Raw genomic sequence first — 72,089 nt, 5'->3', positions numbered from 1 at the left:
CCGAGGTTTTCTGTTATGTTGCGACGAGAACGCTGCAAGTGTGAAGCTTCGTATATCTTATAGATCGCTAATGCACCGCCGAGAATGCTGTAAAAAATGTGTAAGGTATCATTGCCATGTGTTTCCAAATCTATGGACAATATATGTTGCTCTGGGGTATTTCTGTTCAGTATTTTAAGGTTTCAGATGGCAACCACCACTACTCCGTCAACTTAATGTGCAGGGAACCATATTTATTACCCCGAGCCGGGACTCAACCTCTTGAGCTTTTCAAGCACTGTCAACTGACCAGAAACCTTCATAGGCTACCTGTGGCACCATGGCTATAAGGCAGAGGCCTTCGAAATTGTTGCAGCCGAAGTTAGTTTAGATTGAGGGGCTTGATGAAGAAATACAAAAAAAAGCCCGCAGTGTGAACCGCGAAGAAAACCGTTTTGGGAATAGTTTGACTTCTCAAAAAAATTACGCACCCTCTCTAAATTTTGCCTGCTTGCAATGAAAATTGCAAGGAAACAATGCCGGTGACACTATCGGCGGCACGTATTTTAATCGAAAAATAAAACACAATTATGAAAATATGAGCGAGAAGACACAAATAGTGCTATTTCCTTTCATGGAAGGTAAATTGATGCGCTGTGTATTTACAGTAACAAAGTTGGGAAATATGCCTTTCAAAATATACCAATAACGAGCCATTATTGAACTTCCACGAAAAGTATTTTTTTTTCAATTTTGCCTGTCCTGGATCATATTTTTGTGTTCGTATTTTGTTGGTCAATGACTGTACATTGGCTGAGAGTGGCCTAATTTTACAGGTGGTAAGCAAAGGTACAGAATGACATTGGGTTGAAACTGAGGAATTTTTGTCCCACATTTGTAAGCAATTTGCAGACAATATAAAAATATGTACGGGAAAACACATTGTTAACATTTACTTGCAAACATAATTAAACAGGTTCATGTATTTCATTATGAAATCAGCTTCACTGTACTTTGAGTTTACATTTTTTAGCACTGACGGGTGGCGTGCAGCAAAGATCAACACAAGCCATAGCACAGACGAAAAATACAGCTGATTCACGAGAATATCGCCGCTTTAGAAGAATATATTAGCGCTGCGACCTTTGTTCTCCACTCTATATGAGAAAGAAGCATAGAAGGAAAACACGTGACGGTGTGTGGTTTGTAGACAGCTGTGATAGCGAGGCAGAGAACGCGACAGGATGCGAAGCACAGCATGGACACGACTGGAGCCCCATTTCAGTACGAGAAAATATACTATATAAAATACACCTTGTAGTGGCAGAGTACGCACTACTCAGTATCTTCTCCCCATTGAGCAAGAGGTCACACATGAGGCTTAATTCCACTCGGGCGGAAAGCCTGTGCCAACTGTACGCAATGTAAGCAGATGACCCGAAAAAAAAAACAGGTTACGTTACGTTACGTTAACTGAAGCCAACATTTCTACAAGAACGCATCCATGAGACTGAATGCAGCGCTCTGTAGAAGTTGACAAAAGCACCCGAAATGCCTAACATGAAGGACAAAGTTACCTTGATAACAGGTGAGTGTCCAGCTCTATTTAAACAAGTCTGTGGAAGTGATAATGGGGAGTGTAAAGTAACTGAAAGTATTTCAAAATGCCCTCGAGCTAACTATAGAAATATTGGTATTAGCGAAGAAGCACCTCACAAACCAGAGCAAAGTGCTAGAACATATCAAGAGAAAAATACAGCATATATTTTGCTCCTTTCTTCAATTCGGTGAGTAGTGTGCAATAGAACTCTTCGCAGTTGTCGTTGTGTCGCATAAATATGATATAGAGCTAGCGCTAATTCGAGTTCTGAGTAACGGGACGGGCAGTAGGTGTCTTACTTAGACACCTAATGCAATGCACCGCACATCTCAGATGATCCACGCAAAGTAGGATTTTAGGAGGAGAGCTTAATAGTAACAAACCAGCGTCAAGATCAGTGAGCAACTCGCGTAGGAACACAGCTGAACCGAACAAATAAATTTGGGTTGGGCATATACTGAGCAATTTCTACAAGAGGCAGACTAACCTACCAACAGATAACCACAATAGAGACATGGGTAAACTCAGCTGATACAAATATTCACACACATATTAAGACAGCTATGCACCTAATATGATGCAGTTGATTCGAAAGCGTAAGGGTGGGTTGCCGAAGGGCTATTGGCTCTGGAGAAAGCCGTGTGGGCATGACATTGTACCCAGCTTATTCGCCTTTTCCATATGACTGCTCCATCCGTAGGGGCAGCACCATGCGGTCACTGTTATTTCACAGATTCTGCACAGGTGGGCGCCTCGTAAGTCATCCCCGTAGATTCAGCTCATTCGCTACCGTAGCTCATGGTTCTCCCATCCCGCCATGTGTCTGCTGACCTGTTCTCGTTATGTTCGTAGTGATCGACTGGGCCTCCCTTGGCTCTGAGTTGGCCACTGGTCTGCTCTCTTCGGCGCTGCTGTGGACGCACTTAGTTGACAGTCCATCACCTTTTACAACCCACCTATAAACTTCAAGATGAAGGTGTGTCGTGCCTGTAGTGAGCTCATTTTTATATAGTCTTCAGGTGTTGCCGTCATTTACGCCCCCTTCTTCATACTGGCCTCAACGGCCGAAGTACAGAGAGGCGACTGCTTCCTCACACTGTCGTTTGCATTGTTTTACTTCGACGTCTGTTCGTGTGAGTACAATTACCTGTATTGCGCTTTGCTGGGCGCCTTTTGTCCGCTTCTACAATGCGTCTGGGTAAAATTACACACTTAGGTCGCAGTAAATTCCTCTGACAGGCTTCTGAGGTGACGGCAGCAGCCCAGACTCTATGTTCACCTTTACTGGGCTGAAAGCATTGATTTGTGGTTGTCTGGGAGTTTCTAACCTGGTATTTTGAAGGTGCCTGATTTTACTTAAACGAATAGCAAATATACCAAATTGTATTTGGAACTCAAGTATTTCGGTTTTTTTTAAAAAAGGTTATCTTGGTAGTACAGTAAAAACGGATACACCAAGTTCCAAGGGCATCACAAAATAGATCAATTTGTCGATAATAAAAAACAATATGCCAGCCTGAATCTTATCTCAAAACTTCGCTGATTACTGGGAGCTTTCCTCGATCGCGAAAAGCGGTTGTTACAGATTTGTTCTTCCCAGCACGAAAAATTTTAACCGCAGCGACGACAAGAACTCTACAGACAACATATTCCATTACATCCCTCATACTTTTGAGGAGACGATGCCATGTTTTCTGTCCAGCGCACCTTTAAGTTTCTTTCAGAAGTTCAACTCTTACAGCTCATCTCATACCACCCATACTTTTACCCCTGGTCCTCTACACCAGCTACCTCATTTATTTATTTTTTTAACCATGCTTGGTCTTCATTCTGGCCCATTACACCAGCCGTGCTCATAGTCTTTAATTTATTTTATTCGTGTTCCCACTAACCATTTAGTTGTCACCAATTCATCAAACCACTTTCTTGGCGCTCTTTGCCCTAGGTGGCCTTGCGCCATTAACCTTCAAACATCATCATCAACTCAGCGACGACCACCGGACTTCATGTTATATGAAAAAATCTCAGTCGCTTGCATTTTATGTGTCGTAAGGTTTACCACACTGTCATCAAGCTTAGGAATATCACCCAAATCAGAACACCCGGCATTGTGCACTGTGCCACATAAGGGGGGAATCTAAACACTGACTGAAGCTCGGCTGCAGCCGATGATTGGGAACGTTACTAGAGAGGCTAGTATGGTCAGTTTCTTTGGCATTGGTGACGTCCGCACAGAGCCTGCACTTCGAGCTTGTTGGCCGTTATGTCATTCGGAATGGTGCACAAAAACGCCGACACCTCTCTATGATCACTGTCGGGGCACTCTGTGTCTTCGCCTTCAGCATGCGAACCCTCTTGGCAGTAGCTCGCTGCAAACCCTCTTTCCACATCACTTGGCCCGGTCGGGCAGTGGCCCTGCTGCCTGGGTCTTTATGCGAGGTTTGAAGACACTATCGCGCTCAAAAATGCAGCGACAAATTTTGACTCCTATGCATCCGGCATCTTTTCACCAACCTGAGCCCAATACATATCGTCCTCTTTCATCCATAAATCCAAATTATTCCGTTTGTTTTGTGCCCATAGCTCCAAAATGCGTGCCCCGGGCAAGATAAACACGCATTACGCCAAATCGGTTCCCTTGAACAAGCCACTACTATTAACCGCTGAAGCACGCTGAAAAAATTCCAGAAACCAAGTGCTTGTGGCCCCTGTACCGGGCACCTTGAGTAATCTGGGTGACGGTATTATGACAACGCGGACCCCGAGCCCCCATACCCATGCTGTAATATACCGTGGCTAGGAGTTTTAAGGTGAAGGGCAGAAACCACAAACGGTGGCTGTCGGAGTTGTGGTCAAGCTCCGGCGGATGGGCTCCGTGTCTGTCTACCAGGCTCCAGGACCTCTCTGGGCATCAGGGTCAACCGAGCGAAGTACCCCCATCACCTGCTTTTCTTCAATATCGCATGGTATTTTCTCAATCCCCCAATCCAATTGTAGGCCCCCCAAAAGGGGCCACACAGAAATACTAGCTAAAGGTAAATCAGAACATTTCCACAACTTTCTTGTTTCTTGTCATTCATTCTGTAGAAACAACTCCTGCTGCAAAGAAGTCAGTCATTCCGTTGGCGAAATGCATCGATTCTTTTGTTCGGTCAGACTATGATGCTAAGAAACTCGCATCACGTGATGTACTGGTCGAAGTAAAAAGGAAAAATCAAAGTGAGAACCTACTGAAGCAGACCCCGTTGGCCCACGTGACTATCACTGTGACACCACACCGGACCTTCAACTCTTCTGAAGGAGTCATATGAGAGAAAGATCGAGTCTGACACAGAGCCAGATTTTATTGAGGCGCAAAAACCTCAAGGAGTAACTACAGTAAAACGAATCGTAATCCGCCGAGAAAATCAAGAAAATATGACAAAGCACCTAATCCAAACGTTTTATCGCCCAACGCCACCAGAAAAGGTCAAACTTGGTTTTCTTAGCTGATGTACGACCGCATGTACCAAATCCGAGGCACTGCGTTAAGTGCCAAAGATACGGCCATGGAACCCTCTCCTAAAGAGGAAAGTTGACATTTGCCAAATGTTCTGAGACTTATCACTCCTCAGAATACTGTGAAAGCAGCACACGGAAGTGCCCAAATTGCAGCGTAGCACACGTTGCCTATTCGCGAGTGTGTACAAAATTCAAAGCCGGAAATGAAACCATCCACATAAAAGTCACACAAAACATCACTTTTGTATAAGTGCGCCAAAAGCGCAACCTGCTTTCGTCCGCATCTTACGCAGAGGCTGCCCGCCGGGGGCTAGGGCGGCATTTGGTCACTACAGCAACACAGTGAAGCCTTCTTGCTTATGTGTTTTTTCCAAATCCCCAAGTGAGCATCCACCTGCTGCCTCTACAACACCTGTAGACGTTGGGGTGGTCTCATCTCCTGCCGAACTGCCTTTGGCAGTCCAGAGTAGTGAGTACTGGCAGAGTGTGGCGCCTCCAGTAAACGTGGTGACTGCGATCTCCACTGGGAGTTCTGCTGCTCCCCGTGTCTGCTACACCGGGCGAAGGGACACAGAAGGGCACAGAGGAAATGGACACAGGAGGGCCCGAAGGAGCACCCATCCAATCCCCACCACGTGCCCCGCCCAAGGCGCTCCCGACCCCCGCGACGGTGGCGCCTGAAACCAAGGGGACCCGAAAGGGTGCCAAGTCTAGGGGCCCCGGTCCGCTGGACACACCCCGGACATCTCATGGGGAAGTAGACATCTGACCGTTCCTACCTACATTCGAGCGCACGGAACGGGCTGTGGCGTCCAAACCAACAGAAAAGCCGAACAAACGAGCTCCAAGAATAGAAGCCCCGCAGGACAAAACATCAACACACACACAAACATTCCAGTAGCTCCTAAATGTACTTAATGTGAAAAGAAAATATCATGCGGGGGAACTGTAGAGGCCTCCTTAGAAATGTTGATGGTGTCTACGAAACTTTGCTTTCCAAATCAGCCAACTGTGATGTGTGTACACAAAACACATTTAAACCCCCAATACTCAAATCTCTGGAATAGTTACAAGGTATTTAGGAAGGACAGGGATTGTGGTGGTACACCTTCAGGTGGTATGGCCATCATTGCCTCAAAATTATTGGCATGTCACCCTATCCCATTACAGCCTGTCCTTGATTCTGTTGCACTTACAACCATAATATTCAATAGGCTGATAACAGTGTGCTCCATCGACATCCTTCCTGATTTCCAGCTTTTAAGCTCCAATTTCGAGGGCCTTGTATATCAGCTACCGGAATCTTTCATTCTCATAGGCGACCTCAATGCACGCAACTCTCTTTGGGCCGCTCTCCACGCGGACGCCCGAGGTCATCTAATCAAAAAATTTCTAACATCTTCAGTAGCATGCCTTTCTAACAAAAACAAGCCTGCATACCGTTCATAGGACACAACACTTATTCAAACCATTACTTGGCTATTGGCTCTGCAGCACTTCTTCCATCGCTTGAGTGGGATGTCACTAATCCATATGGCAGTCACCACTTCTCTACCTCACTCACATACATAAAGGCCTTAACACTTCACCTCCCATTGTAAGTTTATCGAAGCAAGAGCAAACTACAACATATTTACAGAGAAATCTTAACATAAATAACAAAATCACCTGTAGAGAGTGCAATCCAACTCGTTACGGCGCACAATATTGCCGCTGCCGAAAGGTCACTTCCCCAGGCCTCCTTTGCCCCCGCGCAACCCAAGGAGGCTCCGGTGGAATGATGACTGCAGGCGTGCGCGGGTGGCCCAGAACAAGGCGCGGGGTATGCTCCACAGATACCCCACAACTTTAACCGTATTTGCTTCAAAGGGGCAAACGCACTGGGTAAGCGTGTGGTCAGTGAGGCATGAAAGGAGGGCTGGCGTGACTTTCTCACATACATAAACTCATACAAAGACACCCACAAGTTATGAACACGAATACGTAAACTCAAGGAACAGAACACGCATAGCCTTCCCTTCGTTAGCACGACAGGGGACACACTGGAAGAGTGGGATTACACACTCGCACAACACTTCCAACACGTGTCTACCTCTGCACACTACACAAACACTTTCATGCAATACAAAATATCCGCAGAAAAGAAGCCCCTACAGGACAAGAACGAGTTAAACTCTGCATAAAACTTTGAATTTACACTTAAAGAGCTGAAGATTGCTCTTGCCACTTGTAAGCCTTCAGCTCCAGGTACAGACTACATTACATACGCTATGATTCAACACTTACATGCAGACACTTTTGAAACACTCCTACACCCATACAACCAAAAATGGCCATCGGGGCACCTTCCGAGCCGTTGGAGGGAGGCCACGGTCTGGCTTTTCTGGAAAAACGGCAGGACCCTTCTTCTTCCGCAAGCTATAGACCCATTGCCCTGACAAGCTGCCTGTGCAATCTTTTCGAGAAGATGATTAACCGGAAGCTCATGTACTTTCTTGAGTAGAATGGTGTTCTCGAGAGCTTTCAGGCAGGCTTTCGGACAGAGCGATCCACAATTGATGAACTTTTTGCATTAGAGCCATACATTTAAGCTTCCTTTAAACACAAACAGTACTCCATGACCGTATTTTTATGTCGAAAACGTGTATAATACGGCATGGCGTTACGGCATTCTTGCCGACTTAAAATCCTACGGTGCAACAGGTAACATGTTGAACACTTTTTATACTTACTTGTCAAAACGAACATTTCGTGTCAGGGTCGGGTCGGCACTGTCAAGAGTTCACATTTAAGAAAATGGCGTGCCTCAAGGCAGAGGTTTGAGCCGCACGCGCTTTATCGTCAAGATCAATTCCCTTCGGAAAGCCTTGCCTCTATCGATCTCCTGTTTAGTTTATGTGCCCCAAATATCTTTTAAATCATGTAACATATCCATATGTGAACATCAAGTCCATCTTGGGGTAAAGAAACTTTCTCGCTGGGCGGTCGAAAATGGTTTCAAACTTCATCCCGCAAAAAGTACCTGTGTCGTATTCTCAAGGAGACGCGGTGTAAGGCCCGATCCAGAAATAAATCTCCATGGGGAACCAATTCCTGTTAAAAAGGATCACCCGTTTTTAGGTGTGGTGATGGACGAAAAATTCACATTATTCTCTCACATCAAACAACTCAAACAAAATGTCTAAAAAACAATTAATATTCTGAAATCCTATCTCAGCAATCATACGGTGCAGATAAACAACTCCTGCTGCGCCTTTATAACGCTTTGGTAGGGTCTCGTTTGGATTAAGGAAGTGTTGTCTACGGGTCGGCCACAAAAACAGCGCTAAAAATGCTCTAGCCAGTGCTGCACTTGGGGCTTCGCCTCTCAAGTGGTGGTTTCCGTACAAGCCCTGTAGAAAGCCTGCATGTGAAGTGCGACAAATGGAGCCCAGAGTACAAGCGAACATATGTTGATTTTTTATATTCTTGCAAAATCTCAACCATCGATAAACATCCTTTTAAACGCGTTTTAATGGATACATCCACATCACAGTTAATTTTAATCGCCCATCAATTCTTGTTGCCTTCTCACAAAGTGAGAAAGGAGGGGGTTTCACCTAATGTCTCCTTTTAAACTACCTTTAAATGATCTTGCATTGATTTTTTACCACCATGGCACCTTTGCACTGTGTCGTGTGGCTCTCTTTCATCCAACTCGACAAAAATAGGGCACGAAAAATGCGATTCCGCAGCCACGGCAGGAGAAGTACCAGTGTGCAGAATTTCCCAGCGACGCCTACAAAACTGCCTCCATCGGGTCATGTGCTGCACGCGGAAACAATTTTAATGTTTCTGAGACCATGATTGTAACTTGCAGCATCTTCACATAAGAGGCTTAGGGAATCTTCCTTGCTGTAAGTCACATTGTCAAATGGCATAATCCAAAATCTGTCATTTACACTGATTCACTAAGCCTTGTATGGGAGTTATCCCAAAAGAAGTCCAAAAGTTACATCATCAATGTTGTTCTTAGGAGGGATATGTCAGCATATGGCTCAAACCTTCATGTGACTGTCTGTTGGGTCCCAGACCACTCAAGGATCGCGGGCAACGAGATGGCAGATAATTGCCGCTGCTGCCCTCGCAAACACAGTGCACAAAACAACAGTACCGTACAATGACTTCAAACCACACATAAAACAACAACTACGTAAAACATGGCAAACATTGTACGGAACAGGTGGGCAACAAACTGCACATCGTGAAGCCACACTTGGGACGATGCACAACCAATTCACACAACAGCCACAGAAGTTGCCTTGGCAAGGTTGCGGATAGGCCACACATTTAACACACGCCCACCTGCTCAATGGATCACCAAGACCCATGTGCAGTGGGTGTGGAGATGTCCTATCTATAGTCGACATACTCATTCAATGAAAGGCACCTGACATAAGGCGATGCAAGCACTTCCCACAACTATAAACACATGTTCCCCAACAACCGTCATACTTTGTAGGAGACGAGCCCACGTTCTCAATCAAACGCGTTTTTGAGTTTCTTAACGACGTAAAATATGGACGTCTCATTTCTTACCATGCATCTGTGACAACCTGTCGCTTTACACCATTCATCTTTATTACGTTGTGTTTTAGATTGTTTTTTTTTACTAAAAAGCTTTACTTTTACTTTCATGTCACTCTCATGAAATGAGTTTTGTTTTTGCGCTCGTTGCCCTTCGTTGGACTTGCGGCATTAAAATCCAAACATCATCATCATCAAGTGCTTCTGGCCGGTTTTCTTCCTTCTTTATTGCCTTTCCCTCCCAATCCTTCCCATCGTTCTCGCTGCCATGCGGCTGCCCCTATGCTGGCGTGCGAGGAGCAGGCGTCTCGACGCCCTCCTCAACCTCAGCGAGCACGGTAGCGCCCGTGAGAAATCATCATCGTCCCACCCAGCCCGCCAAAAGAGGCGCACTTTTATTTATGAGATGCGACTGCGTCTTATTCACTCGCCTTGTCCATGCAGCGCCGTCGGCGTTGTTGTCGTCCGCCCCTCCCCCATTCTCCTCGCCGCGCGAGCTGCGCTCTCCGCCGCTCACCCCCTTTCCTCTCCGATGCTCCTCTCTCGCGAGGGGCATTCGATTGGATTCGAATGGATTGGCTTGGCTTGGCTTGGCTTGGATTAGATTGGATTGGATTTGGATTGGCTTGGATTAAAGTGGATTGTGTTGGATTGCGTTGCGTCATAGCCGCGGCAGACACACTGGCGCCGGCGCATGTGCAGTACTCTCTCTTCCGCGGTCTCCTCTCCGTCGGGCGCGCTGCGCATATAACCGGTCTGCCGCTCTCCGGCGGCCTTTCGGTCGACGGTTGCTCTCCGGATGCGCTTGAACCCCCCTCAGCGTCGCATCACCCCAGGGTTCCCGCGAGGGGAGGTGGGCGTAATTTTTTATTTATTTATTTTTATTTCTTTATTTCTTTATTAATTTATGTATTTCGGCACCTTCAATGCCCATGGGGCGTTCCAGAAGGGGGTGGATGGTGGTATAAGTAGTGGGAATAAAGAACTAAATAATAGAGAAGATTGCACGGGGAGAAATGCGAAGCCATAATTGCAAAAACAAGTACAACGCACTCAAAATGTATGCGGATACAGAGGATACGGGGCAGAAACCTGGAGGCTCACTAAGAGGGTTCAACCTAAATTGAGAACGACTCAGCGTGCAATGGAGCGGAAAATGATAGGTGTAACATTAAGGGACAAGAAGAGAGCGGAGTGGGTCAGGGAACAAACAGGTGTTAAGGACATATTAGTAGAGATTAAGAAAAAGAAATGGACGTGGGCAGGGCATGTAATGCGAAGGCAAGATAACCCCTGGTCATTAGGGGTAACAGAGTGGATCCCTAGAGAAGGCAAGCGTTGCAGGGGGCGGCAGAAAGTTAGATGGGCAGATGAGATCAAGAAGTTTAAAACTATGGGCAAAGAGCGCCGTAACTTCTTTTTGGCGCTCTTTGCCCATAGTCGGCCTTGCGCCAATAAAACCCAACTATCATCGAGATCAAGAAGTTTGCGGGAATAAATTGGTCACAGTTGGCACTGGACCGAGGTAATTGGAGAATAATGGGAGAGGCCTTTGCCCTGCAGTGGGCCTAGATAGGCCGATGATGATGATGATGATGATGATGACAGAGGATAGATAAAAATAAAACTGTAAAGCAAGGGCAAGAGTGCCATTATTCAGGGGAACACACAGAACGACAGTTGTGCAACATAGCAAAAGAAGTTGTCAATGGCAGGAGAAGATAACTTATACAAACACACAAAGCAATCAACACATGAGAGGACACTATTATTGCACATATAAATGTGGTGCGATTGCTGAGCGAAATGCGCGATCATCGGTGACCGTAGTTTTCGCGCTTGGCAGGCAGTATCAATCGTTTGATGTTTTTGGGATGACGTAATTGAAACGGAGAATATTACAACAACGAGGGATGTTCACTTTGAATAAGTTATCTATGCGAGACGATATGTATGATGGACTGGAAAGAAGTTCATGTTTCAGCTGTGGACTGCAGTGCTGGATTTTATGACATAGGTTTAGCAGTGACAGCTTCCTAACGAGGGAAATAGGGGACAGGTTCAGGGTTCGTTTCATTGAAGATAAAATTGCCTTGCGAGTGTAACTAGATAGGATAAATTGTGCACTGCGGTTTTGTACAGATTTTAGGGTGTTAATAAAGTAGCCGTGTGCTGGGTCCCCCCGTGAACACGCATACTCGAGTTAAGGGCGGATTAGTGTCCGGTAAAAGACTAGTGTTAAGTTCGATACAGCCAGAAATATATTACGGCGCCGATAAGCCACTCTTCGGTTTACATTGTTGGTAATAAAATTAACATGTGTTTATCCAGATAAGCTGTTAGATGTGTACTCCTAAACACCTGTAAGTAGTTCCTGTTTCAGTCTCTGAATTGTGCATAGCGTCGGTAATGTTTCAGAATGATTAGTTCGTCCGGAAATTCTCGTCATTTTACATTTGTTAGTATTTAAGCACAATATCCAGTTGTCACACCAGTTTGTTACTTCATCAAGGTCAGATTGCAGTGTTGAGGAGTCAGCCGTAAAAGAAATCACTCTGTATAAAACGCAGTCATCTCCAAATATTCCGATGTGAGATGAAATGGCGTTAGGCAGGTTAATGATAATAATGGGAAACAAGAGCATGCCGAGCACGGAACCTTGTTGTACGCGAAGGTTACTGGACGGAAGGATGAATCTGTAATCGTTTGCTCTAACCATAGAGTTTCTCAATATCACCTAGAGTGGAAAGTGTCGCTGCGGTCGGCCGCCGCCATGGGAATTGTATGTAGTGTGGGAATCGATTGGCAGCAAGTGGCTAGTACAAAGGGCTATGAATTCGGCTTCTCGGCTTTGGAGTGCTTGTTACTTCTGTTTTCGGTGTGCCTTTTTGTTTTCCCGATGCAACTTTCGGGTATTCAATGGCTATCACAGATATGTATAAATAACGGCGTAATTAGCACTTAAAGCATGTGCTCGCGTTTGCGGCGAGTTTCGTAAGATGAAGGGGTGACCACATGCAGCGACGGCGACAAGCGACGCGGAAAATGTTACTCAAAAGGTGCAACAGCAGAGGCTGCTGGGTGACAGCGACAAGCGAAAAAAATAATACACTGCCGCCAATGTCCACTGTCCTCGTCGCTCGTCGCTACAGTTCACTGTATCACCGCTCCCGCTCGCTTGTGGGCTGCTTCTGGCCGGCAAAAAGTGACCGACTACCGCTTGACGCCGCAGCTCACACTGCAGCCACTAAATAGGCTACGCTAGCCCGCACTATCCGTTTTCTGCTCACATTCAGTTACGATTTTCGCGTCGCCCGTCGCTGTCGCTGCGTGTACTTATCCCTTGAAGCATTCACTGCCCTGAGCAGGCGCAATGAGGCAACATACATAGCGACTCGACGAGCCAGTATTTATTGGCCATTTAAAGCATTCATGCAATTTCATAATGCTTTGCGCACGTGCTTGAAGACTTACTTGCGGTAATAGGCTTGACCCCTAGCTTATATATATCTGCTTGTACAAAACAGAGAAATACGACGCAATTACATCATTCCTGCATCTCTATGTTGCACCTGCTTCTCCTGCCAAAGCGCGTAGCATACGACAATAATACTGTTTTGAGAGGAAGCAAGAACACAGTTTAAGACAATCTAAATAATTCTTTCCAGCTAAATATTACAAAAAATAAAAAAACTCACGCAGTTTGGAGTATTTAGTAACTGAAAAATATAACCGGGACGGCCCGCTGTATCTGGTGGCGTGAGCCAAAGGCAAATCTTCTGGGTTTTTTTTTTTTCATTTGTATACCCCAAATTTGTTTTCAACAAAAGACCTCCAACACAGTGTCTTATACAGGGTGTTGCGACGATAATTGGAACAATTAAAAACTCTTATCCCCTGCTTTGTCAAAAACTGCGTAATTTAAATGTCGGCCCCAGTATTCTAGCCTGGTTTAAAAACTTTTTAACCGACAGATAACAGCTTGTGACAGCCATAGAGATTCTCACTAGCTCACCTAGAGTGGAATGTGGTGCTAGAGTCGACGTGATTAAACGAAAGCGCTCTACGCCTCCATGTGTGCCGCCATAATGTCTAGTTCGGCGGGAAGCTCGGCGTGGCATGGCCGGCAACGACTTTGTGGCTACGAATATTGAGTTTTTGTTTAAAAAATTGCTGCCAGAAGTGCCGCTGTCAGCAAATTATGTTTTGTACAGGGTGTTGCGACGATAATTGGAACAATTAAAAAAAATGTTCTGAGCGAACCGCCGCTCTGCTCGTGCTCAAACTTCACATGAAGGTCGCATTTCGTGGTCTATTTTGTTTGACACCGGCAACAACGACGGTACTTGCCTGTTTATCCTGAAAATAAATATAAACGATTTTCGCCTATTGGAAAATGGCGGCAATGTGGACGTGCGAGCCCGAAAACCGGGTTTTCTCATAGTCTCCTAGCTCATTCCTAGGTGCATTTTCTGATCATCTGCTGCACCATTTCGCTCCTGCCTACCGTGAAACCTTAACGTGCGTTTCGCTCTGCATACCCCAGGTGGTTCCATCGTTCCAACATCAATTTGCGCTGGCTCGCACGTCCAAATCAGCCGCGATTTTCCCATTGGCGAAAATCGTTTTTATTGGTTTTCAGAATACACAGGTAAGTACCGTCGTTGTTCCCGGTATCAAACAAATAGACCACAAAATGCGACCTTCGTGGCAAGTTTGAGGGCGAACAGAGCGGCGGTTCGCTCAGGAATTGTTTTTAAACTGTTCCAATTATCGTCGCAACACACTGTACAAAACATAATTTGCTGATAGCCGCACTTCTGGCGGCATTTTTTTTAACAAAAACTCAATATTCGTAGCCACAAAGTCGTTGCCGGCCATGCCACGCCGAGCTAGACACTATGGCGGCACACATGGAGGCGTAAAGCGCTTTCGTTTAATCACGTCGACTCTAGCACCACATTCCACTCTAGGTGAGCTAGTGAGAATCTCTATGGCTGTAACAAGCTGTTATCTGTCGGTTAAAAAGTTTTTAAACCAGGCTAGAATACTGGGGCCGACATTTAAATTACGCAGTTTTTGACAAAGCAGGGGATAAGAGGCGAGGTCAAATACATGGATAAGTCCAAAAAAAGCCATCAATGAAATTTCATCATCACGATCGCAGAAAACGTCATTTGTGAAAGTAATTTACTGACTTTCACAAGAGATTTTCAAAATTTTTGTCGGCATGGTGAAAGAAACGAGCTATTTTCAAGAAACGTAACCAGGCTTCAGCAAGTAGGTTCAAACAGCTCGCAGAGGACAGTAGTAAATGAAATAGTACGATAATTAAGGGGTTATGTTAATCACCAGATCTGAAGAATGGTACCACTTAGGCAATTTTCTAATGGTCAGGTAATACACAGAAATTAAGCGATTGAGTAATAATTTCAGGAATACTTATGGAATATAAATGCGTGTGTTTTTGAGAAAATTTTAATTTATTCTATTTGCTCCTGACGGTGAGGAAAGCTTTAACCTGGCGATTAGTGTTAATATACCCACACAGTCTACTAGTAATGGTTCCATTCGAGTAAGTGTTGCGGTACCGCAGGGATCTCAATGAGGAGAAAAACTTTTTTGAATGCTTCATTAAGCAGATCGCAGTTTTCAGACTGGGGTATTGCGCCCTTTTCGTCAACTAGTCATTAAATTTCGTTGCATGCCACGAATGATGTTAGAGAACTTTTTTGTGTTCCGTACACGCACAGAATTGATGGTATCATTGAAAAAGACACGTTTTGCCCTTAGGATAGTTTTTCAAAATTCCAAGTTGCAGCTACGATACGCGGACCACGTTGTGTTTTTATTGCTGTCTTTCTCTGCGAAACAACCTTTTCTTTTTATGTAGCAGCCCTTTGAGGGTAATATTGAACCAAAGGGACTGATGACTGCAAGAAATGACTAGTAAAGGTACATACCTAATGAAAGAATACCCTTTGTCTTTCAACCGAGCCCAATTAATTGCGACAGTTCGGAAATAAAATGGGGCATGTCATCGTTTGATAATACCTCTAACCCGTTAAAAAAAGTGAGCTTTTGGGTAATCACGAACGTACTTTGGCTTACCACGTGTGTTGTTTGAGCACGCTTTAATAGAACCATGGATGAAACCGTGGTCACTGAGCCCTGGCGTGCGCGAGTGAGAAAACAAGAACTGGGGAAGTGGTAAGGACTAGATCAAGCATATTAGCGCTCTTTAGTGACATGCACGTCGGTTGGGTCACAACTTGTGAAAACTTAAAGGTTGAAAGCAAATCTAGAAACTCGGCAGCTCCTCGTCGCGAGCCTGAAACTCAAGGGCAGCTTTGTGTCCAAACTACTTTCACGCAATTAAAATCCCACAAAAGGGAAACGGACGATTTGGAAAACCTCATTGTAATGTTATTTAGCACGTCATGGAGTTTATTAAAAACGATGAGGGGGCGTTTGGTGGTCTGTAACAAAGGCAATATATTCCTTTGCGGTGTTTTACGCGAAGACCAGCGCAAAGTAATTCCAAATGAGATAAAATTGGAACACAAAAAGGCTGAAGGTAATTTGATATTGCAAAGAGCACCCCTCCACCTGCTCTTGTGCCTCGATCACAAAAAAAAAGGGAAGTCTTCTGATAATGTAAAATTTCGCTGCATAATACCTTCGCAGGTGGCTAAGTGCCAGTTAGTGCCGCGACGACTGCGTTACATGCTTCAATAAAGGAGTATAGGTCATCACGCTTATTTTGAACACTGCGAATATCTGAGAGAAAGCAACTGCTCTCGCCACCTATAAATGACTTCGGAGTTCCGTGTGTAGCTGTGCCTTCGGCGGTCGCAGCATTCTGTACACAAGCATCATCTTTGTAAACATTAATTTCACACACTCCGTCAGAAGACTGTATATAAATGCAACCTTTCTTGTTGATGAAGACTGTTGTGCGAAGACAAAACTGGTGTCCACTGGCTTTACAGGATCAAATCAACTTCTATTGCACCTTTCTTGTTATAACACAGAGATCTTCGGTTATGCTAACATTAGAAGGCTCCACTTAGGATCGAGTATAAACTACCGATTGTTTTGTCTCGAAACTTGAAACTTTGCCTGTAACTGGTCACGGCTTGTTATGGACATACTTACCAAGCCTGTGGGCGTGTTTGATTGCTCCTCGGAGAGTGGTGTTTCTAGGATTGAAAGCGCTTCCCGAATTTTATTCTCTTATTCAAGCCATGACTCAGTTTGGCCATCGGGTAGCCCATAAAAAAATTAAGTTTTCATGACGTAAGCTATCTTCGAGTTCGTCAAAGTGGCGTGTAATAGAATCGGTTTGACTGCTTAATGCTTCACTGACGAAACCTGAAATGCCGGGTCGTGGGCATCCTTCAGAAGCAGCCATTTTTTCTTCAACTGGCTGAATAATTTCTTTTATGTCCGTAATTTTTTTTAAGGTTTACCTGAATTTTCTTCACCTCGTTAAGTAGGGAGAGCAATTCAACGTGATTATTATCAATTTTGGTGTTTAGCAACTTTAGTAGAGACAGAACGTCGCTATTCTCACTGGGATCCTCAGGGGGGACAGTTTCAGTGACATCATTAAGAGGGCCAGGATTTGCCTCGAAGTGCCCGCCTAAGAGTAGCAGCTTCACAACAAAAATGCATTCACAAACAATGTCCCATCCAGTTCCCGGGATTCAAAGCAGCTGCAAGTTAACATTGATAGAGCGTTTAGCAAACACAAATGGTCAAGCGGAAACCTGTGCAAATCCGAGCAAAACATGAGGCGACTGCATGGCAGAAGCTCTCCCAAGCCCACTGAAGAAGTGGGCCGCCGGCCCGTCTTCAGATAGGCGTCGAAGCACCAATGTCAATGGCGATGGGGGTTGTACGGGAGCAGTCGCAGAAAGCAGAAGATCGTCGTGGAAGTAAGCGGGCGGCCACGGGCATCCCTCCCCGGTCACTTGCGCAGGAATAGAGCACGAAAGATCCAGTGGCGCATTGAAGCACCTCGATAACGGTAGGCATGCGCCGTTGATTGACAAGACCTATGCAAAGCCGAGCAAAACCTAACGAAACCGCATGGCAACTGCTTTCCAAGCCACTTGGGGCACTTGCGGTGCAGCATTCATTATATCAAATGTGCCGGTTATCGAGAGTTCCATACACGCGTACAGCAGTGTTATACTTTTGTGTGGGATTTCCAAGGAGATGTTTAGACTTTTTGATGTAGACAGTAATTCAATGTATCCGTGTTCGATATATCCGTTTTTGACTGTATGTTCTTATTCTGAGCATACTTTGAGCCTTCGAACCTTTTTGTGTAATATAAATCGGCCATTTTTTTACCATTCGTAAGCCATTTTTGTGCCGATGCCATCAGATTTCCAACTGATCCCGTTAGCTTTCCGTTTGAAAACAATAAATTTCAATAATACAGGGTAGGCGCATTTGGGAGAGCGAATGTGTGAGCGCAGTCAAAATGCATTGGACGTAAATACGCTTGTGATAACTGCGGCATTTATGAGTCCCACAGGAGGAAGGTGGCGACGTTCGCTGTTTTGGAGCAACACTATCTGCTTACCTTTTCGTGAAAGTTTTGTCTCCATGTGAAAGAAAATTGAGGCTGTTCCGCCTTGGGAATATGCACAACTAGAACAGTTGGGAAGTTACGGCCCCTTAGTAATAACGGACACAACGGCTGTGTGGTAGCCACCATATTTAACAATTTGAATACTGGAAACAGTAGACATATTCTCGAATAATGTGAAGGTGATGCATCTTCGCAGTTGGGTGCCTAACTGGGCCGGTTAGAAACGGCTTGGCAACCCAGGCGACTCCAATACAAACACGCAAATCACTCCTTTTCGGTCTCAACACACCCAACTGAAATCACTGACTACGACCACCCGTCTAATCCCACCGCCACTAGTCCACGGTTCGAGGATAATCTTTACCTTCTGAATAGGTCTGAATACGAAAGCAGTGTTGTGCGATTCTAGGCGGGCATGCTTGTCTGCCGCACAGCGATCCCGAAGGCCGTTTGACACACGTCGTTCTCCTTACAGTTCGGTTCTCCTTACAGTTATGCTTTTGAAGGGCTTCCCTCCTGCGTCGTACGCAGGATTTTTGTTGAAGTGAGGGAGGTAGAGATGGCACCTACCCTCCTCAAAATCGGTAGAAAGAAGGTAAATCCTTAATAACAAGGACAAATCAATGCGAAAGCAAGACATTATCTCCAAAGTAAGAGACTTCGGGATAATAGTGTACCTTACCAGAATTTTAGATTGCTTTGTTGATGTTGCCCGCAGACAAATTGAAATAACGGAATTGGCGTCTTCAGAGAAACCTTTCAGCGAGAACCCAAATCGAACCGCTTTAGTTGATGAGAAGATTGCGACACGAAAATAATTATCGCAGTCATTATTTACATATTCACCAGCTGACTCACTGACACCCGATTTCCTACACACCGGCAAAGAAAAGCCAGGGCAGGGGACTGCCTTTCGGCTCTCTCTGCACATGCCACAGCTTCAATCAATCTCCTAAACGTCACCGCAAGACTCGTTCCCTTTCGCTTCTGCCGTTCTTTAACGTCAGTATGGAACCCACCGTGCTTTATAGGCGTGTGGAGTCACGGGAGTTTTGATGTAACGACATCAAAAGGTAGTGACACGTAGTTTAATGAAGAAGCTCCACTGTAAAACACAAAACCTTCCCGGGACGCGGTTGTCTATGAAGGTCGAGTCGTTCCATAGCGCTTCCTTAAGCTCGGCCGCAGCAAAAGGTGGCTGTACACGCCTGCACCAGCCCAAAGCACGCAGTGCTGAGTGTACAGTAGTGTGGTGAAAGCACGTGTCGTTACCTCCATTTTCGTACTCCACCTGAACACGCCGCTCACGAAGCGTCTAAAGCGTCGTGTCGCAAGTGTGAGCGGAATCTAAGAGACAGCGCAAAGCAACAAAGAACAGCGAGAAGAATGCCGATCAGGAGGCTGGAGTGATTTTGCAAATATTGTGGGATTGCTTGCGCAAAGTGAAGTCTGGAGTCCCTGTGTTCCCGCCAGTCTGGTTGCGATTAGGCGAATTGGTTTTGCAGAAACATAATTTCCAAAGTGCTGCACTGTTCTCTGCAATCCTTCTTGCGGATTTCTGATGAAGTTTTGTACAACTCTAACTCTGCGGCTTAGAGTGAAATGCGCCTTGTGGGCTCCTCGACGAATAACGACAGTGTCAGTTGGCCGGCGACCGGCCGGTAGTGGAAGTACCGTAGATCAATTAAAACTGACCGCTGACGATATTTCATGGTCGGCCTTGTGTCAACGTGCTTTGTATGACGTGGTGGATGCTCTAGAAAGTGGACAGGCGAGCTCCGAAGGTGTGAGGAAAATGTGCCCTACTTCAGCATCTGCGGTAGTGGGTAGGGCTTTCAGCATTGTTTGCGCCTAAGCTAGTCCTTCGTCACTCCATGGAAGGACACGTGCTCACTAGAATGAGTGCTAGGAGTTTTATCCGGTCCATTTTTGAAGCACAGCGTGAAATTACAGGCAAATCATGATTCCTGAAGTATCTCGAATTAGCGAAACAGATACCATCGGAAGGCATGTTCACGTGGCACGGAACAGAAACCGTACGTAATTTGACCAACTTCACAAAAACAAACCACATCTCCATTATCACAGATATGCGTGTTACAAATAGTGCAAACGTACGTTTTTACTGAAGAACGAGTAGCACTGACGTACAAAGAAGTTCGTATACCTCAATTTTAATAGCTGGCCTTATCAAACTACATTGCAACGTGAGTGCGCGCCATTTCGAGTACCTTCTGTAGGTGTTGGTGCCGCTTGAAATGTCGCGTAGTATTTTCTCTTCTTTTAGGCTTTATCAATGAAATGCTGCTTTATCGACCGGATAAACGATGAAAAGCGTGTTGGTTTCAGTCCGTCTATGCAATGCATACACAAACAGAAGTTTGACAAATTCACTTTACGGTCCCTTTCAGCGGCGCGCGTGAGAAGGTGAGGAGAAATTCCAAGCGAACAACGCGGCTGAGCCACGGACATGCCATGATGGCAAGTTGAAGACTTTTTAATGTATAATCTATTGCAGGAATAAACTTTAAAAGCAAGATATAACTAACAAAATCAGCTGGAAGTCATAGTCTATTACTTGTGCCACAAAATTCTGCCATTAACAAAAATAACTAAAACAACGTGAATCATGATAGAACGGAAAGAAAGCCGTGGTGGAACACGCGGCTAGGCGTTGAAAAAACTAAATACCACTAAAGGGAGCGATAACCAAAAAGCATATAGTTCGCTTAGGGAGGACTTCAAAAAGAGCTATAACGTGGCGCTGAAAAAAGACAACAATATATTATCGAACAAACAAAAGGCCTGGAGAGAATGATCCACTTCGGTAAATGATTAAAACAGTTTTACTCTTCCGTACAAGTTCGGCACCAACAAATTCTAGCAACCAACTACAATACCGAGCATTGAACTAAATAACGCTTACTGTACTAAGACCAAAGAAGAAACGGTCAGACATTTGCTAAGAACCTTATACCAACTACAGTGGGCACGACATACCTAAAATAACAGTCCTGTCGACTTCGCAGGAGGCCACTTTCCACAAACCGAACGCGATCGACACCTCATAGGAGCATAGGTAGACAACAGCGTAGGTAATTTAAATATGCATACTGCAGCAGGACAGGCAATCTGAGAATGCCCATTATACAGGCACTTTATTTTTGCATAATGTTTTGCATAATATTCTACTTGCTACTAAAATTGGCCGGTTTTCTTCCTCGTGGAAAATATCCAGATTAACATTAGCTGGAAACAATATCACCATCGAAAACACCCCGGATAACCATCGCCAATACCCAATATATAAATTTTCAGGAAGAATACTTGAGAAACGTATAAACAACAGACCATACTTTGACTGTCAAAATTGACTTGTTACCTCCTAACCAATATTCATTTAAACACAATACTTCAGCTATCAGAGCATTAGGCCAACTGAAATCTAATATATAGGAATATGTAATGGCCAAAAAACATCATTGTTATATCTGTCGATAATAAAAATGCATACCGCTCTATAAGTTCTCCAATAATTCACAGGCATTTAAATAAGCCAACCTTCCGGAAAACATCAAAATTCGTTTTTTCCATGTACTGCAAGAAACAAGATATTTGTGGGAAATTGTGGTACGCTTAGTGCACAAGCGTTAATCAAAAATAGCCATCTAAGTTGTTGCGAATGCTGAAAAGTAAAATAAAATAGAAAGCATATACGAAATATACTTTATATTTCTATCCCTCAACAGCGCTGTAGCTATGACCGAGTGGTCTCAAGCAATGAGTTCGTTGTTTTGCAATTCGCGACTTCAAATCCTCGAAAGCGCATCTGTTTTCTTTTTCTGGAGTTGATTTTTTTGTACCTGGGTAATAAGATCTATACTAAGATAAAGGACACTCTACGATAAAGGAAACTACGAGGATATCAATGAGGAGCTAACAACATTTTGTGAGTGGTTCTTCGTTGATTTCTTGCAGTGCTGTCAGGAATGCACCTGGTCCGTTTCTAAAAATAAAATGCAGGAGTTAACCCATACACACATCCCCACCATTACCGTTGAAGACAAATCACCATCCCCCTGGTTCAACTCGTCACTTAAACGTCTGAGCAATAAAATGAAAAGACTATTGCGGTCGGCTAAATGGTCTGACAGGCGACACGCTTGGGCCAAATATCGTGCGGCGGACAAGATGTTCAAGGCGCATTCTCAAAAGGCTCAACGGTCGTTTTTTTCTACCACATTACCAGAAATGTTACGTAATAATCCAAAACGATTCTGGAAGACCATTAACCCTAACCACCCCACTTCGCTGTCGCTAACAGACGGTCGTAACCACCCTGTACCAGCTTATGATGTCGTCGAAATTCTAAACAAAACCTTCTGCTCCGTCTTTACCAGAGAACCTGTGAGTGAGTTACCCGACACACCTTTCTTCGACCACAACATCATGCCATAATTAGTGTTTGATACTAATTTAATTTTGAAAGTCATAGAATCATTGTCACTATCATTGTGCTCTGGCATTGACGGAATCAATTCAAAAATACTCAAAAACACAAAACGTGCCTCAAGTATCAATTTGGCGCACATTTTTCAGCAGTCTCTTGTATGTGGTGCGTTGCCGCTGGACTGGAAGGTGGGCAGAGTTATCCCAGCGGCGAAAAACGGTACTTCATATTCCAATACAAACTACCGTCCCATTTCCTTAACTTGTGTAGGTTCGAAAATCATGGAACATATAATATACTCCCACATTGTAATTTTCCTAACTGCCAACAAATTTTTCCGCCCTCACCAACACGGCTTCCAGAAAGGGTTTCCTGTGACATGCAATTCGTGCTATTCGTGAGCAATATTAGCTGTAGTATGGGTACTAACACACCGATAGATTCCCTTTCTTTAGATTCTGAAAAAGCATTTGATCAAGTTCCACACAAACGCTTGCTTTTAAAACTAGCCCGTTTAAACTTAAACTTGCAGGTGGTCGATTGGATCCGTGAAGTTTTGACTAACCGCCAACACTTTGTTTATGCCAACAACACTGCTTCATATATGCCCCCCGTTCTCTCCGGTGTTCCGCAGAGCACTGTCCTCGGCCCTCTGCAGTTCTTTATTTACATTATTGACCCTCCTACTAACATTCAGTCCAACATCAGATTATTCGCTGATGATTTCGTTCTTTACCGCCCTGCACGTCATTCTTCCGATTCCGCAATCCTTCAGCCAGACCTACACCTCATTCAAACATGCTGCTAAACGTGGTTAATGTGCTTGAACGCCAAAAACTGTACTCATCTAATTTCATCGCATGCAGTCACAACAAACTTTTAGGCATTCCATTTGCGGTTCAGCAATTCTTTCTGTTACCACCTATAAATACCTAGGCATCAATCTAACTTCCGAACTTTCTTGGGCATCGCACATTTTACATGATTCTAACAACGCTAACCGTGCACTCGGCTATATTCAAAGAAATTTAAAACTCGCTCCCCCTTCACTAAAGATCCCAGCTCACATGACACTAGTTCGGCCCAAGCTAAAGTACGCATGCGCGATTTGGGACCCCATATAATGTAATCATACATACACACCTGAAGCAGTTTAAAACCGTGCGACTAGATATATTTTCTCGGACTATTTACATTAAACTAACGTATCTTCCCTCAAACGGCGCACCAAACCTAAAACATTAACCTCACGACGAAAAACCTCTCGCCTGTGCCTTTTCCACAAAATCTATCACGCATCACCTCCTTCATCTGCTATCACTCACGCGCACCAGACGTCATGCCGCACTAGCCATGGAAAAGCTCTTTATCCTCCAGCAGCCGGTACATCTGCCCATCTGCACTCATTCTTTGTGCAAACAGCCAAGGACTGGAACAGCCTGCCAACCGAAGCCATCCAGAATTCCGACCCTGCTACACTCAAGGATTTCATCGATCACCTTAATAATTCATGTATCAGCCCACCCCTCATGTAATACCCGTACTCGGGACATTTGAGGTACAATAAATAAATAAAAAAATAAATTAACTATTTCGCTCTTCATAGTTGTTCCATGAGCGAGTTGGCAGACTGGGTGCAGACAAACATTCACGCGCTGGAAAGTTCTTTTTCGCGTGGTTTTTCATATGAACACCGACTGCCTGCGGACGGTCTTACGGTAGAGGGATCCCTCTGCCGTAAGACGCGTCTTACGGCAGAGGGATAAGCTAGGTAAATTCCAAAGTTGAGTACAACGCGCTTTGCGTTTGAGTGTCTTCGATGTCGCAGAGAGCATTCACCCAGTGCCTACCATCTAGTGACCGTAACGATTCTAAGAGGTGCTGGCAGGCTTATATGACACATTCTACAGCAGACTACAAGGCAGGAGCGCGGTATTCCAATTCATGAGCTACCGATAATTTCCAAACTCTAATAAAGCCGAAACTGGTTCGAATTCCAATCTCGGGCGTTGTCCAATCACATCGCGTCTCGAATACGCCTCACTGCGGTTTGTTTTTTGCTGCTGCGGTAAATGCCGCATGGTATTTTTCTTCTTTCAGGCTTTAGGAATTCAATTATCGACCAGATTAACGACGAAAATCGTTTTTATTTTCGTCATTTTAAGCAATGCAAACAAAAACAGAGGTTTTCCAACTTCATGTAAGTGTTCTCTGAAGTCCACATTTATGGTACCTCACAAGTAAAGGATATCCTAAAACATAAACTGCAATTGGATAAAATATCCAAGCTTTTTTTCTGGCGACGTGGATATCTTAATACAGGTAAGAACTCACCAAGAACTAAAGAATATCGCCAGTAAAACGCATAGTTTGGCGAAAGATTGGGGGGTATGAAAATATTTTCCAATTCAGTGAAAATATTTTCCAATTCAGTGAAAACAAGTCCAGAAACATGATGTAATAAACAAAATAGGTCAGAAAAGGCCGCCGATAATACCATTTGGCACAAAAGGATGAAGACGGTACAAGAACGTAAATACTTGGAGTAATTCTTCGGTGGCTCAGTGGCTAAGGGGTGGCGCTGCTGAGCACAAGGTCGCGGGTTCGATTCCCGGCCGTGGCGGTTGCTTTTCTGATGGAAGCAAAAAGCCAAAACGCCCGTGTGTACAAGATTTCCATGCACGTTAAAGATCCCCAGGTGGTCAAAATTAATCCGGAGCCCTCCACTACGGAGCGCCTCATCGCCTGCGTTGCGTCGGCACGTTAAGCCCTACAATCAATCAATGGAGTAATTCTTGACCCAAAAGTTCCCTTTTTACCGCATGTAAAAATCGTACAAAACAAAATTTATAATTTAACGGCAACCATTTCTAGGTTTTCAGGTCACAATTGGGGACTGTCACCGCAACACGTGCAAGTTATGTAGTATTGAGCATTAGTAAGAATGAGAATATATGGCTCCGCAACTGTTCTACAAATTCCAACAGGACTGGCTGGCCTTGAAGCGTAAACTTATGGCTATACGACGAACTCCTTTGATAAAAATTGGAACTGCCTTCCTGAATATTCCAAGCGTGACTATAAACACGGCATGTTATATTCCCCCGTCCAAGTCACAATAGAAAACGAAACCAAAATGTTTTTAAATATTACAAAGCCTAAATGGATTCTATTGGCAGGACGGCGTGTAGGTAAAAATGTCGCTAAAAAGTAGCTAACTGTAGCTAAAAGGTAGATATTTGGGAAACACCTCGCAAAAAGGTTAGCACATGATTTCAGTGGAACTATCTAAAAAGCAGACATACACACATACTCTGATGGCCCTAAGTTCAAGGAAAAAGTACAGTTAACCTATGAAGTTCTGGGCCATCAAAACAACATAATCGCTACCAATTGCTCAAACTTCCTCAGTATTCAACTAACATTGAAACGAATTACGTCGCATACTAGAAGGGCTAAAATATATAAAAAGTGAACATCCCCGCCGGAAACAGTTAATAATGTCGCACAGTCTTTCCGAATTAGGGTGGGGGGGGGGGCAAAATAGCCAAACAACTTTAATATTTCCATAAAAAAATCAAGAGAGAATTAAACAAATTCAAAGAGCCCCATTATATAATGTTAGCGAACAGCGTAGGACAGGATGGCATTCTTGGTAACAAGATAGATGACCAGTTACCGAAAAAGTCGGCCAATATTGGTGGCAGTTTGAATATCCCCATAAAAACCCAATTCATTAAATGCAACTGAGCGAGCAAAGTAAAAATAAAACCAAATATGGAATGAACAAGGCATGAAAACCACAGCCTTTATATCTAAAAAAATATAAACTATAGTTCCAAATTTTTCTTCCAAATATTACACAAAACAAGAGCGATCAGACCATGGTACGTTCCTTTTTTATTCCCAGAAAATTAATATTAGCGAGTGTAGCATTTGGGGATGGGGACTACATGCCCACAATTTCGACCAGTGCTTTGCAGCGTGCTTAATTACGAAAAAGAAATGCGATGAGCTAAGGCAATCCAGACCGAAACCTATCAAAATGAAAGCACGTATTATTATAGTACAAAAGTTGCTCAAGACAAAAAACGATATCATTGACCAACAATTAAATCACCAAACAAAAATGACGTAAGGTCTATGCAGTTCTGAGGATAAATGGCGAAAAGATCCACAATAGAGACTTTAGAATAACACGTTGCCATTGTCCAAGTTAAAGCAAAAAGAATGAGACGGAAGTGAAAACATTCAGTATAAAAATTCTCGTTCGAGGGACACCAAAGTTCAACTACACCCAATTTTTCATCCTCATATACACATACCTATTGTACGCATATTTTTTATCAGTGTATGTGAAATTAGTGCGCCACATTTACCCGTTACGCAGTAGTAGGCACGGCTTGGGACGTGTTTTTTTATTTCTCTAATGCAATTGTTTTGGCCACTGAAACAAATCACGTTCCCCTTTGGTTCACTAACGACACAAGTGCGAACCGAATGTTTAAGGTACTTCGATATGTCAGCGTGCTTTGTGGTATCTTTTTTTGGTCACCCAAAGGTCACCTATCTTCAGAGAGTGAAATGATTGGAGGTTTTATACAGCACTAACAACAACATGAAATTGTTTTAACACGACAGTGTTTCATTCCGGGGTACACCAAGATCTCACTGGCGTCATATCCGTCAGGAAAATGACGTCACCAGCAAAAGAGGAATTGTCGCGGCGGCACCTGAATTCGAGCCCACGAACTCTCTCACCGGAACGGGAGGTACGAGGCGTTCTGCCAACTGGCAATGAACTCGGAAGTAAACAGCTTTACGAACGCGCCTGATATCCTTCCCTATGACTCTTTCAGATGGTGCTGCCATCTAGGAGAGGCGGAGAGAAGTAGCGCATCATGACGCTAATGAGCGCCGACAGTGGGCAGGTCGATGTCAGCGCCTACGTGCACGGGAGGCGCGCGTGGATTGAGGCACCCTCCACTGATTACTGCTTTGGGTGCGATGGTCACTTGCAAGGAAACTTGCATTAGGCGCCGCTGAAAGGCAATGACTCTGACGGGTGAATATCGAGTTTATGACTGCTTTGGTGCGACGCGAGACACGCCAGCAGAAAGCGGAACGCGTTCACGTGTTCATGGTGCAAACCAGAAACTGTGCCCCTCGCGTTCCACATGCTGAGCTCCTCGCCACGGAACCGTCTGCCGTAAACGCCACGGAGCAGAAAATGGTCGCGCCTTTGCCGAAACGACCGGTCAGCAGGACGTCACTCGCCAAGCAGTCCCACAAGACTGCCGCCTACCCGCAAATCATGCTCCTTTCGCTGCAGGTTTTGTTGCACCTTTCAATTTCGTGTTTTTCTGATTATTATGACAGAGGAATCAACCACCGTTTTTCTTGCATTTCTCACGAGGCAGTCGTGATACAAAGTAAGAGAATCAGTGCAACAAAATATGATATAACAAAGTTGCACTCGTCTGCTCTCCCTGTCGTTCACCGTTGACTTCTGCTGAAGCGAAAGTCAATGGTGAACGTATAAGAGGTTTAAACGTTCCAGTATTGGCGCACATTTTCGCCACCTAAATTGGAACCTCTGGCTTTGTGTTTAAAGACAGAGCATAGAAAAATTCTTCTCATTCTCAATACTGCGAAAGTACTGTTCATTGTACGCTTCCGACCACTTCAACTCACCTCGTGCGTGGAGAAACGTCTTGATCAGTCATCCCCGCCCGGTTCGTGTCTCATACGAACTAATCCGGTGCGCTTCCGCAACCCATCATCGAATTCAAAGCCGGCTTATGCACGCAAGACATCATCCTTCAATTGTTACTGGAAGTCATCGCATCCCTATAACACTCGATACAGCAGCAATCCTGGGCTTAGATCTCACGAGCGGTTTTTACACGTGTCGTACACTGCGATACTGCTGCGTCGTGCGCCAACCAATCTAGGAAAGCGCAAGTATGACTATATCCGCCACATTCTGACGGCACGCACGGAGTTCATCAAAATTGGCAACCGAGTATTGAAATCCATGTCTTTGCCATCCATGGTCGTTATTATAGATTTTAATGGCGACGGTACACATGGGAGAGCGTATTGTCTCAGTTATGGTTGTATTTATTATGTGTATTTATTAGATGTTGCATATAGTTCATTATTATTGACAGATAAGAGCAAATAGAACTAGCAGAAAAACAGTAGACTTGTCACACAATGTGCCGAGCTTGTGCATACCACTTGTGTAGTCACCAGTACAGTAACAATTACACGTTTGTTCCTCGTTTTAAGGACATGAGAGCAGCAGTAGAAAGCCGCGTGTATGTCTGTAAGGACAGTACTCTTGGAGCGTAATATTATGGCGAAACAGATTCGGGTAAGGACAGGCACGCCAAACATGGAAGTCGTTTTTGAAAAAACGTATTTGCTGCGACTCGTCAAGGTAGCTGTTAATGCTACTGCTCTAAACATCTTGTGCTGCGTCTACCCAAGCTTATAAAACTATTTAAAATGTGTATGCGATCTGTTCAACCGATACACTAAATTTGAAATATTTTCGTCTTTCGCTTTTTGCTTCGTTTTCCAAATTGTACGAGATGATGGGCTTTTCGAAAATTCAGGATTTGAGGTACTCGCCCGCACTAATCATGTGTGAAAACACTGCATTTCCTGATTTGGCTTGAGGTTTTGGCTGCACCAACTGGAATTAATTCGTTAGCGCGGTGTCGCCTATGTCTTCTTTCGCCCGAGTAGGTATTGTGCTTTTTTTATTTATTATGAAAGGTTTCCTTGTTGGTACAGCTTACCCAAGTGAACAAACATAGACTGAAGGCGCACGCCCGTTCCCCCGCATGCGTTTATTCCAGGATCATAAATATCCTGGTGAGTGATTACTTCCTCTTCCTAGAAAGCCTTCGCGAATACACATGATGAGAAAAACATTACTTGTGCGATCAGTTTCTCTACCCTGTGCAGTCGCAGTCGCAGGTAATGGCAAAATACCTTAGCGGCGTAAATATAAAGGAAGACGCACTGCCTCATTTGCAGGTCTGCATAGTAAGCTTGTGATGGAGACGGTATTGCACCGCTATGCCTCAATGATAGGAAAACTGACTTGGTTATTTTGCTTTGGGCTGTTATCATGGCCGTTGGTCTTTTCTTTCCAGCCAATGCGGTGGTGCGGTGGGCCCCTTAGTAAGTATGCTGACTCAAAGCGCGGGCTCAACTGCCACTTTTTGCCTACACAAAAACAAACTGAAAATATTTTGGCACCAGTGTAAACTGTCGATTTTTAGTTGTAACTAGTCCATCACCGCCACAACATTATAAAACGCCGACTGGACGGCGCCTTCAGAATATTAGTGTCGTTGCCGAGAAATTGTCGCAGCAATCTCTGTCACAATTAGTAGTGTCGCTGAGAGCTTCGTTATTTTTGCTCAAAAGCGAAGAACATAGTTGTGCGAATGGTATAATTGCTAAAATTAGATTTCAGATTTCGCGATGATTTTAATAAATCCACTTCGTAGCAAAGTTGTAACAAATCATGGCGACGTCATGAGAAAAAATGTAACATTCACTCAGTTGCGTTATAGATTGCTCACAATATCGATTACAAAATTGGCGATAAAAAAACCTGTCTCGTTCTGTTTGCTGTAACTTTTCATTTACTGTTTTATTTAGGTTTTTAAATGGGCTTCTTGTGGGCAACTTCGAAGTAGGTTGTAAAGAAGACTTGTTCTTATAAAGTCGCAGAATCTTTTATTAGGCAATGTTCCCACTAATGCTCCAGTGATTGACGGCAGCTGCACTGTTTATAAGCACATATTTCAGATGTTCTGATGCGGCACTACATAAATATAGGGCCAAACACGTCGCAAGATGGGTTTTGATCCAGAATATTTTTGTTTCGGGGAGACCACAACGGATTCACCCTTCAAAAGGCCAATTTAATTTTGCCCAGAGATAATTTGCAATGTCCTCAGCGAACAAATGATCTTATGTTATTTATTTATCCCCACTGCAGACCTTATCATGTGCCTTGTACCAATAAACTCAAAGCACCGTTTTCGCACTGATTTCACCTTATTTCTTTCGTTTATATGGCTACATCGGTACTACGTTTAGTACGGTTTGCTGCTGCCATGAAAGAGCACTCCATACGTTTTTTTACTGAAGAGTTCAAAACGTAAGGTCCGCACCATAAGCATTTACAGCGCTGCTTTTGCTTTCTAAAAAATGTATACCGATTGCAATCAAAAGCGATTTTTGCGATAAAAATCGATTATCTACGGCGCATTTACTGGTAGAATATTTTGGGAACATTTACTAAGCACTCACTCTATCCAAAAATTTGAGTATAAAGGATAGACTGTAGAGAAATTAATCATCAGCAGCCAAACTTCCTTCGATATTCAGTAGTCAGAAACCGAAAAAGTTTATTGCTGAGATCGCCAACATCTTAAAGTAAGAATTTAAAGACTTTTTGCCATTTTTAAACTTCCTCCACATTTTACACATCACGGGGGGGCATATACTATCAGTAACGTTTATAGCGGAGCAATTGTCGCGACATTGCATGAGCGTGTTCATATTCAGTGCATGATTTAACTAAAACAATGATAAAACGGACAAAAAAGCATTTTAGCATTTGACATTGTTGATCAAAATATTGCAGCCAGGGGTGTGACGCTTTACGTTTCTAATGAGCTTTAGCGTGGACAAAACATTGAAAAGGACGCACATTCTGTAATTATACCCTCTGAGTGAAACCGTCAGAGGCGGTCACCCCCAAAACAAACGAGCATTTCGGTTACGTTCATTGCACATACAAATGCACCTTATGAACGATTGCATTTTATTCCTTATTTTAGACCCAATCGAAGCTGCAAAAGCTGGAAGAATGTCGACAGAAATTTTGTTCTCGTGCAAGGAGGAACTCAAGACCCTAAACACACGACCCGCGGTAATAAAGGTCAGCTTTGTAACTTTCTCAACAATTTTGTGTCATTGGGTAAAAACCAATGCCAAAAAGGAAAAGTGTAGGTAATCAATGGTGAGTTAAGTCAACATGTTCCCGAATTACTAAGGTGCCTTCAATATCGACTATGTTCTCTCTTCAGAAAATCTAGTACATTGTGAGTGAGTTGTTGAGAGTGCGCCGAACTAACTTTGCTAGTTGTGCGGCCAATCCCTCGGTTGGAGTAGCACCTTCAATATACTCTTGTCAATTCTGTAAGAGCAATAAAGTGTAGTGTACTTTAAGATATGGTAAGTCTATCGCCTGGGTTTATTGTGCCCAGTTATGAATAAGCTATCCTCAAAAGAGGACTGCGAAGCGGTCCTCATTTAAAGATTTTAAATTAAGCTGAGCAGTCCATCACTTGCTGTAGGCAATCCATAAAAGATGCTTGACACCACCAATGTACACCACACCGTTTACGTTGGAGCGGTCGGTTGACGCTCACATTATAAAGCAACGCCAGTGTCAATGGTGAATCAGTGGGGTGTTGAACAGGGATGCGGCCGGTGCCCCTTTCATCGCTTCGGTAGAGCAACGTTGGTATTGTGTATTCCAAAAGAAATAAAACCGCTTTGTTATTCTTTGTCCTAAAATGCGCGGTTCACCACATATCACTTTAAACAATTGGGCTACGAATTCAACTGTCGTATGAGCATGCCAGCGGCTTCCCTTTTTCGGGAACCTACCTCTGAATGGAGCCACGCGAGTGAATGGAGTTTTCATTTCGCTGCTGAATAAAACGCAAGTGGGGTAGACAAATTCTGTATGTGGTACCTACATTCTGCAATACTTTAAGCATACTTTACACTCTGTTTGTACAACAACGCTCCGCAGTCTAAGCGAGTCATTTCCAGTCTGCCTCGTTCAGAACCCTCACCGCCACTGTGTGACATCATGTGTCTAAACGCGCAGCATAGGAACATTTTGAGGCTTGTAGAGTAAAGACCACTGAGTAGAGTTTATTGCTCTGTCGACACTCGCCCGCCAATACGTGAACCGTCCCTCATTTCTTCCGGTCTAAGTGCTCAAGTATCAGCGACCTCGCACAAGCTAGCGGGGTACAGTGCTTTGACCGGACAACAGAAATGTTTAATGCGCACCACAAACTCTCCAAGCATTTTCTTGGTTCCGAGCTGTACCGCTTCTTCCCGCGTTGTTGATGAGGAAAGCTTAGATTGTTGATAGCGGCGTGTATGTGACTGCCCATTCTGAACGACAGACATCTGACCAAACCTACGCCGACATCAGACTCACTGACAGGAGAGTTGCGGTGTAGCCTCGGCAATAACATCAAGCGGAGGGGTGGAATCTGGAACTCGACGAGAACCTTGAAATGTGGTGCCGCTTGAGGAGCTGTGAGGCATATCCCAAAGCCCTTTCCGTAAAGTGGTTCCAAGCGATCATACTACGAGAGAGAAGGAGAAAATAAGGGCAACTGGTAAATCACACGTCTCATAACGAGTCCGGAGTTAAGCCACACCTTTAAATGACGGTGGCTCCCGATTGTGTACCAGTAATTTTACAGCCAAGCTTTCTACCTCTACCAGCCAACAGTTCTTTCGCGGCGTGCAGGACAAGAAACTCCCAGCGCGTCTGGGGAGGCGGAGGGCGCTTTTCAGTCTAGTAGCACAGTGTAGATGCTGCGCGATAGGGCCCTATTACCCAGCGTTTGCCGTGCTCACCCCGGCAGGCGCGTCGGCGAGACCCTACCATCGGTTTTGTCGTCTGCTTTAACGATGGTGTTGGGCCTGTTTTGGCGCAGCTTCGCGTCCATTGCTCCCTTACTTCGCACGGCTTGAATAACTTGTTCGACAGCACCTCCTGGATAACCCGGACCCGACGGAAATCAGTGCTCATACGGCAAAGATACGTAAGGACTGGTTAGCAGTGCGAGAAAATGTTTGCGCACTGCTTCTTGCGAATCCGACTGCGTTTTCTAAATTGCTGAATACCACTTCGGTTGTGCTTTAACAGGTATTACAAGAGATGCAAGGAGCAACTGGTTCTAATAAATAGCGATTACAAAACTTCCGTCATCTTTCTTGCAATTGTCGAGCTTACGAAACTATTTAGCTTAAATCGGTATAAATGGGGATTGTTTCGGGTGTCTGCGCTTGTGTCACGCGGTGGTCTAGCCCCGAGCTACCACATCAGGATGGCTAGGTTCCGCTATCTCACCCTTCGAAACACGCTCCTATCCGTTTTCTTTATTCCGACGCACAGCCGGGCTACAGCGGCGGTGGCATCCGCCACTTGAGCCCCGGCCGTAGCCGACGCTGCTGCAATCGGGATGGTTCCCCCGCAAATCCCAAGCAGTGGCTGGCAGAATCTACGGTTTCAGTCTTTTTAGAGCCAGGTGTGCGAATTCAAGTGACGTCGCATGTGGAATTGTTGTGGGGGTCGCTCACAGCTTTGCTTTCTAACCACCTCCACTGCGTGGATTGGAGCCATTTTTTTGGGCCCACTTAGTCAGTGTGCCAGGACGTGATTTTACTGCACAATAGTCTATAGTAGATATTGACGGCGGTAAACGTAACACGCCTAGCCTACCCGATTAGCATGCCCTTTAAGGATAACATCAAGCGTAGGAGTTTCTGTTCTCTTCCCGTGAAAAAAAAACAAAACAAATTTTCCGCCGAGAGCGATATTCCCAACCGACATAAATTTTGGTTGAAGGAAGTGAATAGAGCTCTGCGTTAATCTTCTGAATCGCTTTCACAATATATATATATATATATATATGTATATATATATATATATATATATATATATATATATATATATATATATATATTGTGATGTTATGGCAGGTTCAGGGCCGTAGTGGGAGCGGCTCTCAAGTGACGAGGCAGGTGACCAAATTCAAACAACAGAAATATTTATCAAAAAAAAATAAAAGGCAGAAAAAGGAAGGAAGAAAAAAAAAGGAATAAAGATGCCGCGAGTCCGGCGTGGCACGCGAATACGCTGTCGCTGTCAGAAGGGTGCGAGTTCAAGCCGCGCGAAATCGCTCAAGGGCCTCACAGTTTTTGGCGGCGGCGGGAGCGGCAGCGAGTAGAAGCTCCGGTCGAGGCGGCTACCGCTGGCGGTTGTTGTCGTTGACGCGGCGTGGGCCCGGCATCCGAGTGCAGTCACCGCGCCATGACGACGTTACCGTTGGTCTGCCCGAGAAGCTGGTCGGCGGGAACACGAGCAGTGCTTGGGGTAGCGCTCCCGCAGTCCGGGCGACTGCCGCTGAAGCGCAGGGTCCTCACAGGATCGGCGTACCCACAGTCCGGTCGACTGCCGCTGGTCCGCCAGGCTACCACGGGGTAGACGCTCCGCTGGTTGCCCTCGATCACTTCTCGATCCTTCTCGAACCCCCGAGCCTCGTTCCTCCTCTTTCTCCCTTGTCTCGAGCCCCTTTTTGATATTCGCTTCTTCCTCTTCCCTTTGCCACTCGCACGCTTGCTGCGCCTTTTCCCCGCCGTTCTTTCTTGTATTTCCCGCGCTCAGGGCACTTCATGACAATATATATATATATATATATATATATGTATATTATATATATATATATATATATATATATATATATATATATATATATATATATATATATATATATATAAATAAGGGTTGGCAGTCAATGGGAGGTTGTGGTGGGTCAAAGAAAGAGATGAAGAATTTTTTGAGTGGAAAAGAAAGTGGTGAAAAAATGCCCGCCGGGTGGGTTCCGAATCCACGACCTCCAGAATACCGGTCTGGTGCGATAACCACTACGCTACCGGCGGGGCTGTTTCCCCAGCACTTTCTCGGGTATTTATGTTAAGGTATTTTTGTTTCCCGCACTTGGGGGTGGTAGCCAGCGCCACTCGGACTACTCGGGGTGAAGGGGACCTTCTTTTTAACCCCCGGGCCGTGACTCGAGTGTCTACGACATGTCGAGAGTGGTCGACCAGCGTTGAACCCTCTTAAGCTCCCTTTGGCACCAAGACTGCCAGAACAGAGGGCCTCGCTAAGGATGTAGCGAATCAGGAAATGGGAAATGAGGGGCTACGTGAAATAAGACAGAAAATAAGGGTTGGCAGTCAAGAAAACCTCGGAAAGCAAAGGGGAGGTTGTGGTGGGTCATAGAAAGAGATTAAGAATTTTTTTAGTCGAAAAGAAAGTGGTATTCTGGAGGTCGTGGGTTCGGATACCACCCGGCGGGCATTTTTTCACCACTTTCTTTTCGACTCAAAAAATTCTTAATCTCTTTCTATGACCCACCACAACCTCCCATTTCTTTCCGAGGTTTTCTTGACTGCCAACCCTTATTTTGTGTCTTATTTTGCGGAGCCCATCATTTCCGATTTTCTGATTCGCTATATATATATATATATATATATATATATATATATATATATATATATATATATATATATATATATATATATATATATATATATATATATATATATATAAATATATATATATATATATATATATATATATATATATATATATATATATATATATATATATATATATATATATATATATACATATATGTATGTATCGATAAATACGCTTACCTGCATTATTTACTCGAGGGAGGGCACCTAAACCCATTATAAAAAGTGTGCAAGAAAATATACGCTCCGGGGCTCCCTTAGCGAGACACCTCTTGTGTTGCTTAAGACGTCCTCTAATTGCAGCTTCATGAAGTGGCCATTGAGAAAAGTATGCTAGAAAATGTAGCCTTGATTCCTAGTTGTCGTTCGGCATGATGGTATTTTGTAAAATGGTGTTGTCGGATGTTGCAATCGAGCTACTGTTGATATGAAGTAGCGTAGACAACCGGGCTAGTTTTTTTACTTATTTATTTATTTTGAAAAGGTGCAAAGCATCCCAAGGCAGAAGCTGCCAGTGCGATTTGTGGCCAATCCGCCACTGAAGCTATGAGGACGGCCGCCGACTGGAAGCGAAGGAAGAAGCGCGAGGCCCGTTCGGCGAGAATAAACATGGTGTCGTGAGAATGGGACATTGATTGCATAACGATTTATTTATTTTATTTTTTATTTATTTACTTATTTTTATTTATTTATTTATTTATTTATTTATTTATTTATTTATTTATTTATTTATTTATTTATTTGTTTCTTTATTGGAATACTCTCAAGGCTCATACGGCGTTACAGAGAGGGTGGGTAACAGTATTGTGTAGCACGGAAAGGAAAAAACCGAATAAAAGACAAGGAAAAAAAGAAAAAAGGAAGAAGCAGAAAGTACAAAAACAGAAATAAACTACGAAAAGAACGGATATGTAAAAAGCAAACAAGCAAACAAAACAGAGCAGAAAACGAACACTGCAGAATTGTGGCAAAAAGTGCAGAGAAATGGCATTTTTAAACAATGAAGGGTGTTGAATGATTCCGATGGAAGAAGGTAGGTGGTTCTATTCAGCACAGGTTCTGGGTGAAAAGGCAGATGAAAATATTTTTATACGGCAAAAAAGAATGGCAACCTTATGCTGATGATCAATGCATGATGAGTGGTATAATGGTTGTGAAATAAGGACTCGCCTCACTGATGACTTGTGAAAGAATATCTTATGAAAAAGGTGAAGTCGCGCCAATTTCCTCGGGACAGTTCAATCTGGTAGTTCAATGTTAGATTTCGTTTGGGATATGGTCGCAGTACGGGAGTTATTGGAACAAATATTACAAGAGCTGAACGGTTCTGACCGGGTTCTAGCACAGTGATTAGTGTGTGCTGAAGGGGATCCCAAAATTTGGAAGCGTACTCAAGTTTTGAGGGAAATAGTGACCAGTATACTAGAATTTTGAGGGACAGTGGAGCATGAGAAAAGTTGCGGCGATTAGCATTAGCATTCGATTAGCATTATTACAGCGGAGTTCGATTAGCAATTAGCGGCGTTCGATTAGCATTATTACAGATGTAGGCAACGTGTGTGTGCCAAGATATGTTATTGGTAATCTGAACGCCGAGTTACTTATATGAAGAGACATGCTGGTGGGACACTGCGTCAATTATATGAGCACAAGCGGTAGAAATAGATCGCCGGGTTATTGTCATGCATTTAGATTTGTCAGGTATGATAATCATGAGCCATTTATTGCACCAGGTTGAGACAGTGTCGAGATCAGCCTGTAGTAGTGTGTTATCTGATTCGTTCGTTATTTCGCGATAAAGGACGCAATGATCTGCAAATAGCCTTATAGAAGAGCTGAAATTGTCGGGGAGGTCGTTAATATATATCAGAAAAAAAGGGCCTAGAACGGATCCTTGTGGGACGCCAGATTTTACTTCAGAAAGAGGTGAGTCGCAGTCAATATTTGTTACAAACTCAGTATGATTAGTCAAAAAGCATTCAATTCGTTTAAGCGTGTTTGGATCGATGTTTAACGTACTAATTTTCAGAAGAAGTAATTGGAGAAGTAATGTGTTGAAAGCTTTTTCAAAGTCAAGAAAAATGCAGTGTGCAAGTGAGGCGCAATCTAGAGCTGATGCTATGTCATTGGTGAAATATAGAAGCTGGATTCCCCATGAGTAACATTTTCGGAATCCATGCTGCAGGGAGTGAAGAAAGGGTTAGATTCCAGAAAAGAAAAGACTTGAGTAAATTGTATGTTCTAATACTTTACAAGAGACACTGGTTAGGGAAATTGCCCTGTAATTGAGGGGAGGCTCTGCATTATCAGACTTGCGCAAAGGGACCACCTTACCCACTTTCCAGCCAAGCAGCAAAGTATAACACTGAATATATTGCGCAAAAATTAGGGGCAAATAAATTGATTAATACACTTCAGTATTTTTAGGAACATTGGGTTACTTTCATCCACAGCACTACAAGAGGACAACTTAAGATTGGGAATTAAATGTTGCACTCCGAGGCGTCCATAGTCACTGGATACGTTGGAAAAATTCCCGACTAGGCATTTGTGGCAATGAAGAAATAGAACAATTCGACAAGGGAGTAACGAAAAAATCATTTAGGAGTCTCCATAGCGAACCAGCGGCCCATCTCAATTTGTAAATGAAATGTTTTTCTTTTCACTAGGTTTAACTTTTTTCCAAAATTTTGAACGGTTGGTTGCAAGAAGTGATGCAGGGTATTTTTAAGAAAACCTCGCTTGGCTTCTTTGATAGCTGTTCGATAATCAGAAAGAGCGGCTTGAGACACGTGCCAGCGTGTGCACGAGCTAGTCTGCTTTGCTTGAATGAACAGCCGTTTCTTTTTATTCTGCAATCTTGTTAAATCAGGGAAATCAGTTGGTGCAGAATCATTTTTACAGTGCACAAATAACGGAACATTGTCCCGTTACTTGTGCGCTGTGAAGATGAATGAGTACTGTTGATAGCCTATACACCGTATTTCAACAAACACTTTATAAATATTCTTCAGACAATTTTTTCGAAGAAATTGTAATTTTCTTAATCAGCAAGCTATTAAGTTTGGAGGAAGTCATAAGTTATGGGAAACATACGAATACATAGTTATTAACTAGAATTGTTTAATGAACTTTTAAATTAGCGATGTTTCGCGATTACTGCCAAAGGCAACTTCGCAGCCACAAAGACGACTATACCATACCCGTTTGTGAGGTAAAAAAGTCACTCTGTCAATCCCTGCAGCCCGCCAAAATCATGTATTTCTTCCCGCATGAAACCGAACAACGGAGAAAATGGTGCGCCGGAAATCTCGTACAAAAAAACGTCCACTGATGGCGTATTACATGGGCTGTGGCGCTGACTTCAAAATGTACGTGGTGATTCCCTGGGCTTCGAAGCCTCAACGCTCAGCTTAGATCATGGCTGGCCTAATCTTTTCTTTCCTTGGTAGGTGCAAGACAGAACGTAGCCATCGCCAACTACACAGTCGCCCCTTTTGGGAGGCCTAGTGGACGTTGCTTGCAGTGTTGCTTTTTTTCCTTTTCTTTATATCGACCACTTCTGACGTGACTACCAGACGAGCTAGATGTGTGGCGCCACCATCCGTTCATTTATTCGTTTGGTTCATGTGCTGTTCGATTGTAATCACCGCGTGATATAAAACGCGTAAGACAAAGGAAATGATAATATGTGGAGCGATGAGAGCTTTCGCGGCAGTGTCTAGATGCTGCTAGAGTAGTTCTGGTTCGTAGCGCCAGTTTTACAAGCTCGTTTATGTTCCCCGTTAAAATCGTTGTTTTCGGGGTGCAAGTGCGATATAGCCAGATATTCTAGTACCACTGGTGTAAGCCCGCCCATTTGATGATCAAGGTCTCAATGCCCAAGCGCAATTATTGTGAAAATTGCCTCGACAGATCCCCTCTAGTACTCGCTGCTGAGAATGTGGACATTGTGCTGGATTATGCGAGCGCGAAAAAGGACGCACAGCAGGCATCGATGCTGTATGCTGTCCAGCATCTTGGCCTTCGTGCGTCACTGTCTTGGACCTGGCACAACAACAATGAGTTACCTTTAGGGACAAAACTTTTTCGGCGTTTTTTCGAGATTCAGGACTAGACAAAAATGTGTAATTCTTTCATTGTGTGCATGGCTACGTCTGTGCGCGTTTGCGTCGTCCTGTACGTGTTGACTTTACTTTATTTCAATTTTTTTCTTGAATTTCATTGCGTGCCATTTTTTTTTTAACTTTTGTTTTCTCTCTGTTGTTGCTTTTTTGATCCCTCACATTCACTTCACTGCATTGTAATCACCCCCATCTCGCGTAGCAAGCACTGCCCCCTAGCAGGGCTGACCTCTCCAGTCCACATTAAAGAGTTCTCTCTCTCTCCCTCTTTCGTTTCGATGTTCAATTGATGTAGGACCACTGAATCACTTCACAGACAAAAAGAAAGAGGCGCGCCAGTGAAACCGTTGATTTTGACATCGATGCTGTGTCATACGCAGCTTTCCGGCCGGAAGCAACCTTCAGGGAAATTCCAATCGCAATTGTAGCGAGCCCATCTTCAGTTCTGAGGTCATTTTCTAGAAACATCTACCACCTTTTTATGTGTGCCTTCACCAAGAACAGAGAATAGGTGACTTTGAAAAACTGCTTGATTTTTGCATAACCATAATCATCATCATCAGCAGCAGCAGCAGCTAACTCATGTACACTCCAGGACGAAGGCCCTTCATTGACTTCCAACAGCCCTGAATTTTTTAAATTCATCCCTCCATCTAATTAACGGCCTTCCCTTCTTCTGGACCCATCTCGCGGGTATCCACTCTGTTATCCTGTTTGTCCATTGCTTCTCTGTTCGTCTCACTACATGGCTAGACCAAGTGCATTTGTTCATTTTTATTTGAGCTATAATACCTTCGAATCTAGTTTGTTCCCTGATCCAGGTAGCTCGTTTCCTATCCCTGAGTGTTACTCCTAACTTTATTTTCTCCATGGCCCGTCGCGCTGACCTAAGTTTCCTTTCTAGTTTAGCAAGGCGGAGAGTTTGAGCACCGTATGTCATACCGAGCAGTATGCACTAACTGAAGTTTCCCCCTCTATACTGAAGTTTCCTCCTCACCTTTTTTCGATTTGCTTCTTACCGACCATTGCGTTGTCTCCCATCACAAAGGTGATCTCTGTTGTCGCCGTTTTTTAAGTGTCTTTTTGGGTGCCGCGGAGGCGCTTTTCTAACACATTTCAACAGTTTAAAAGCCGCACCCGGTGGATCCCCTGCCTTTTCTGTGATTTGCTTATGCGGCTTCGCCAATTAGAGCTACGGCAACTGTGGTTTGTGTAAATTTTGACTTTTCGCTCCAACTTGTGCAGAAATGTGCCTAGCGAGCTGATTTAACTGACCCCACTACCGGAACAGACCAGCGATAACGCGAGTACGACCTTTTAGACGCCACATTTTCACGGAAGCTAGCTAGTGTGGTTTTACTTGCCGTTACACCTAATTAGACACTGCCACCCCCACGCCGTAAAAATAGAACGTTTATATGTGCGCAATAATTGGTGCTAGAAGGTTGGAATTGTTTTATAAAGGTGCTCTAGAACATCTTGAACAAGGAGTGTGAAAGTATTTGAATTTCTCTGTAGATTTCCCGACGACAATTTGCAAGTTTGCTCTTCTTGATGTAAAACATGTCCGCCAATACTGCATGCTCCTGGAACCTTCCCATCATGATGAACTTGTTTGCAAGGAGCTTTTTGGAACTTTTGGAATAATTTTTGCACCTGGTGCCATGTTGATCGAGACGGACATCCGGAATTTCTCAGAAGAGGGCTTGGGGCTCACGAGGCCCAATTTTGTAAGGAGTCATGTGTCAATTTGCATAACGCACATTATTAGTGTGATGAGAACCTCCACTGGCTTTGCGAACATAAGCACAAGGTAAGGTAGTCAGCGAATATATGCTGTTGCATTTTTATTGGCATATGGTTGATCCTTAATTCATCGACAGAATCCTACTGGAAATAAGTAGAGTTCGTTTTAAAAGGTGTTGTGTCCGAGTTTTTCTGATTGTTCTCTGTTGCTGCGCTGAAAAACATGTGGTTACAGCATGACGGTCCCCCCCCCCCCCCCCCCCCCCCCCACCCCCGCTCCGGATATTTCTTCACTGGCCTCTACATTATTAGAGGAGCCATTTCACAACCAGTGGATTGGGTGTGGAGGATCCACACCATGTTACAGTAGGTCACCTGATTGATCACCATTGGACTTCTTTCTCTGGAGATATGTTCAAAATGAGGTTTTCAATACGGAAGCATCCAACCTCGCAGGTACGAAGCGAGGTGTGAGAATATCCGTCGAGAACATCACCAGGCAGATGTATTTAGCTAATATTCAGCTAATAATAATTAGATGATATAAAATGTTTTTGCCAATAAATTATGAGGGGTCCACAGTCACTACTGCTTGAGGGGGTGCTAACCTGAAAATAAGTAATACAGAAAGTTCAAGAATATTTTACGATTAAACGGGCTTACATTCGCGGCAACTCTGCAGGAGGCGGCAAGAGTTTGTGCTGGGTGTCGTCTGTGCTTTGCTGTTGCCGAAGACGACAAAAACGTAAGTATGAATGGAAGGGAGGGGATAGACATCTTTCATACTATGACAAGGTGAAAACGGGATGCAAACTGCATTTACGCTTTGTACACATAGCATAGAAAGCAGTGGGCACCTAGCATAAGGCGATGACCATTTCTCTCGGAGCCGGACGAGAAGCTCTTCTTGATCACTTGGAGTGGGGCAGCATCGTGGCATGACCCCCCGGCGGCGAGAGCATCGGCCCAGCGAGTTTAAAGAGCTTCTTGGCATAGCATTGTAGCACCTGAGTGGACACACGTGCACAGTGTAGCTGTGCGGCAGAGACGTGCATGTACGTGGATGAAATTTTAAATTTAAGCTTCAAGCCGGCACGTCGAAACCCTGGTTCAGCAATAATTTAAAGCGCCTTGAAATCGAAAAAGAAGCGCCTTTTTGGGTCATCCAAACACAAAGAAGCCAGTGCGCATTGGGTATTACCATGTAGCCGAACATTGCTTAGAAAAAATTCAAGGAAGCTTGCACTCACGTACAAGACTTGCATGGCGAAAGTGATCATTGCCAGGCACACAGTTAATTTTCAATGTAATTGTTAAGTTACATAGTTGCAGTGCTAGTATGATGATGATGATGATGTCATCAAAGATTTTGGTACGTACACACAAGGGGGGATGGGCCAGGGCTAAATCGGTTGTTAAATACGTGGGGACTTTAAAATACTAAATTATTTCCAGAAAGAGCCTGTAAAAAAAACTTAGTGATGAATAAAACCCGAATTCCCCATTAATTAGCACCATTCAGCAATTCAAACGACCTGAAACAGAAAGAAAATTTTGAATGCAATTATTTATAAATCCCTTTTCGCAAACCCCAAATTTGATGCGCCAATAGTTAATATCAGTGGAATCGAAAAAGGCAACTTCAAACGGGCAATTGTGGTCTTCAAAAGCAGTTGTCTAGCTTTTGAGAAACGGCGGCAGTCGAGAAAAAAAAATTGATTGTTTCGGGGACCTGGCACCGCAAACATAGTTCCGCAGTGCTAGTAATCACCGCCAGGTGCACGGAAGCAGTCGTCGTCTTCTTGGCTGCGAATGGTGCATGCAAAGTCATTCTAAGCATTGGAGACTTTCACCAGCTCTCCGTCACGGGATCGGGCAGGCGTGGAGAGATCTGCAAGTCCTCTCGGGACGGGGTGGCACAGTCCTAGCCATGTTTCCAATTATTCATAATGGCTTATGGAGAATGCAGCTGCCGCGTTACCTCTCCCCAGCAGGATGTCTTGTAGATGCTACCGCGCGTAAGAGCTTTCTATGCCTCCGAGCGCATGCGCAAGACGACACGAGGACGAACAAACGAGGGGCGCACGTTATGAAGGCTGTCTCTTGTTCTGCGCAGATGTGTGCCACGATTAGTAAACGCTGGAGGCTTTTTTGGCCAATCTTTGCCAACCTCCATAAGTGGGTATGCCATCGGGGTTTTTAGCAACTTTAGAATTACGGCCAGAATCAACAGCTTCGATGTTAAAATACGCGAACCAAAGCACTCTTTTCATAACTGTAACTTCCAGAAAATTCTAGAAAATGGCCCATGCAAGTTTTTTTAGATAATCATGCCTCACTCTACGGAGTCTTCTAGCTTCCTCGATGATGCTGCCCAACCCGTCAGCGAAGTTGACTGTGCGAACATCTGTAATAACACATTCGTATCAGTGTTCTCCAACGAACGGGTCCTTCATTTTTCATGCCGACTTCAACAATCAAACCTTCCCTTTAATACAGAAAGTTTTCATTTTGTGGTATTCTATCCGTGATAAACACTCTAAAGCTACAGTCATACGCCACCAGTGTACACAATATCAACTCGAACTTCCTCAAACGTACTGTAGATGTCTATGCAAAAAGTTTTTTTTATTTTTTTCGTAGTCCCCGCAACAGGCCAACTACAATCACCCTATTGTTTTTGTTTCCTTCCCGTCGCATCGTTTTTAGCGCTGTTTTTCTAAGTAGAATCAAGCATCGACTATCCTGATTTAGTTCACTTTTTCGTCTACTTCCAACTACACGGCTCCTACAAAAAGCAGATGGTCATTCCCGACATCAAATCCGGTTAATTTTTTTCCTCCTGTAGAACAATACTTCCGAAGAGGCATTTCATTCGAAAATCAATTATAAGTTTTCGTCCATGACCTTTTATTTTAATCTTGATAATAACCTTCAAACTGACGCCATATTTTTAGATTTTCCACGCCATTTCTTTAGATAAGCTGTCCCATAAACGCTTGCTACTGAAGCGTTCACACTTCAATTTACATCCCGCAGTCTTTACCTAGATCCAAACATTTTTACACAACCGTTGCCAATCGGTCCCAGTAAATAATCAGCCATGTAATTATATATATTCTAGTTGTATCAGGTGTCCCTCAGGGTTCCGTTCCTGGTCCCTTGTTATTTATAATAGATAAAAACGACCTACGAAGGAACATATCTTGTAGTATACGCACCTTCGCAGATTGCTGAGTTTTTTGTCGCACAGTAACTAACGTTTCGGATGAAACTTGCCTACGAAGTAACTTTAACCAAGCCTAGCGATGGTGTGAACACTCTCAAATATAACTTAACCCCAACAAATGTAAACTTATGACCTTTCAGATAAGCCACGACTCATTGACCTTTTTCTACATAATTTCTAACAGGTATGTTGAACTGGTGCATATTGTCAGGTTCGGGGGACAATAATAAAGAGTTGAAACTGTGCAACGAGAACAGTTTGTGATATTATACCCAAAACCCCAAAGAAAATGCACAGCGAAGTAGAGTAATGAAATAAACAGTGGGAACTAATAAACACTTGGGAACGGCGACAATGCGGTATAGAACACGGTAACGAATTCGAGCCTACGGGGAACAGTCAAGGACCGGGAATGAGGTGCGAGGACAAACTACGGTATCGAAAAGTCCACAACATGTGTTCGCTTCTGGAACGGAGTTGCCCTGCCTCCCGTCCCACAGGCGCAGTCGTGATGGTTGGGTGTTAAAGGTACTGGTGGCGTGTAGAGTCCCGGGTGGTAGCGCGCGCACCGAGCCCCCGTTGCACCGTTGTGGCGAACGCAGGATATCTTCCACACCTGCTGCAGGGACATCCTCAACCTCGAGCTCACCAGACGCGCTAAAAGGGAACTTTTATGTCGTTGTCTGAGCTTTTACAGAGGTTGTGGTGTCTAGCTTTGCATGAGGCACCGTCGGACGTTTTGTGGTTACGTAAGGTTCACATGGTTGGTTCACCTCTAGTGCTCCTTTTAAAGTCAGGAGAATCTCCTCGGCGCTAGAAACCAGTGGTGAGAAATGTTGCACTTGATCAAAGTTTTTCCCGCCATCCTTAAATTGACGTGCCGCATTTCGGGCCGCTTCTAGTTCCGCGAGCTGAAGCCGTATCTGCAACGTTTCGTTTTTCATTCTTTCCCGCGCTCGCACGTGCTCATCACGCTCCTTCTGTTTTATGGCAATCTCCTTTTCAATCTCGGCTAGCTGTTTGGCCTCCTCTAGATCTAGATCTATTTTCTCACACCAGAGCCTTCGCAACTCGAGTGCTCATTTTGTCAGCTCGTAGCCGCTTAATCCCATTCGCTTCCCCAATTCAATTAGCTCTGCAAGTTCCATGTTGGGTATTTAGGAGCATACGCAAACGGACTAGCCTCGTCCTGTCGCGGCGCGCATTATTGTCAGCTTCAGAGGACAATAATAAATAGAAAAAAAAACTTTGGAAACGAGACCAGTTTATGTTATTATACCCAAAACCCCAAAGAAAATACACAGCGAAGTAGAGAATCGAAAGACCAGTGGGGAACTAATTAACACTGGGGAACGGTGGCAAAGCGGTAAAGAACACGGTAACGAGTTCAAGCATGCGGGGAACAGTCAAATACCGGGAATGAGGGGCGTGGACAAAAAACGGTAACGAAAAGTCCAAAACATGTGGTCGCTGGTGGCGTGTAGAGGCCGGGATGGTAGCGCGCGCACCGAGCTCCCGTTGCACCGTTGTGGCGAACGCAGCTGTTTTGGGGCGTCGGTGTGCTCTACCGACACACGGCGAGACGACTTTCTGGCGGTGGCGAAATTCTGGAGGTTGCAGTCGGGGAGGATCTTTTGGGGCATAGCACGGGTCTGGTCGCCCGACCGCCGCGCATCCCGGTCTCGCTCCACAGTTCGGAGTTTCTCTTCTGTCTCGGTGTTCTACTCTGGATCGCACCTCTTTTTGTTTTTTCTCGCTAGCGCCTTGCGATTTGCCGGCTCGTGAGTAGGGGTGAACGACCCGGCAAGACGCTGATGCTGATGGTGGCCTCGGGGTATTTAGAAAGTACCCAGCAGAGCGCGTCTTCGCGTCTTCGTCATGCTCGTCTTGTGTGCACGTTTTTTGATCTCGCGGCGGTGCTTTTTGTCGTGGCGATTTCTTCCCATGACAATATATACAAATACCTGGACGTAACTTCGTGCTGTGACCAAACTTAGACGGACCATATCGAGACTCATCGCAGCTGCCAATCGTACTCTCGGTTTTCTAAACCCTTCCCTGCGGTACACAACTCACCATGTAAGACAGCGAGCTTTCTATCCCTTGTACCAAGCAAGGTCGAATGTCCGTCGTCAATGTGGATCCCACAACAGGCGTAACTGCCCTTAAATCACTTCAAAACCGTTCCACTAGGTTCATTCATTCTTCCTAAGCCTATATCATCAGTATATCTTCTTTACATGCAGAACTTGGCCTGTCTCTTTTGTCTTCGCGCCGCCGCATTGCTACGCTTTCCTTGTTTTATAAGCATTCTCATAGTGCTCTTGCAATTGAAACTCATCTCCCCACCGTTTCGCAGATCCTATCTCATTGGCCATGTCTTTCAAGTAGCTCGTCCACCTTCCCGCGCCATACTGCAGAGCGTCACAAGCCATCTTTCAAGCAGACTCAAGGCTTTTTTGTATGTTTTTGTAACCTCGTCTTTTATGTAGTGTATTCCTGGCAGCTTCATGTAATAAAATAAATGACAACGGCGGCTCCTTTTCTGATGAAGGCTAAACGCAAGAACCCCTATATATTACAGATTTCGGAGAACGTTCCAGATCCCCAGGTGGTCAAAATTAATGTTCAGCCATTCACTACGGTGCGCCACGCCGCCTTGTAGCGCGGGCGCGCTAATCTTCACAATCTATCAATAAAATTAAATGAGAATGCAAACAAATCAAATGGGGGATATTATTCGCCTAAAGCGGTACCCGACAAGTAACGCCACCGCCGAGCATCAGCTTGTTCAATAAACCTACGGGGCGAGGGGACGTCCAAACGAGGACTTGTGAACCGGGTGAGAACTGTACAGGTCAGGGAGGGTCGTAGTAAAAAAAAAGGTTCTGCGTGCTTGAGAAGCATTGAGCCGTATACGGACGAGCTGGCATGCGTGGTCTGAAAGAGGTAACTTTATTAGCGTCCTCCATCGGGTGGACGCTGGAAGTTTTGAGTATTGTGTTCAACCGTAGGGTGGGGTTGCGGCCAAAAAGTGGGTAGAATGGGAAGTAGCCTGCATTATCACGTCGGGAGTTGTTACACAAAAACTTCATGAATGGTAAAACAGCGTGCCAGTATAGGTGGTCCGGAAAATGTACATCGACAGCATATCGGTGAGCGTCCTGTTCAGTCTATTTGTAGGACAATTGTCTAGCGGATGGTAAGTTGTTGCGAATTTGTGCAGTTTTGAACAAGGATAAGTACGTGATCAATGACATGGGCCGAGAAACAAGGGCCGCGGTCAGTCAGTAGTTCTCGGGGAACTCCATGGTGAAGTGTTATATTATTGAAAAAACAATCGCTGACATTCGTAGCGCAGCTGTTGGGTACGACGCGCGTGATTGCGTAGCCGGTTGCATAGTCGGTGTCGACAGCAATCAAATTGTTGCCAGTTGTGGACGTCGGAAATGGTCCTCGTAGATTTATTCCAAGGTGATAGAATGGTTATATTGGTATGCTCGTTGTTTGCGGTTAACCAGATTGTTGGTCGAGTGGTTCCTTTCGGCGTTGAAAATAGTGAAGTATTGCGAAAACAGAAATGCTGTGCGAGAAAACAGCACAGCGCGATTCTGAGGGTACAATACCTCGCCTCAGAAGAGGGCTTCCTGTGGCTAGTGTGAACATTATTATAAGCGCCTGCGGGGGGTTTGTGGTGACCGGAGTGTGTAGTAAAAGCAACATTCCCCGGTTACCTATTATTGTGGGAAATTGGGATCGTTCGTGCAGGGCAGCTTCCATAAAAAGCGCCAAAATCAGACACACTGGTGATGAAAGAAAAACAGAGCGTTGCTGGCATGTATTTATTCATAGAATGGGAAGACTCCTCAACGCTATTTTACTGACTCGCGAACTATATGAAAGAACAGTTTGGAGCTGTGCTGCACAAAACTAATCAAATAACATCGTTCAACGCTTATAGCGTAAACCGGCAATAATTGTTAAAAACGTATAACTGTGAGTCTTTGAAGAATTGTTTTGGTTTCTAAGAAAGTAAGTAGTATACGCAAACTTGTAGCAACCATAGCTCACGTACCCTACATACTTCATTAACGCCCAGTAGAACGGGCAATAGACAGGTGTTTGCGGTATTCAACACGTCTATTGTTTTTACTTATTCCTCAAAGCAGCACTTGGGGTCGTTACATGACCAGCAGGAAAACAAGAAAAGCTGGCCGAATACTATCTCGAATTGGGATCAATAAAGTGTATTCAGAAAATGTACGTTTAATACAGAAAAAGCAAATATTTTAGGTATTACAGCGGAGCTGGCACGGGGATTGTTAGTTATTACGTGCAGTAAGAATAAAAAAGAAATGCTGAAAAGACGTGGTGTCAGCTTTCGCTGGTAGACTACGGTGCAATGACTTACGAACAATAATTATTTATGGCAAAGAGTTGAAGAACACGAACGTGCAATTAATTCAGGGGCAGTTAAAGTGTTGAAGCTGCAATTTTAGAACCTAAGAGCGTAGAATGTATGAATAGCTTGTAAGGATGAAGCTGGCTGTGCTCGTCGGAATTTTGTTGGTGGTCGTTGCAGTGGTTGGCTTTGTAGGATTGAGCTGTGTTGTTGCCGTAATGAAGTTTTAAAGGAGCAAGGGTTTTTTGGCACTTAAGGATGGTGGGAAGAAAATATTTTGATTTAGATCGCCAAACACACGTTCATACATATCTAAATCAATCTCTGCAATTAGACGATGTTCGATCTTGGCTAATGGAGTTGCAAAAGTATTTGACGAATGCAGTTAGGGATGTAGTTCTGTTTGTAAGGTTGTGTTTATTGGGCGCAAAAAAACAGCAACTGTGAAAACGGAATAAAGGGTATTAAGAAAGCGATACGTCATAAGCGATTTCTTGCAATAATCTTCAACAAACAAGACAGGGTTTTCAGGAGCAGTTTTGCCAAACGTGAAAATGGATAGTCGGTAAACAAGACAATCGCAAGCGAAGATTTGGGTGCTGGAGGAAACGATGTCAGGTGATTTCTAAAACAAAACGCGATAAAGTAGCAGGCCCCAGCGAAGGTACTCGGAGTGGCAACCATTAAATAAGACGTGAGGAACTTGAATAAAAAAAGACGATTACGAATCAGAATTGACAAGCTGTTGTCGTGAGAAAAAAAAACTGCTTAAAATCAACCTTATCCTCGAAGAAAGTATCTTCTGGGGTGCGGATCTGAGACTTTATCTGGATGCGAAGCATTTTGTCATCAGCATTGGCTAAGACTAACCGACTAATGTGATTTATTATTGCGATCAAAATGTGAATGCATGTCGTTAAAGAAGAAACTAGGTTGGTTGACGTCAGAATACACTTTCTGCAGTCCGCGTTGGGGATTAGGAAAACTGACAATAAAGTTTCCGTATTGGTTGCAATCACAATTTTTGTAATTTTAAAGCAATTCCAGTATAGAAATAATTCGGTACCTTTTCTTCAAGGCTGGCCCATATACTGAAATTACATTAGAAATTACCCACGTACTGAAATAAAATAATGCCTTAAAGCAATCCTTTGAAAAAGGCAGACAACGTGTTTAGTTTTTTGAGCACTTAAGCATTAATACCGTCAATTCCAGCGGATGTTGAATAGCTTGCGAAGTCCACATCTTTGTCTGTATCCGAGGGGATTAATGCTAGTATCGAAAGCGTGTAGACAATATGTCATATTAGGAAGGCCACTAGCATGTTCATTAGGGGATGCTCAGACAAGTCCACTTTCAAGATATCTTCAACCACAGAATCAAACTTGGGTTAGTTTGTGCTATTCAACAAGGAAATTCACTATGACTTAGCCGGTTAAAATTTTTTACGATAGTTTACAGTCGGTTTTTAGCATGTACGGCACTCTGGTAACGTAAAATGCCCGCTAATTTTTATACGTTATTGTATTTGTTTACACAAGCGTAACATTTTTTGCTATGCAGTGTAGCGCTCTGAAGATTTTTCTAAATAACTCAGACGTTTTTCTTGTAATTAAGGCCTTTAGGGATGACGGTACACATAAGAGGGTGTATTCGCTCAGTTATGGCTGTTGTTATTAATATTTATTAGCCGGTGCAAATTGTTTTTTATTTTTACCAGATAAGAGCAAAAAAGCTGTTAGAGAAACGGTACAGTAGTTATACAATGCGGGAACCCCCGATTTAATCACGAGGACTGCAAAAAGTAAACGTTTCTTTTTTTAAAATCTTCAAAGCAGCCGTGGAATGCCGCTTCTACGGCTGTGACGTCAGTGCAATTTAGCGTACCATTAGGGCGAAAATCATTCGAGTAAGTAAGGGTACGCCAAACATGGAAGTCGCTATTTCAATGCCATTTATGGTACCCCAATATCCATCGGGAAGCTCCTGCTGGCCATGGCAGCAATGAAGCACCATAATGTGGGGAGAGCCATATTGGTTAGTTTTTGCAATGGGGTTCTGGAAAATAACAGCATTTTTATATCATCCTTTGCTCGGCGCTGGTGCCAAAATATTGCACAATAGTGTTTCCGTGGCACGCTTAGTCCTGTGCTGTTACCCAACTTGACATTTTGATAAAATGTTTTCCCTTCTGCGTGCTGGTAATCCCTGCACGTACTTTGTGAAGGGAGCTGGCCGGCTAGGCCAGTTCGTCCTTGTTGGTTGATTTTGGTCCTCACATTGTATATCGTCCAGCAGAATTGCTCCCGACCTCTTTGCGAAAGCTACTTTATACAATTTTTACCTCTCCCCGATAACTGTAAGCAGACCTGTTTCTAAGAACATCTTTCGAACAACAGCCTTAGAGCGCAAGCCGTTTTCCCCGCCGCTTACGGGAAAGCCTTCAACTCTTAAAGCGCTCGCTATGCTGACATATGCGTTGTTTGAAATAAAGTATCAAACGAAACAGAAGAACGCCACACGGGGCCAAGAAAACCACGTTCGCGTACTCAACACTGTATACCTTTTGTATTGTTACAATCACGTTAGAAAAGGCGGCTTTATCAAAACCGCGATTGGATTGATCAGACGTCACAAAAAAATGCCCCCACATTTCCCCGAAGGGGAGCATGAGGAAGTGCGAATGCACGGGTGATGCTATGAGGGGGAGTTTGTTGAAATTTGGTGGCATTTGCCCGTTAGTTACATTAACACATCCGCGTGATCACGTTCGGGCCGCGACAGCCTTGCCTTTAAACCCTCGCGCAGCGCGACGGCAGGCGAACGAAGCGGGAGAGAAGGCGACAGCGCGCAATGGCAGGCGAGTGAAAGGGGAGAGGAGGCGAGAACGCGCAACGGCAGGCGAACGAAGGGGGAGTGGGAGGCGAGAACGCGCAAACGGCAGGCGAGCGAAGGGGAGACGGAGGCGAGAGCGCGAAAACGGCAGGCGAGCCAAGGGGAGAGGAGGCGAGAGCGCGCGTCGTCCCGTGGCGTACTACGTCATGGCGCCGTTGCTACGCACGCTCTCCCCTCCGCTCCGCGCCGTTGCTAAGGGCGAAGAGGCGCGCGCGGGATAACACCTGCGGCTGAAGACGGACGGTGGCAGAAGCGTGACTCAGGGTAGCGTAACAAGTGCATTCGCACTTAATAATTTTTAACGTTGCATAAACCACCGTGATGGAGCACAATATTCTGTACCATAAACCTTTGGCCGTTACAGTTGGCATACACAGCTTCAGGATAAGTGATCGTCATGAGCTAAATGGGCGGTAGCTTTCATAGGGCTACGAGCGCCGCAGCTGAGAAGCGGAAGGTGTCAGCGCGTTTAGGTATACCAAACCAGGTTTTATATAATCACATTTGCCGAAATATACAGGAAGCGAATTACTAACGTTCCACTGAGAGCAACACGATGTGCTGCTAAGCGCCACAAAAGCGTCGTTAGACCCCTGTTAACGCAATTCATTTATTGTGTGTGGTGACAGATCGGGGATTGTGTATTGCTTCACTGCAGTCGTCGAGACGGTCCCCGCTGTCAGTAGAGCAATTTCAACGATTACCCGGATCTCGATTGATACCCTCAATGCCAGTCTAGTTCTAATGAAGCCAGGCATGAGCTTGCATCTGACACACCAGTAAAAAACTTTGTATCCGCTGAGCAGCTACTTGCGTTTTACTAGAAACATTACAACGATGTTCCCTTGTTTGAAAGCATAAATCTGGTTACAAATCTAAGTGTTATTGCTAGAAATGGTTGTTTTCCTGTGTAATTTCGCAGGTTTCAACGACCTTCTTCGAGAAGTTCGCCGAATGTGTCCGAAAAATTGGAACCGGGTGGATCATTGCCTACCCGGTCAGTAGAGCGCGCACTCAAGCGTGCCTTCATAATACCTTTGCATGCCACACAAGATCACACCTTGGGGTCTGTTTCTTAACCATACTGGAATTTTCACGAAAGAGTTTCGGGCAACAATGTAAATAAAATTGTCGACAGTGCTTAATACGGCGGCTGGTGTGGAAAAGGGTCACTAAGCATTTTAATACTACATCATACCTCTAAAATTGTGAAGCTCAAGAGGGCAATGCATTACATTACGAAAATAGAGTCTCCAATCATTCCTACACCCCTCCAAATTGCATAAAACGTACCCGCTTTTGCCGTTAAACTCGAACTCTTCTGCGGTGTTACCGACAACAAGATTCGGATCCAAATTGCTGCAATAACAAAAGAAGCAGTACAAGATGCAAATAACCTCGGCCTACTGCATCGATATCAATGATGTACAAAACTGCAATATCCACCAGGCATTCGATGTAAAGATGCCGCCATAAGTAATTGGAACAAGGTTTTGGAAATATCACAAAACAATTGTCTTGCTGGCTTTATGGCAGCCATTACCGGTACACAGGAACTTTTTTTTGTTATTGAGTACTCCTTTATACGCACTGCAATGCAGCCAGGCCGTTTCCAGAAGAATAAATTCTTATAACATTGCGAGACCGTATTTCAGGTACATTTGACGGCATCTGCACATACCACCTACTTGGGCCTTTACTAAAAAATATGACGACGAAATATAATGACCCGTTCAGGCACCGCAGCTTTTCACGTCACCATAAAGGAGACGCAGACGTTAAGTAAGCGGTATGAGCCAGTTTTTTGTTTGTGACGTACACCCTTATATATTTTCTAATTACATTGATAATAAGGCCTTCCTGACTGATTTACAAAAAATGCACATTCAAGTAATTATAGCCTTTATGTGTAACTCATGGACTACTCATACGAATATTGCTAGTATTTTCTAATCTTCTCAAAATGCGTACTGCCTATCCAAGTGAGGAAACGCACAAGCTTGAGGTTCAACCCATGTTCATAACAGCGTGTGACTTTGGTGGCGACGGCGTTGTGATAGAACAGACACCGGCATGTTATTTCTGCAACGCCTGGCGCTACATAACGCTTTCCGTTTCCAAAAAGTCTACAGCCTCCCCCTTTTCTGTTCTCAAACTGTAGAAATTCATGGAAGTCAGTCCAAATACGCTTGCCTCAAAGTACCAACAACACCTCAACGATTCTAGCACAAGTACCATAGCACAAAAGAAGAATTCAACGAGTATAAAGGGAGAGTGTAAGATTCCAGCAAAAGAACACCGCCTTCAATATTCTTTGCACAGGCAAGCCTAACCGTATTGCGTGACTCGAAACCATGTTTTGGACTGGAATACACGTGCAAAGAACAAAAGGTTTAGATAAATACTTAAGAATCTTGACAATCAAGGTCGAGCGGCCTGCTGAGATTACCTAAATCAACAAAGAAAAACAATACGCAGCGTTCTTCATTAGATCATGTTAACAGTTTTTCAATTCTTAAAGCTAGAAAAACACTTTCTTCAAGCTGAAGACTTCCCACCTCTCTCAGTTCTTGAGTGGGAAAGCTGCAAGCACACTTGGTGCTAAATTGTGTTAACCTCTTACCGATGATTGAACACCCTTCTCACACTATGGGCTGATTTCGGCCAACTTATCACTAAGATGTCTTATAGGAACTGAGCAAGAGATCAGACCAATGCCCGAAAGAGATGAGGCGGAATGCATTGTAACATTTCCAACTAATTGGAAAGCAACCGCAGCTTTGTGGTGCACTGGCTGCACAACATTAAACAACGCCTGCCTCAATAGGAAGAGCCGTTTGTTCTACAACAAAGCCTCAGCTATGGCTCATATGCAGCCTCGCACCTTACTTCGACTGGACGATAGTGCAAAAAACTCGAATGGCACATGTTGCAACAGAGGCTTTAGTTAGTCTGGCAGCGGATAAATGCTAGGCAAACAATTTTGACATATATTGCTCCAAGGCATCTTCGTCACTCAGCCTGATAGTTATGGGATGAGCCGGTACGAAAAAAAAGGACAACGAGGTAGCACTATAGATGGGAATCAACGTCTACGCATACTCCCTTACCAACGTGTGCTTCGTCATAAAACTTGTAACACATCTGTGGACAAACGCGCTAACAGCATGTTCACCAAAGGCACCAGTTACTATGCCGGTGGGAGCAGTACACTACAGCCGACAATAAACCGCCTCTCACCACTTTTATAAGTAACTTTCTGGTCACTCTCGCTTTTAATTTTTACTGTAATTTGAGGACTTGCTTTCACTGACAATATCACTCTAGTCATCTGTGTATTTATTAAAATATTCTATACCGGTGTTCGTATTTCCCCGAAAGACTATATCACGGAAGCGTTTAAAGTAGGCTACGTCTCTAATTCGAGAGATCTTAGCATTTTCCGATTTTCGGTCTTACTTTTTAGCCAGCACAGGAAGAAGCCACTCTTAAGCGATTCCTATCGAATTCTATTGTTCATTTTATATGCAGGTGTTCGTGACACTGTTCATAAATTAACTGGCTGCTTGCTACTACTTCTTCAAGCGAGCAGCTTATCTCAACTTTCTGTACCTTAATTTTCACTACACTGTTGCAAGTTCGGGATTTGAGGTGTTAGCTATGGGCGTTCACGGATGCGTATGCATTAACATGAAATACGTAAACCGAAGTGATTACATAAAACAGAAAACCCGCCCTTTATTCGCTACATTTTATAGAACAGAACAGACCATAACCTGCAGGTTTACGCAACCCAACAAAGAATAACGTAGTTCAAATTGAAACTAGGTATTAACTAACTATTTAAAAAATGTAGCGAAATATTTCTTCACGAAATATGTCGGAAAGCAGGAGGAGGTTACTAACAGCTTTTTACTTTTTTGTAGAAAATTAAGGAAAGGTACAACTTAGATATAAACAAGACTGTGGATGTGTTCAAAGTAAGTTTAACTTTTCTCTCATTGAAGTACAAGCATGTCTGCCTGTTGTGGTATTATCGTAGAAACATTTGGTGTTGGGCCTGTTGTTAGATTCTTTAAAGAATGGTGTAGCCCATCCCTGAAGACGCGTACACAAGGATAGAACAGGAAAATACGCACGCTGGGTGTAGCAACAGTTTAATAAATTAAATTTCGAAGGAAAAACAAGGTCAGGGCATGCAGTGTAAAAACTACAGTAAAAGGACAAGCTTAGGACACAGTTAAATATGGGCTGTTTTTGAAATATTAATCTTCTTTGCCTGATACCAGTATTATAGTCAAAGAAGCTTTGTGGCATTAATATGGTAATACATGTCTTTCTTCTGGTAATACCAAAACCGAATGACTAAGCATGCCAGCGCGCACATTTCTATAACACATTGTTAAATCAGAAGCAGAAGTAATAATATTTCCTCTCCCAGGTTTTTTAGTTCTTATAAAGCTTTCTGTTAGCAGGATTGCAAAATTAAGGGTCTTTGTCGGGTTTACGCTAGAGTAGTGCAATAGCGCCAGGTTTAAAGGAACTATTTGATGGGTTATTTACACAGAAACTGAATCAAGGGTCATATTTGGTTGAACAGTGAAAAGATCGCTATCCATCCTCGTGAAGAGGGAGATAAGCTGCTCTGTTCCACCACAATCAACTAGATGTGTTTTAGACAAGTAAGGGCTTCAGCTTATTCGGACACGATTGATAGTGGAGCTTACCGAGACGACACTACGTTTAGACTATGACTGTCTCCGTAGGCGAGGCTCGTAATTAAGTTGATTAACTGCTGAACCTTGACACCCGACAAAACCTCAAAAAACAGTCTTTTTTTCTCTCAGTCTCCATCAGAAAAGCATCCACTGCGGCCGGGATCGAACGCGCGTCCTTGGTCTCAGCATCACAATGCCTTTTCTCCTCAGCCACCGCAGTGGGCATTATTGGGAAAAGCTGAGCTGTAAATATTTGTTACGAAGTTGTAAAAATTCTGTAAGTGTGTGTGGAAGTATTTGTAACCTCATTGGCCCTACTGAGAACGCTAGTAAACCTAAAAACACGCATTTTACATTTGTTAAGGTACTCCTATAAACAAAAACCGCTTCGATTACTTCAACAGACAAACTTATAGTCACTGATTTGTGAGGTGCGCCTAAGATCATCGGAAACGTGGAGGCTATTTCCGCTCTTAAATATTGAAAAGTTGTTTCTGACAAAACAAACACTCGCGTCCCATTTGCAACGGCAGCTAGCAAATCCACGCTGGTCACCTTTATACGTTGTCAAAATGCCCACCTTGCTGCTTACATACAGCTTTCGTTATCAAAACGTAATGTCATGCAAGTATTTCAAAATTGGATGAGTTTCGAGGATGCGAGGGAGTCCTTGTCCATTCAGCCATTTTAGTGTAACACAGTTATGCCCCATCGAAACAGAAAAACCGTCTTTTAGCACCCCTAACTGTAAAACGGCGCGTGCAAGGGCCCTGCGAATAGAATAAAAGTAACTGAGTTAAAAAAACTGTCGTGTATCTTTCGACATCAGTGCAAATGTCCTGTAAAGACAACAATCGCTTAGCGCCCCTGACCCTCAATGGCTCACTTCTCCTCTCCTCAGCTCTCGCCCTCTTCCAGAACCGCCCCGCTGCTTTCACAATAAACATGATGGAGGTTTGCCGAGTTAAATCGAATTTTCCTCCATTTGTACTTTTCGCAAGCCATTTATTCAAACCATTAGTTGTTGGACATGGAATGCCGCCTCGTGGTGTAGGCACCAGCGCAAAAATTGGGCACCCATTTTTAAATTAGGAGAGCAACACTCATACGTTCTACGAACTAATGCTTTACATCGAATGCATTTAATGATTTATTTTTCGCCCGACTATGCTGACACGTATCAAGTATGATACCAGAGAGAGGTTTGGAATGGTTTTGCCCGTATGAACTGGATGTGGAACAATTGTCTTAACTTCTGAGAGCTAGGCTGAATTCAGCATGGACTGACAGACATACAATACCCACAGATAGATCATAAAGTGCAGGTTTAAGCTGCCCAAGAAAGCAAAATGGATTTGATAGTTAAACTGTGTGCGAACCAAACCCACTTATCCAGAATGCAAGTCGACTGCGGTCCTTGTAACAGCAGATATCCTTTCAATAAATTGAGTAATGGTGGACTCTTTAAAGGCGTTTACGTCTTCTTTAAACACAGCAGCAGCTTGGATACGCACCCCGATCTAAAATGAGATTCACCTTGCCTGCTTTGTTAAGCACAGCAGTTGGATAACATGCGTAATGACTAATGTTGGCGTAACAAGAACCGTGCTCAGGTTGAGAAGCCTGCCTTTTACAAAGTCCGCTGCCGTTAAGAGCTCGCTCCCGTTTGCGAATTTGGCGTTGGGCGGAAACTTCTACATGCGAAAAAGAATGCTCAAAAACTCACTCAAGTGGTTAAGCCAGAGGCGATAACCGGTGTCAGAATATTACGTGCATTTAGGAAGTCATATTTGACTTCGAAACTAACGTAATCAAACAAACCTCTCTGATTCTTTCTAATTCGATCGGGGAGTGAGAATGGCGGAATCTGTCATAAAGTCAAGGGCTGTTCAACAATTTCTATTAACTTGGACGTTGTCATACGAATTAGGAGCACACACACGTGTTCATTTGAACTACTTTTCCCGTTCAAAACACAAAATCCTGTATGTAGTCCCAGAGATGTCTTTGAGCAAATAACAAATACGAATGCCCTCGAGATTTTGGTGCGAGGTAAAGGTGGCTAAGTGGTCAGACCTGTAACCAGCCCTCCACTACGGCGTAAATTTATTTTGAGGTGCAGCTACGGCGCATTCCAGCCGTTACATTTAGGCGGTTGAACTTTTAGTGAGCTCGCCTGACTGCCCAAACTGTCTTGTATACGCTTGCAGGGATCTTTATAGAACGTATCCTTCCTTCGGCAACTGAAATCTGAAACTTTTTGTATCTTTCTGTCTGTCGGTCTGTGTCTGTCTGTCTGTCTGTCTGTGTGTCGGTTGACCGAAAGATTATACAATTTTTGAACAAAAAGTTTGTATAGGCAACCTCTTCTAAAAATATATTTAAAGAAACACACTCCATACGTGTCAGTATTTTTCAGCACAAATATTATTGCGTATATTTGAGGAAAACGTTGATAGATATGAAGTACTTAAAATGTTTGTTTAAACAAAAACACGTGACCCCTTCCTTTTGCGAAAAAAAAAAGGCGGCGGAAACAACCTTTTTGTCCAAAACTAAAAAAGCGCAACGCGCGAGCTAGACCTCGTGTAGGCATTCCAAAAGGGGCAGCAGCCACGAATGGTACCATTAGTCGGCGTGCGAGCAGTGGAACGTGCGAAGTGACTTGAGCAAACTTCCACCGTACTTATTGATGGAGGAAAGAGATGGTAGGAAAAGAGCATGAGAGATGGCGGAAAACACAGGCGAGGCATTTACAGGGCAGTTGTAGCAGTATACTGCCGTCTTTAAACCACATTTTAAGCAGAGTGATCCTGTACGCGGCCATTTATATTCGAGTGTGTTGTTTGGTGTCGCAACAGTAATTAAAGGGACCCTGCAACACTTTTTTCAACTTTTCTTGAAAATTTAAATGCTTGCAGAGCGTAGTCACTTTACGTACCCAGCACGTAGATGAGGGGGTCACAAAGTACCTCAGCCAAAAATTACTGCTCGATGCTACTCAGATAGCTTGGAAACCCGCTAAAAAGATTTTTCTCTCTCTTCCGGTCTTGACGTTCTTCGACGTCCCCGATTACGTCTCTGCATCCACGTAGCGGCTGTTGGCTGGTTCTCCTTCACTTGAAGCAATTAACGCTTTTTAGATGGCAACTTTAAAAATAAAGCCCCAAAAGCAAATCAGAAACGGAAGGCGTAACTGGTGCCACGACCAAAACACGCAGTTTCACTCCGTGCTAGCGATAACTAGCTTTCGCAGTCCTTCCAGGCGCGAAGGAAAGAATGAAAGCGTTTATGAAAACCGTTACAGGGTTCTTTTATGCAAAAAAAAAGTAAAACTCTCTGAAACGTTTTTACTCTTTAGGCAGCTCTGCAGCAACGTACCAAATCTGAAATTTTCTATTTTGTCTTGTCCGAAACAATACCTTCGAACCCATTTCCATTTTTTGTCACAACATCGCGAGACCATACGCCAGGCCACCACATTCATATTTTCACCTGAGATGTGCGCTTTGCCTGCAATATCCTAACAGGTTTGTGGAAACAATAATGCTAGTACGGCAACCCTCCTACCTAAAACATGTGTGTGGGATTCAGACAGCCCGCAACTTTGCTTTAAGTATAGGACGAATATGGTAGAAATACGCGAGAATTAAAACATACCAAATCACCATACAGCACCTTCAATGCTATTTAGTAGAGACTTTAAGTCCTAAAACTAGTTATAAGCTAGTAGTACCAGAGAACCTAAAGTTGCTCTCGAGCGCATAAAACAAATAGTTCATGGGAAGGACGGGGAAGCCGTTTACAACCACTTCAGCTCCACTTAATGTTCCTCGTTGTGGTAAGAATTCTCGACAGGATTGCGGCTCCGATGCAGCACTCAGATTTAGCTCTTTAGAGAATAAAAACAAACGTGCTAACCAACACTGTACATTCAGGAACCGGAATGCCCTTGTCATACCTGCCAATCAAATTAGCGTAAACACAGCACCTTCGGTGTTAACATTTTTAAACAAGATGTGCCCATGTCACATAGAAGCATAGATGGCGTACTGGCTTTGTAGTATCTTCCTCAATGGGTCTCTTCCTGTGTTACGGGCGTGTTATGTACGCATGTCTGAATCTAACTGAGACAAATAAGCCAAGTGTCGGATCTGAGCACTCCTCAAGTTGATAACATATCCACCAACTGTCGCATTCTTCGAATTCGTCGGTCGCTTTTAGTCACCAGGCAACTACGAGTGGAAAGGCAGCAAACACGACCGAGGCCATCCTGGATTATCTTTAAACTCAGGTTCTTGCCTGGCGCCTCATCATAGCCTGCGGAATAAAAGAAAACGCCCGTGTGTACGGGATTTCAGCGCACATTAGAGATCACCATGTTGTCAAAATTAATCCAGGGCCCCCTACTACGGCGCGCCTCATCACCTGCGTTACGTCGGCGCGTTAAGCCTGGAACCAATCAAAGCCTGCGGAGATTCAACTAGCCAGTTTGGACACCTAGAGTCACTGCCCTGATGATTGAAACTATATATCTAAACGTTACAATACGATTTTTCTGTTCTCTGGTTTCGCAAAAGACGGACAAAAATTTCGGCCATTCAAACTTTTCTCTGCCAGCTGATACATTACAGGTTCAGACAGTTATCAACCCTTATATTTGCGTTCCTAGCCGAACCATGCCTGGACCTTGCAGCAGCAGCGAAGCTCAAAATTAAACGAAATTTACTTTACACACACGCCCTGGTTTTAATTATAAACAAAGGCATCATTTGCGGCATTAGGGGAGGAGCATTGATTGTTCCATTATTTTTATTCTGATTCCTCTACAATTCTTCAGCCCAAGAACTTCTGTTTATTTTGAAAATCTCTTTGCGGTAATAGTTTTTTTCAAATATCTCAATTACAAGTCCCACCTCTCACGTAACTTTTTTGTACATGTTTCAGGGCTGTGTAAAGAGACTGAGACCTGAAGACCTCCCTTATGTTCTCCAAACTGTGGACTACATCAGGAACTTTATATCTGGCTGAAAAAAAATACAGGACCAATCATCTCAAAGCTGGTCCCAGAATTTTCGTGTTAACAATATTTTCTTTGTCATTAGAATAAAAACTTAACGGATGACATTTTTTTCTTCCAAAGCACGTACATCGCTTGATATGTTTTGGAACACAATTTTTTATCTGATCATCGCTGCTTATATTCATCAGATTTTCCCTTTTCAATGCACTGCATCAAATAACTTTTAAAGGGACCTTGCAAAACTTCTTTAAACTTTTTCTGAAGTCTTAAAGGATTGCATAACGTAGTCACCCAGCACACCCAGTACCTAAATTAGGAGGTACCTCGCAAAGTACCTCAGCCAAACATTACTGCTCTATGCTCATCAGATAACTTCTTTATCCGGAAACTCATTCAAAATATTTTTCTCTCTTTCCCGGCGTTGACGTTCTTGTACGGCCCGAATTACATCACTGAGGCCGTATGGTGGCTGTTGCCGGGCTGTCCGTTAGCTGCAGCAATGCACGCTTTTCAATAACACCTTAAAAACAAAGCCACAAAAACAAAGCAGAAACGGTAGGCGTATTTGGCGCGAGGAGCGACGAGCGACGATTGACTCTCCGGGGTTACCAAACGTACGCTACTGATAAGAGAGCGAGGACAGCGATCGTGGTGCATACCCTACCAACAGAGTTTGATTATAGATTTGTCGAGATCATCCCGGACAAGAAGATACAAGCCAGCATCTTCATTTTGAATAGTTACAGTCCCCCATGATCATCCCTGGGTAAAATCGATAAACTTTTCAAGACGGTTAAGCAGCGCGCCAAAGGACATTCCTTGATAATCGTCGGTGATTTTAATGCATACCATACTACGTAGGCGTATTAAAGAGACAACACGAAAGGGCAGAAATTTTACGAAGCGATTTGTAATAACAATTTTCTTGTGTGTAAGAACATAGACACCCAATCCAGAATTGGCAACAGTGTCTCTTGTGACACGACCCCGGACCTTACGCTGACCCGTGGCATCAAAGATCCAATTTGGGAATGCCTAGACGATACACTCGGAAGCGATCATTACATCATCCAGCTGCAGCTACCTGATCACAAAGCCTGATCCTCGAAAATAGGCACAACTCGCATCACAGATTGCCGAAAATTCCGTGAAACGGCACCAGCCTGCCCCATTCAAGCAATAGAAGAATGAACAGCACAAATGCTTGCAGTCACCCAAAAACATACGAAGGAAATTACGCTGACCGAAGATTGCCCGGCTGTAGAAACGCACTTACTACACATTTGGGAAGCCCGAAGAGGACTAACCAAACGGTGGAAAAAACGTAGAACCAACAGGAAGATCCGGGTCCGTATAGCTCGGCTAACGAAAGAAGCAGCTGAATATGCAAAACAGCTCAGCCAGCAAAATTGGTCCCAATTCTGCACAACACTACAAGGTACACTGGGCACTCGTCGTAAGTGCCCAGTTTCGGTCTTTAATGGGAACAGAGAGAGCAAAATGGCAACAACACATCGACTCAAAAGATTGATACATAACTACCTAGGCACCGACGAAGACCTCATCGAGGAATTGAAGAAACCGTGGGAGGATACAAGCAAGACGGCGCCTCTCCCTAGGGCACCGTACACGGGCGCTCCTAACCCAGAAATGGACGCCCCTTTGAGCCTCGTCGAAATAGAGTCAGCAGAGCACCATTTAACCCGAAATACAGCGCCAGGAAATTAAAAATTGTCTATAAATTACTCCGTAATCTGAATTCAGAAGCATTAGAGGTTCTTTTAAATTGCACCAACGAACAATGAACGACCCGCAAGCTTGCTCCTTGCTGGAAGCATGCAGACATTACAGAAATACCCGAACCTGGAAAACCGCTCGCTCCCGGCAACCTACCACCCATCTCTTTCACATCCTGTGTAGTAAAGCTACTGGAACAAATGGTGCACAATCGCCTTTCTGCTTATATCGAAGATGGTGGACACTTCCCAGACACTGTATACGGATTTCGGCCACACTTATCCAGAAAAGATGTCCTGCTGCATCTGAAAAAAGGGATCATTGATCGCCTCACCAGTACCCCCAAAAGATGCATTGTAACCCTGGACATCAAGGGCGCGTTTGACAACATCAGTCATAAGGCCATCCTCTAAGGTCTAGCCTCCATTGATTGTGGACAGCGCATGTACGAGTACGTCGCAGCCTTTGTAAACAACCGTACGGCATCAACTGGCGTCGGACACCTCCGCTCAACAAAATTCAATACAATTTCCCGGGGCACTCCCTAAAGGCTCAGTTATTTCCCCGCTCTTATTCAATATTACTATGAAGGACCTTCCTCCCTTATTGCAAGATATGCCGCACCTTAGATATACTCTCTATGCGGATGATCTCACCCTGTGGACAGGAACAGGACCAATATGGGAACAACAAGATGCTCTGCAAGCGGCCATACACGAAGCCTAACGTTACCTTTACGATAAAGGGCTCGAATATGCTCCGGAAAAGTCGGCTCTCCTCACTGTCTGCATCTGGACGGCGCACCAACGAAAGCGCAGCATTCCCGACCCGGAGCTTACCATGAACGGCCACAAAGTTCCAAATGTATCTAAATTACGCATCCTAGGTCTTACACTACCAAAAAATAGATCAGGCCTTCATACAGTTGCACCGCTACAGCAGACACTCAGTCAGCTAATTCGCCTGATAAAACGAGTGTCAAACCGCCTATTTGGTTTGCAAGAGTCAGACACAGTGCGCATTGTCCAAGCCATACTCATGAACCGGGAAGCTTACGTAACCCCTTATTTGGCCCTAAAAACATCCGAAAAATACGGGCTCAATGTCATCATTCCTCAATCATATAAGACAGCCTTAGGACTGCACCAAAAAACATTGACGAAGAGATAATTGCATCTCTGACTACATAACACCTGGGATGCAATACAGGAATCACATCAGAGCCCTCAACTGGAACGCTTACGCCGAACACCAACGGGAAGAGCTAACACTGCGATGGCTTGGATATACCATACCGCCACTGCAAGACCGTGTGGAGCGGGTTCCACTCCAACTCAGACAAGCCATCAGGGTAGCCCCCATCCCAAGAAACATGGACCCAACACAACAAAGCTCGACAAGAGTACTAGCCATGAATAACAAACACGGCGACAATCCAACTACAAAGTTTACGGATGCATCTCTATACAGAAAAAAGCCAGCCCACGTCGTGTGTGTCATCAATGCAGCAGGGCAAGTAACAACCGCCCTCACCGTCCGCACAACATCAACGGAAGCTGCTGAAGAAGCCGCTATTGCCTGGGCATCACGACGGGAAAAGATACAATTGCAATTTTGACGGATTCGCAGGCGGCGTGCTGCAGTTACCAACGAGGCAGCATCAGCCAAACGCACTTCAAATTTTTAAGAATACTGCCCACATCCCTGAAACACCGCTCATCTGGATACCTGGCCACGAATCTCTCGAAGGTAATGAGGCGGCTCACGCCACAGCCCGGGCGCTTAAACACCGGTTGTGGCCCCCAAAACAGAATCGCTCGTCAGGTATGCTGACATTCTCATTTACTTCCATCAAGGCCGAAGAAGCTTTCCGACTCCGCATTCCCAGTTTAAAAGAGCAGAATCCAAGACCCTTCGAAGACGTGCAGACAAATACGTACCCCCACGGAACCCTACTCCATGCAATTAACCCCACCCAATACCCGTCTACCTGCAATTTCTGTCCAACGGCCGGTAAACTGTACCACCAGATTTTGGAGTGCCAGAAGACCCCAGGCCTTGCACCAATAACCTCAACCTTCTATAAGCCGTGAGGGATCCGCCTGACGAGCCCGGACTTTGATATCCAGCGTGAACTGGTGAAGAGGGCCTGGACCCCAAACCGAGCTCAGGGTATCCCGGAATAGGGAAGCCCCCCACGGGGCGGGTGCCCTAACATCTGCACAAGCTTGACAAATAAAGATGCATTCATTATGATCGATTTGTTCGCCATTGGCCCCGCAACATACTTCTGAAATTACACAAGGGCTACAACTGGCTTCTAATTTTATCGTCAGCCTAAAGAGCTTAGTGCGATTATCGAAACATGCGCTGGACGTGGGTCAACTGAGATAGCAACAGAAGCGCTCACTTAGAGGTAACGGTAACCGCCCTCTGTGCTCTCAATAAGGCTCGAATATAGGTGGGCTGTAAGCGTTAGGAATGATATAACCAACTATTATCGTAAAACAAATATATCACTCTAAGAAAAAGGGAATAAAAAAATACTCCCGGCTCCCACGACTCCCTTTTACGCTTCGTGGCTACTGTACAGAGTCACACGAGAGAGTCGCGGTTTGCGCGACTCTCTTCAGATTCCGTTCGCGGCTCAGCTTTGTGGAAGATCAGGACTGATATGAGAGGCGAAGAAAAGAAAAAAAAACCCAGGGCCATCTCCTCTAACCTGAAATAAGGGGAGGGGCGAAGCATGCAGTGTATAAGTGTTTTCTTTGTGCTTTGGCCATTTTGCCAATGAGATGAAATCTTTGGGAGGTAAAGGTATAGAGCTTTGCTGTAAAACTCTTTTGCCTTTCAAGCACGAAGCTTTCTATTGCGAGACGTAAACGAGTGTCCGGGTATATTTAGTACGCGTTACGTTCTAGCGTGAGGCGTAAATTAGTTTCCCGTTGTTTGAGAACCGTACCAAATTAGACGACGATTGCGACGACGAAAGGAGATGTCAACAGCCCCAGCCCTTAAAAAAGATACCGCTCTTATTGGCCTCCAGAGGGTGTTTCGTGTCCCCCGCGTGCAGGCGCCCTGTCGTCGACGTGCGTGCGGAGTGGAATTTTTTTACATGGCAGTGGCATCGGCCAGCAAGGCGTCCTTTGTATTCTGGCCGTTAGGTTGGTGTTTCCTAACTACATGGTCTGGCTGGTAGGTGTCGGAGCAATTTTAGTGTTCTTATAGTGCTGTAGGTGAGGGCAGCGTCCGCGATAACTGAAGCAATACGGACGGATGTGTAGCAGCACGGCAAGTGCCTCTGATAGAGGAAAGTAAAGTATTCACCCCGGCGAGAAATTAGCCCTCGTGGAGAAACTTCGTACGCAATCTCTGTTAAGATTGTTCAGGTGTGTAGGATATGCTGGCTGCATACTATGGCTGTGGGGATGAGCAGGACGTCTTCTTCTGCGTTCTCGCTTGCGTGGCCGGTCCCATTTCGCCCGCTATCGCGGAAGTCCAGCGAGTCGGATTTTCGTGACGTCCCGGCCCCCTCGCGGCCGCAATAGGATCGTTATATCTTCCTTGGGCAGGTGCGGTTCTCAAGCGTCCGCCGCTGCTTGCGGAGTTGCTTTTGTGCACGTGGCCACTTGTTCGTCCACCGTTCGCCGCCAGCATCTTGCCCAGGAGGGAACTACAAGGCCAGGTTCATGTTGGCGATGGCGCGAGCGCCATGTCGACGATAACTTTTTAACCACCCGGATTCCTCTGTAATCTCTGCAGGCGAGACAGGCTTATCTTCGAAATCGATATCCTCCATTTTGCGACTCTGGTACTCGGTGGAAGGTCACCCGTGAGTCTACGCGGGGAGGTGGCCATCACCGCCGTTCCTCGGTGCGCCGATGTTCGAAATATGGTTAGCTAGGCTGGCCCGCTTCAGAAGAAAAAGTTGACCGAAAAAGGCCAGCCACGGTTACTATCTTCTAAAACTACGTGTCCTGAGGTAGCACATGCTTCGAAACACTCGATGCAGTGTTTCTTTCTGAGGTGGTCATAGAATTATCGCCACATAAAGGAAGACAATTCAGAGCACATATGGACTGTACCTCAACAGCTCGTCCCGTTAGTGGTGAACCTCGCAAGTTAGAATTTTTTTAAAAGACCTGGAGAATCGTTTCAATACTTTCCAACGGAAGGTGAACGAAAGGCTCAACGGAAATGTTTATGTACGGCCACCAAATTTCCAGCACCGGGAGCATCTTCACGAACACCTTATTGCCTGGTCGAGGGTTTGGTTCAAGCTTATGAATTTGCACAAATTTCATTCTAGATTTGCGGTGTTGTCTTTTTGGTACTTTAGTTGCTTGAACTGGGTTTTTTACCTCCATCGCCTTTGGCGCTGGTATATATCCAGCCTTCGCTCAGGGAGCTACATGTTTTCTTTATCAAGTCAAAACTTTCGGTGTTTTGCAGGCCAAAGCTGCACATGCGAAACACCGAATTCATCGATATGGATTTATATCGGACCAACCAGGGTGTTTATGAGGTCCGAGCACTCGAGCAGGAACCGGGGATACTTGAAAAAAAACACCAGCATCTCTCGAGAGTATTTGCTGAAGTATCTTCGTTGATTGAATGTTAATACTCGTATAATTATTAGCTGGCAACTTTAACCTAGCCCAGAACCCCTTGGCTAGTACCCACACGAAATATTTGGGTAACACTTCCTACGAGTTTATGTACTCGATGATGGTACAGAGTGGTTTGCCGAAATGATTCTTTAAATTCCCCGCCGGAGCATGTGCTTTAAATACTAAATACGTTGTGGCAATTTAGTTCGTGTCAAGACACTTTCGAACAATGTGGCGTAGTTGCGACCGTGCATACGGACAACGTGCACCAGTGATGCCGATGTGTTAGAGGCCGTCGTGTGGCATTTATATAAAAAAGCACTATTCGGGTGGGAAATTCGTGAAGCCGGTTTCGTGAAGCGCAATTCCTGACGCTTCATTCGTGAAGTTTTTTTTAATTTATGATTCGCTTGCTCAAACTTCCCCCTTCATAAAAGAAATATTGACATGGAGGAATGCGGTAGACCGTGATTAGCCCTATAACATGTGTCTTTGAGGTACAACTTCGTGAATTGTGGCGCTCCGCTCCACCTGCTATGCGTATGACAATGGATTGTGTCATTATGCTCAGCCTGAACCAGCCGCGGTATTGCTAAACCCAAGAACGCGGGATCAATTTCAGCCGCTGTGGCTGCTTTTCAAATTAGGGCGAATAGTGAAAACGCCCAAGTGTTGATTTTTAGGCACACGTTAGCGCACGTTTAGACATCCCCAAGTTGTCAAAACTATTCCGGAGCCCTCCACGCATAGCTCATGTGTAGCTGCAGTGCGTTAAACCCTATAATCAACGAATCAAAGTCAGCCTTAGGGTGACCGCAAGTTTTCTAGTTAACTCAATTGAAAGAATGGCTGCCATAAATTACCGAAAGCAAGACTCCAGGCCACTCATTGAGTTAGGACTGGTACCTTCGTTTTGGATTATAATTTAAATTTCGTGGAACGACCTCACAATTTTTCAGATGATCTGATCTTCCAGCATACCTCCTCTGCGTTCTTCGCTTGACAGCATTTGTTCAGAACATGTTTGTGCCCGTTCAACCTCCGCTTTACTATAGGCTGTGGTAGGCAGCACTTGTTTTCTTTTGTCGTGTTGATCCAAACCAGATCGAAAACTCTCGATGCACAGACAACAGTGTATTTTTCTGTCATGCTGTTATGAATGTTGTTTCTGGGGGAACGAATTAAAAGCGCCTAATGCAAACAGAGTTGAGAACATGGCCACTTTAATGAGACAGCATTTTTAGGCACATTCCTCATTATTTCGCGTCAGTGTGTCTACTATCGGCAACCTATTCTTGGAGTATAATACATACCGCTCAGGAGGTTGTCAGAGGCATGCGTAAGTTGATACCCTACAAATAAAATACATATAAAAACATACAGGGTAGAAATAAACTGAGAAACATAAGGTTAAAAGGCGGTAAACACCACATTCTAGGACTATATTTTGTGTGCAATGATCAAGGCTGTAAAAGTTGGGTAAACCTGCCGCGGTGGCTCAGTGGCTATGGCGTTGTGATACTGATCCTAACATCGTGAGTTGAATACTGACCGCATTGGCTGTTTTTATGACGGGAGAGAAAAATAAAAACGTTTGTGCGTGCAGGTTTTGGCGCACGCTGAAAATGTTCAGGTGGGCGAATTTTAACTGAAGACCTCAACAAAACCGCATCGTACACGCCTGTAGCGCTGTCTTTAAGGACACCACCGAAATCCCCTTAGCAGCCCGGGATGTTTGGGCAGGCACCTCAATGTTGCCGCTGCTTTTGCAGCAGGTTCATAACAGACAGTTACCGTATGTATACGTTCTAAATACACGTTAATGCGGAGGAGTCACTATGTTCGCAAATTTGCTGTATTTACGAGAGCGCAAACGTTTCTAACACGACCTTAGTGCAGCACAGTCGGTCTGTATGAGCGTCAGATGCGTGTCACCGACCACCGTCGCCAAGCTGGCGTACGCATGAAGCTGATTGTACTTCCGCTGTCCCGAAATTTACTAACAGTGTCTCGCTAAGCAGCGTTTCCTCAATGGTCATGCTACGGCTACATACTATGATGCGAACCGGTGTTTGTGCGCTTGCATAATGTAGCGCAGCCGTCATTCTTGACAGCACGCCTGTTACTCTTGTCAATATCATACCTCGGATAATAATCCCCACATCATACAAGCAATGATGCATATTATTTACTTAATTCTACGAAAGAGACACGGAGGAAAATAGAAAATTATACCCGGTGTACAGCACAGAACAAAGATTTGAATGCTGAGTCGTCTTTTCCAGAGCTGAGCGCCCGTAAACAATCATCGACTGCTACTCCCCGAGTAGCGCGGCGACGGGATTTTAAAGCCGCGTATGTGACTTAACGCTTCTTTGAAACATCACCATGTGAAAAAGTGAGCCTGCACGCAATGGAACTGTGGCGGCGCCCCAACAGCTTGCGTCGTCTGCTACCGTAAACGGGCACGCTCCAGGAACGATGACGCTGGGGCTGAGCCACGAGTGGCGAGTGCTGACCACGCGCTTGCGGTGCGCGCTGGGCACGAGCGTGGAATAAAGCGGGATCCCCCAGGGGTCTACGGCGCTGTAGCGTGCAGACGTGTGTCTTCTCATCTCTCTGTCGCCGTCGCGACATTGGTGACCCGGACGTTGCAGCGGAACCACGTACTCAGAATGGACCCTCCCCGCGACGCCAGCGGTCCTTCCGTGTCCTCCGCTGCCTCTTCACCTGGCATCTCCGCCGTCGCTTGCCGTTTGCCCCCCTTCAGCGCTAAGCACCCCGACGTGTGGTTCCTTCAGGCCGAGGCAAGCTTCCGAGTGAGTCACATCACGTCGCAAGAGACCCGCTTCAACCATCTACAACAGTCACTGCCGATTGAGATCGCGGTTAAGGTTCGTGACATCCTTGCCAACCCGCCTACCACGAACCCTTACGACACGTTGAAGTCTGCCATCTTGAGCCGCACGAGCCCTTCGGAACGGCAGCGTTTCCAGGGGCTGCTTTCTGCAGAGGAGTTGGGTGACCGTCGACCTTCGCAGCTCCTTCACAAACTGCAACACCTACTCGGCGACGCACCTTTTGCCACGGACTCCCTTTTGTTGAAGGAACTTTTCCTGCGACGGCTCCCCTCTTCTGTGCAGATGATCCTCGCGACTGCTTCTGACCTTCCCTTATCCGCGTTGGCCGCGCATGCTGACATGATAATGGAAGTCGCCACGTTGCATCCGCCTTTGTCCACGGTGGCATCCGCTCAATCTTCCGACCATACCACCGGGGCGGCGCCTGCTACTCATTTGCCCTCACCGCTATCCGACGACCTCGCCGCTCTCCGAGAGCGCATGCAAAACTTGGAGGAGCTTGTCGCCTCGGCTGGTTGCAGCTCGCCGCCGCCTCGCAACCCTCGAGCTCGCCGGTTTTGCCCTTCTCGCCGTACCCCGTCTCCGCAAGTATTTCGCCAGGAAGGCACAACGCGCCAGAAACCTCAACATCCTGATTCATGGTGCTGG

General features: G+C 44.6%; 1 protein-coding gene across 1 annotated transcript; it reads left to right on the top strand.

Annotated features, from left to right (window-relative positions):
- The first annotated feature begins 29,750 nt into the window (after positions 1 to 29,750).
- Positions 29,751 to 62,323, top strand: LOC144145345 (uncharacterized). The gene is made up of 6 exons (XM_077676915.1): positions 29,751 to 29,898; positions 31,575 to 31,675; positions 42,649 to 42,711; positions 53,415 to 53,489; positions 56,419 to 56,472; positions 62,158 to 62,323. Exons 1-6 carry the CDS (start codon positions 29,772 to 29,774, stop codon positions 62,239 to 62,241), a joined length of 504 nt encoding a protein of 167 aa, XP_077533041.1. The 5' UTR covers positions 29,751 to 29,771; the 3' UTR covers positions 62,242 to 62,323.
- The last annotated feature ends 9,766 nt before the right edge of the window (positions 62,324 to 72,089 follow it).

Source organism: Haemaphysalis longicornis, unplaced genomic scaffold, assembly GCF_048455015.1.
Source record: "Haemaphysalis longicornis isolate Haplotype H1 unplaced genomic scaffold, Haemaphysalis longicornis Haplotype H1 scaffold_7, whole genome shotgun sequence".
Taxonomy (NCBI): Eukaryota; Metazoa; Arthropoda; class Arachnida; order Ixodida; family Ixodidae; genus Haemaphysalis; species Haemaphysalis longicornis.
This window is presented reverse-complemented; position numbering and strand designations above follow the sequence as displayed.

What these genes read in the sequence shown, in the direction of transcription:
- LOC144145345 (XM_077676915.1), top strand. Translation starts at nt 29,772, where the DNA reads ATGGAGACGGTATTGCACCGCTATGCCTCAATGATAGGAAAACTGACT. An exon ending in TTGCCGAAGACGACAAAAAC is followed by an intron (nt 42,712 to 53,414) that starts GTAAGTATGAAT and finishes GTAATTTCGCAG; the next exon opens with GTTTCAACGACCTTCTTCGA. An exon ending in AGACTGTGGATGTGTTCAAA is followed by an intron (nt 56,473 to 62,157) that starts GTAAGTTTAACT and finishes TACATGTTTCAG; the next exon opens with GGCTGTGTAAAGAGACTGAG.